At 34.1% G+C, this 63410-nt stretch overlaps 1 protein-coding gene across 1 annotated transcript; it reads right to left on the bottom strand.

Moving 5' to 3' along the window:
• Positions 1 to 20487: 20487 nt before the first annotated feature.
• Positions 20488 to 49608, bottom strand: LOC120423242 (cuticle protein 21-like). Its single transcript, XM_039586956.2, has 3 exons — positions 49565 to 49608; positions 21117 to 21279; positions 20488 to 21052 (listed from the first exon to the last, which is right to left on the bottom strand). The coding sequence occupies exons 1-3, from the start codon at positions 49606 to 49608 to the stop codon at positions 20690 to 20692; spliced, it is 570 nt and encodes a 189-aa protein (XP_039442890.1). The 3' UTR covers positions 20488 to 20689.
• Positions 49609 to 63410: the final 13802 nt, after the last annotated feature.

Raw genomic sequence — 63410 nt, 5'->3', positions numbered from 1 at the left:
TTTTTGTCTTTTTTGTCTTTTTGTCTTTTTTGTCTTTTTTGTCTTTTTTGTCATTTAAGTCTTTTTAGTCTTTTTAGTCTTTTTAGTCATTTTTGTCTTTTTTGTCTTTTTTGTCTTTTTTGTCTTTTCTGTCTTTTTTGTCTTTTTTGTCTTTTTTGTCTTTTTTGTCTTTTTTGTCTTTTTTGTCTTTTTTTGTCTTTTTTGTCTTTTTTGTCTTTTTTGTCTTTTTTGTCTTTTTTGTCTTTTTTGTCTTTTTTGTCTTTTTTGTCTTTTTTGTCTTTTTTGTCTTTTTTGTCTTTTTTGTCTTTTTTGTTTTTCTTTTTGCTTTTTGCTTTTTGCTTTTTGCTTTTTTGCTTTTTGCTTTTTGCTTTTTGCTTTTTGCTTTTTGCTTTTTGCTTTTTGCTTTTTGCTTTTTGCTTTTTGCTTTTTGCTTTTTGCTTTTTGCTTTTTGCTTTTTGCTTTTTGCTTTTTGCTTTTTGCTTTTTGCTTTTTGCTTTTTGCTTTTTGCTTTTTGCTTTTTGCTTTTTGCTTTTTGCTTTTTTGCTTTTTGCTTTTTGCTTTTTGCTTTTTGCTTTTTGCTTTTTGCTTTTTGCTTTTTGCTTTTTGCTTTTTGCTTTTTGCTTTTTGCTTTTTGCTTTTTGCTTTTTGCTTTTTGCTTTTTTTTAAGGCAAAATTGAAGTGAAACGTCTCAGTAAAAATGAGGAAGAACAAATCGGCAAAATTTTGCTTAACCTTCACAAAGTGTTTTCACCAAAGTGTCTGCATAGACGGAATTCCTGCACTGCAAGAGTCCGCGCCGTTTCCAGCGCCTCAACCAACAGTTAGCCCGTAATTCGAAGAACATCGCTCGATCCCCGGCAACCAGCGCCGTTGCGTGCTTCCTAGAATTCTGGCTTCGGTGAGAATTGGCCTCCAACCCGAACAAAAAAAGAACCCAGAGGGACATAAAAACAGTGACAGTCATTCGATAAAAAAATATTTCGATTTTTACCCAATTCCAGGACGCTTCTTTTTGTAACTCTTATTCTGGTAGTCCCACGAAAAAGGCCATCCCAAATCGGTTCTATTCTTCCTTTAATTTAGCCTTTTATGTGCCTGTTAGTGAGCTCATTTCTACCCGGTGCTCCTCCCATGACGAAGATGAGCAGCAGCGCCCTGTGGTACCTGTTTCACCCGAAAAATTTATGTTCCAATCTAAACGAGATCTGCCATAACTCTTCACTCTTCGAGAGGTTCGTCGCCTGAAGTCACCTCACCCTGGCCGATTCAAGTCTCCTTTCCTCTCTACTTTCTGTGCTCCTTTCGTTCTGTTTTGATTCCTGTGGGCTCATTTTCGACTGCTCGTTATTGTTCTGGACCTTTTTTCTCTGCCTTTTTCTCGTGGTCCCAAATTCGTGAACGTGATGGCATTAGAAGATCATAAAAATAAATAACTCTTATCGGCGCTATATCATTGTGTGTGATGTTTTTACTTTTGGAAATGTTACTCCTTTTTTCCAAACTTTGAACAACCACCAGAAGATGAGGTCCCAAATCTCGGAGGTGGACAAGTGTATGGAGTTTTTTTTTATTGGTTTCCTTGGAAGATAAGGGACCGAATTTGGGCTGGAAGCAGGAGTGGACATGACATGGTGAGGGAAATTTATGGGAATTTGGCTCCGCTGGGGTCCTGCGTGAAACGGTAAGTGTGTAGAATTGGAGTTTGTGGGTGATGTTAAAAGTGATGTTGAAATGAGTTTTGCCGTTTGAATTTTCCAATGTTTAACTGTTGAGTTCGATTTAAAAGTCCTAACGAGCACAGTACAAGTGTCCAAACCCTACCATGTAAAAAGTGACTTTACTTTTATGGCACAAATAATTGTGTTTCCCGAAACACATAAACAAGGCAAAATTGCTTCGCTCCATGTTCCACAGTTGGCGGGAAAAAAATTATGTGCTAAATAGTTTCAGTATCGCTGCTCCGGCAATGTTGCCATAAAATAACATAAAACAGCAAAATTATACCTCAACAAACAGATTGCATTACATAAACGTTTCTTATACACACGCTCGACCCGCTCCAGAACCCTAAACCAGAACAACCAGAACACGATGCAGTCACTGCTGACTGTCAGAGGTGTATCAATAGCCTGGACGAGTGGGGGCATGAACCGCACAGGGGACGGAACGGCTAACAAATGTAACCGTTTTTGCCCCGCTATGAAAAATATCTCGTGGTAGAACAAGAACCAAGAACTTGGCGAGAACTCGGCGGACTATTAGACGGAGTTGTAGTTTGTTGGCTGGAGAAAAAAAAATCGAAAGCAAAAATCCCATAACAAGAAGGCAGAAATTTTATACTCGCACATTCAATAGCTATAGAATTTGTAGCCGGCCCCGCCTCCCCCATGGCTGAGCGTTCCACAGGCCATGTTTGAGTTTGTACGAAATCGGGAAAAATAATTATTTTGGAATTTAATTTTTAAATGCATCGTTGCGAATATTTTTCAAAGTTAATGCGCCATCTCCCGCCTTCTAAATCAGCCCGAAAAGCCAGGTGATGAAAACATTTTTTTAAAGAAATCTTTGAAATTTACATGACAGTAGAAGCAATAAAAATTTCAATACAATTTGTAATGCATTTTCCTGCGTCCAAAGCCACATTGAGCTTGTTTGGGCTCGTTTTAATATTTTTCGACTTTTTTTAAACTCTAACGTACAGTACAACAAAAAATCGTTAAAAAATGGTAGAATATGGTTTAAATATTTGTTTCATTTAAATGTTGCAATCGTTACCATTAGTTTCAGTTTTCGTATTCCTTTTTTTTTGTCCTCCCTTGTCTTTGGTCAGAGGCGAGGGACATAAACTAAAAAAATATGTTTAATGCAATCTAGTATTGTTTTTTTTTTATTTATTTTTTGTACGTATTTCCTAGTTTTTCCTGATACCATTATCAATTAAATTGTAAAAATAATGCTTAAAGGCATAACTTGGTACATTATAAAAAATACTGCATATTTATTTTCAGATAAAATCTTTATATATAAATCAAGTTGAACTTCTAAACCTGTCATTTTCTTAAATTTTATTAGTTTTTCTTTCCAATGTTTTTTTTATAGATTTAACAAGAATTGGTTGAAAATTTGATTTTTGGTGATTTTTTAGACCTGAGCAGTTCTCTAGGATTTCGGTCATTCGATTTTTTTTGTATTTTTTAATCCGACTGAAACTTTTTTGGTGCCTTCGGTATGCCCAAAGAAGCCATTTTGCATCATTAGTTTGTCCATATAATTTTCCATACAAATTCGGCAGCTGTCCATACAAAAATGATGTATGAAAATTCAAAAATCTGTATCTTTTGAAGGAATTTTTTGATCGATTTGGTGTCTTCGGCAAAGTTGTAGGTATGGATACGGACTACACTGGAAAAAAATAATACACGGTAAAAAAAATTTGGTGATTTTTTTATTTAACTTTTTATCACTAAAACTTGATTTACAAAAAAACACTATTTTTAATTTTTTTTATTTTTTGATATGTTTTAGAAGGCATAAAATGCCAACTTTTCAGAAATTTCCAGGTTGTGCAAAAAATCACTGACCGAGTTATGAATTTTTTAATCAATACTGATTTTTTCAAAAAATCGAAATTTTGGTCGTAAAAATTTTTCAACTTCATTTTTCGATGTAAAATCAAATTTGCAATCAAAAAGTACTTTACTGAAATTTTGATAAAGTGCACCGTTTTCAAGTTATAGCCATATTTAAGTGACTTTTTTGAAAATAGTCGCAGTTTTTCATTTTTTTAAATTAGTGCACATGTTTGCCCAGTTTTGAAAAAAATATTTTTGAAAAGCTGAGAAAATTCTCTATATTTTGCTTATTTGGACTTTGTTGATACGACCTTTAGTTGCTGAGATATTGCAATGCAAAGGTTTAAAAACAGGAAAATTGATGTTTTCTAAGTTTCACCCAAACAACCCACCATTTTCTATCGTCAATATCTCAGCAACTAATGGTCCGATTTTCAATGTTAATATATGAAACATTTGTGAAATTTTCCGATCTCTTCGAAAAAAATATTTTTGGAATTTTCAAATCAAGACTAACATTTCACAAAGGCCAAACATTCAATATTACGCCCTTTTAAAATGTTTGTCTTGATTTGAAAATTCCAAAAATATTTTTTTCGAAAAGATCGGAAAATTTCACAATTGTTTCATATATTAACATTGAAAATCGGACCATTAGTTGCTGACATATTGACGATAGAAAATGGTGGGTTGTTTGGGTGAAACTTAGAAAACATCAATTTTCCTGTTTTTAAACCTTTGCATTGCAATATCTCAGCAACTAAAGGTCGTATCAACATAGTCCGAATAAGCAAAATATAGAGAATTTTCTCAGCTTTTCAAAAATATTTTTTTCAAAACTGGGCAAACATGTGCACTAATTAAAAAAAATGAAAAACTGCGACTATTTTCAAAAAAGTCACTTAAATATGGCTATAACTTGAAAACGGTGCACTTTATCAAAATTTTAGTAAAGTACTTTTTGATTGCAAATTTGATTTTACATCGAAAAATGAAGTTGAAAAATTTTTACGACCAAAATTTCGATTTTTTGAAAAAATCAGTATTGATTAAAAAATTCATAACTCGGTCAGTGATTTTTTGCACAACCTGGAAATTTCTGAAAAGTTGGCATTTTATGTCTTCTAAAACATATCAAAAAATAAAAAAAATTAAAAATAGTGTTTTTTTGTAAATCAAGTTTTAGTGATAAAAAGTTAAATAAAAAAATCACCAAATTTTTTTTTACCGTGTATTATTTTTTCCAGTGTAGTCCGTATCCATACCTACAACTTTGCCGAAGACACCAAATCGATCAAAAAATTCCTTCAAAAGATACAGATTTTTGAATTTTCATACATCATTTTTGTATGGACAGCTGCCGAATTTGTATGGAAAATTATATGGACAAACTAATGATGCAAAATGGCTTCTTTGGGCATACCGAAGGCACCAAAAAAGTTTCAGCCGGATTAAAAAATACAAAAATTAAAATTGAAGAAAAAAGACCGATTTCGTAGAGAATTGCTCACCTAGAGGCGGAGTTTAGTTGTTTAGGGTTAAAATTTTCATAAATTTTAAAAACGTTCAAAAATATTATTTGCATTGATAAAATTGATAATCGCCTAAAATACAAATCTTTTCAAAACATTTGTTTTTTTCGCTTAATAAACTATACTATAAATAAACATACAAAAAAATGTTTTGTGGTAAAATTCAACCATATATTAAAGCTTTTATTCATGTACTACCAAAACTTGATTATGTGCAATTTGACCTATAAGTATGAAAAATTTAATCAAAATGATTGTTTTGAAACACAGTTTTTATCATTTTTTTCAAAACGTTTAGAGTTAAATTCTACAAAAAAACTTTTGTTTCTATTCAAACTGCAGCCCCGATTCGCCCCTGTGACGAAACTGAACTATTTATATGCAATTTCATAAACCTAAGTCAAGATATGGACTTGCAAAGCCCGAAAATCAAGAAAATTTTAATTTTTTTACCTTTTAAGTTTTTATTTCACACGATCTTGTAAACCAGGCCTTCCCAACGTCCGGCCCGTGAAGTCAGTTCATCCAGCCTGCGACGGCCCTTCAAAATAGTTCTATGACCGGCCCTTCAGGCCGTTCCTGAAATATTTAATATATAAATTGAGAGTCGAAATTTAAAAAATAAGCTTTAGATTAAATTTATACATACTGTAAAATGTTTAATTAAATCATTTTTTTATTTATTTCATTTTGCAATAATATGACGCTAAATAAACGTATTCTTTAAATTTTGCCTTTGTTTTTTTATGTTTTTTCTCTCAAATTCATTTTTATTTTATTTTAGTTTAAATGTGTTTACTGCAAATTGAAGCTTTTCTGTTTGAGAAACCTGATTAAAATAGTTTTTTTTAACAAGTGAGTTAGCAAAAAATAAAATTTGCAGTGATAAAGTTTTGTTTGATAAAAGCATATAAAATTTTAAATCATTAAAAACAAATCTCAAAATAATTCAAGATATTTAGAAGCAAAGAATATATTATTTTGTTTATAAATAATCACAATACTATTTTTTAATCAAAACTTTATTAAAATAAATCAAATGAACCAATTTTTGAAAGTTATTCCTGTTTTTTTTTTTCTTAAAATTTAGGCATTTAAAACATATTTGCAACACTGTTTTATTTTTATTTTTTGTTTTATTTCAAAGAACCTTTTAAAAAATATTAAAAAATATTTACTTTTTCAGCTTTTAGCAAACATTAGTTCCGGCCCACCACTGCTTCAAAAAAATCAAATCTGGTCCACAAGGCCAAAAGGTTGAGCACCTCTGTTGTAAACAAATGACTCAAACAAAATGATCAAATTATTGCAAAACAAAAAATATTGTGTACAAAGAATTTAAAAAAAAAAACCTTCACCCTCGATTTTGATCAGAATCAAGGAGCCATCACTATCACTAAATTTTACAATCATTTATTCCACTTTATTTTATATTTTTTTAATTGGTCACCAAGCAGCTCCTCCAAAAACAATTTTTAAAATGTCAGGTTATAATTATAAAAAAAGAACTTGTAATATAAAAAAATGTGAAAAAAAAAACAAATTGATTTCGATTAACTTTTAAAAAATCTTACAATATTTTTTTAAGTTTTTGTTTTGACCATTTTGTTTTGTTTGGACTTTGTTAAAACACTAAATATTTGAAAAAAAAAACTGAAAAAAAAAGTCAAACCTTGTAATAATTTAACATGCATTAAGGCTGGTGCAAATGTTTTTAAAAGTTTTTGTCACCCCCCCCTTCAAAATTGGCCCGAAAAATCAGGGGGCAAAAAAAATATTTTTACAACAAACTTCAAAATTTCAATGAAAATTCAAGGGCAACTAGCTGAAATCAAATTAAAATACATTCTCCTGCGTTTAAAATCATTTTTAGCATGTTTGGGTTTATTAAAAAATCTTAAGATTTTTTGAAAATTTTCGATGCAAAATCTTTTTTTTTTTGATACAATTTTTGTTTTTGTCAGATCTTAGATTTTTTGAAAACTAATGATTGCAAAACAACTGAACTAGTGTAAAATGCATTTTAAAACACTTTTTTCATTTAAATGTGAAGATTATGGCTTGTTATTTAAATTTTTATATTTTTTTATTTTTTGCCCCCCCCTTGACCTCGGCCAGGGCCGAGGGACAAAAACTTTTTTAAATATTTGCATCGGCCTAATGAACCAATTCAACCAAAAATTAAACAACACAAAATTTTCAATTTCGAAGGTTATTTTGTAACTTTTTTCCTTCCCCTGCTCAATTTGTTCTCCCATATCAGCTTAGGTTAATTATTGCACTGATGTTTTTGCCAAAATAATCCAGTGAAGTGAAATGAAAAACAAAACAAAATTAAATAAAATAAAAAAAAACATTGGAGAAGTTTCTTTTCCTAAAACACAAGTTTGCTAAAGTAATTTTAAATTTGGCTAAAATAAAATAAAACCATTTTTTATCATTACTGGATTTAAACAAAATTTGAAATAAAACATAACCTGAAAAATACAACTCTTTGATACCGCAAAAATAAATAAATGGTAGGGTCACATTAATTCCGTCCGATTAGCGATTTCATCATTAAAATAAATTAACTAGGAACAGTTCAGAAAATAATCATGCTTACTTTCATACAGATTTATAAATACTTCAAATGGCTGATGAGGCAATGTAAGGTTGTAAAGTGTGACATGAAAATAAATAGTTTTTATCTTGCTTCATTTTAGTCTGGTACTATTTTTTCTCAAATTTCTGTCTCTCAGCTCTGGTCGAGGTTAAGGGGGGAGGACGAAAAGTATAAAACAATCACAACATGTTATATATATCATTTTGCTACCATCATTTATTTTTTAAATGTCTATGAATGTATGGAAAAAAAGTTATGGTTAAATAGAAGTTATCCAAAAATTAAAATCTTAAAAAATGAATAAATGGATCGGTTTTAAAACGACAAAATATCTATGAAATTATGTCTCAACCAAAACTTTGCATGATTTCGTCGAGAACTGCCTCCCCTGGTCTTGGACGAAAAATTTCGCAATAAAAACCAGCCCCGGCACAAATATGACTCGCCGCGTTGCTGCTGCTGCAATGTGCATATATGAAAATGCACGCGAAAAAGTCAATACCATAAATTTTGCATCGGCATGAAGTCCGGGGAAGGGGGGCGCGGGCTCTGGAATTGGCCGACGGACAAAGGCCGTCCGTCCGTCAGCAGATTCTGAGAGATGCAGCAGCAGCAGTCCGGTCGTCGTGGCTGGAAGGTGAAAACTAGCGAAAAACCTGTTGCTACCTTTTCGACGTGGAATTCCTCGACCTGGACCGTCGTCGTCTTCGGCTTTGGCCATGAAAACAAGCCCCAAAGAAATTACGGCGATAAAAGAGCAATTGTTCCGAAATGGTTTCAAGTTGAAGCAGAGAAACAAGAAGGGGAGGAAGGAAGGCGCAGTGAATAAAAATTATGATTTTATTGAACTGGCGCGGCTGGCAATAATAATTAGGTGTAACAAACGAGCGCGCGAATGCCGGACTCTAACGAGGGACCCAGGGTTGCGGGGTGGGGTTGTGGCCAGATTGGGAATTATTATGCATTCAGCAGAGCACGGCAGTGTTGGGGTTTTGGATAACGTGCAAGAGAAGGAAGAGGGGAAGTGGCTTGGGAAACGACGAAAGGGGGAGGAATTTTTAGCAAATTGTAGCCCCGGACAACAAAAGCCTCTCGAAATATGAAAGTAAACAATGAAATGTTAATGCATTACAATTTGTTTGAGGAGGTTTGAGATGGATTATTTGGCGCAATTTAGGATTTATTTATTCAGTAGCGCGAGGTGATGAACAACATGGTCCATGATTAATGTAACCCACATTTTAAGGTAGTTGTTTAACATTGGAACGGTCAAGAGTAAAATTCTTATTTCCAAACAATTTTCTGCCGCTCTAATCTAGTCCGTCCCATATGTAAAAACAGCAAGCCGAAAAAACCGCGTGTCAAAAAGGATTTTCTCCGGCTTTCTAGAACAAAGTACTACATTTTATTGGGTTTTTTTCTGATATTTTACATGATTTTGAACCAAACTGCATCATTACTTCAAAATTGACGAAATTACATATGGGACGGACTAGCTTCTAGCGGCAGTTTAGGTCCTCATTAGTGTGGAAAGATCTTGTTTTTGTTTTTGTTTTTGTTTTTGTTTTTGTTTTTGTTTTTGTTTTTGTTTTTGTTTTTGTTTTTGTTTTTGTTTTTGTTTTTGTTTTTGTTTTTGTTTTTGTTTTTGTTTTTGTTTTTGTTTTTGTTTTTGTTTTTGTTTTTGTTTTTGTTTTTGTTTTTGTTTTTGTTTTTGTTTTTGTTTTTGTTTTTGTTTTTGTTTTTGTTTTTGTTTTTGTTTTTGTTTTTGTTTTTGTTTTTGTTTTTGTTTTTGTTTTTTTTTTTGTTTTTGTTTTTGTTTTTGTTTTGGTTTTTGTTTTTGTTTTTGTTTTTGTTTTTGTTTTTGTTTTTGTTTTTGTTTTGGTTTTTGTTTTTGTTTTTGTTTTTGTTTTTGTTTTTGTTTTTGTTTTTGTTTTTGTTTTTGTTTTTGTTTTTGTTTTTGTTTTTGTTTTTGTTTTTGTTTTTGTTTTTGTTTTTGTTTTTGTTTTTGTTTTTGTTTTTGTTTTTGTTTTTGTTTTTTTTTTTGTTTTTGTTTTTGTTTTTGTTTTTGTTTTTGTTTTTGTTTTTGTTTTTGTTTTTGTTTTTGTTTTTGTTTTTGTTTTTGTTTTTGTTTTTGTTTTTGTTTTTGTTTTTGTTTTTGTTTTTGTTTTTGTTTTTGTTTTTGTTTTTGTTTTTGTTTTTTTGTTTTTGTTTTTGTTTTTGTTTTTGTTTTTGTTTTTGTTTTTGTTTTTGTTTTTGTTTTTGTTTTTGTTTTTGTTTTTGTTTTTGTTTTTGTTTTTGTTTTTGTTTTTGTTTTTGTTTTTGTTTTTGTTTTTGTTTTTGTTTTTGTTTTTGTTTTTGTTTTTGTTTTTGTTTTTGTTTTTGTTTTTGTTTTTGTTTTTGTTTTTGTTTTTGTTTTTGTTTTTGTTTTTGTTTTTGTTTTTGTTTTGTTTTTGTTTTTGTTTTTGTTTTTGTTTTTGTTTTTGTTTTTGTTTTTGTTTTTGTTTTTGTTTTTGTTTTTGTTTTTGTTTTTGTTTTTGTTTTTGTTTTTGTTTTTGTTTTTGTTTTTGTTTTGTTTTTGTTTTTGTTTTTGTTTTTGTTTTTGTTTTTTGTTTTTGTTTTTGTTTTTGTTTTTGTTTTTGTTTTTGTTTTTGTTTTTGTTTTTGTTTTTGTTTTTGTTTTTGTTTTTTTTTTTGTTTTTGTTTTTGTTTTTGTTTTTGTTTTTGTTTTTGTTTTGTTTTTGTTTTTGTTTTTGTTTTTGTTTTTGTTTTTGTTTTTGTTTTTGTTTTTGTTTTTGTTTTTGTTTTTGTTTTTGTTTTTGTTTTTGTTTTTGTTTTTGTTTTTGTTTTTGTTTTTGTTTTGGTTTTGGTTTTGTTTTTGTTTTTGTTTTTGTTTTTTGTTTTTGTTTTTGTTTTTGTTTTTGTTTTTGTTTTTGTTTTTGTTTTTGTTTTTGTTTTTGTTTTTGTTTTTGTTTTTGTTTTTGTTTTTGTTTTTGTTTTTGTTTTTGTTTTTGTTTTTGTTTTTGTTTTTGTTTTTGTTTTTGTTTTTGTTTTTTGTTTTGTTTTTGTTTTTGTTTTTGTTTTTGTTTTTGTTTTTTGTTTTTGTTTTTGTTTTTGTTTTTGTTTTTGTTTTTGTTTTTGTTTTTGTTTTTGTTTTTGTTTTTGTTTTTGTTTTTGTTTTTGTTTTTGTTTTTGTTTTTGTTTTTGTTTTTGTTTTTGTTTTTGTTTTTGTTTTTGTTTTTGTTTTTGTTTTTGTTTTTGTTTTTGTTTTTGTTTTTGTTTTTGTTTTTGTTTTTGTTTTTGTTTTGTTTTTGTTTTTGTTTTTGTTTTTGTTTTTGTTTTTGTTTTTGTTTTTGTTTTTGTTTTTGTTTTTGTTTTTGTTTTTGTTTTTGTTTTTGTTTTTGTTTTTGTTTTTGTTTTTGTTTTTGTTTTTGTTTTTGTTTTTGTTTTTGTTTTTGTTTTTGTTTTTGTTTTGGTTTTGTTTTTGTTTTTGTTTTTGTTTTTGTTTTTGTTTTTGTTTTTGTTTTTGTTTTTGTTTTTGTTTTTGTTTTTGTTTTTGTTTTTGTTTTTGTTTTTGTTTTTGTTTTTGTTTTTGTTTTTGTTTTTGTTTTTGTTTTTGTTTTTGTTTTTGTTTTTGTTTTTGTTTTTGTTTTTGTTTTTGTTTTTGTTTTTGTTTTTGTTTTTGTTTTTGTTTTTGTTTTTGTTTTTGTTTTTGTTTTTGTTTTTGTTTTTGTTTTTGTTTTTGTTTTTGTTTTTGTTTTTGTTTTTGTTTGTACAAGCATTGGAAAAAACTGGAAATTTGGTTTATTGGATTTTTTCAAAAAAACTTCAGAATTTATAAATCACAGCAACAAACGCAAATGCTGGATTTTTTAAAAAGATGTCACAATTTTGTGATGTTATTTCATAGAAACCCTCTCATATCACCAACTAGCTCAAATTAAGATGTCACTCTCGATAAGCGCATCAGCTCTTACCCTCCGTTAAAGCTCATTTCTCGTCCAATCGTCAGCCTCAACGATTTTGGTTCACATATTTTTTATCTCATTAATAAAATTGTCATACATAAATCTTCCGTGAATTTGTCAGAAAAGTTATCCCGCCGCCGCCGCTTCATCTGTCCACGATGATCGGTTTGTGTCATAAAAAAAAAGTTGAAATTGAGACCACAGCAGCTGCCCTTGATGGACAGTCGAGACACCACTCCACAATAGACGAAGCGCTGCATCTCTGCTGCGTGGAACCAGTTTTTTCCAAGTCACCAGTCCTGTGCGTAAGCATCAGCCACGTTTGATACGGTCTGCGATGTGATACTGTGATGCTGGCAGAACAGGTTGACAGGCGACACTGCCGGGACGTGGATCGCGCGCGGATTAAGGTGAAGCTCAGGCCCCCGAGTCCGAGTTGATTGTCGTTTAATCTTGTTAGCGTTTGAGTCCGCGGTCGTTTTTGAGTAACTGATGGAATTCCAGGCCGGGATGATATGATTGAAAGTGGGTGAATTTCTGTGATTGTGATTGAGAAATTTGAAATTTAAATAAAGTTGTACTACTTTGTCCTGACGATGGCTCACAGGCACATTTTCTAAAGGAATTTATGAATTCTTCAAAGTTGACTTTTCAGCAAATTTGTATAATTTATATCGTTTATTCTTATAATTTATTTGGAAAATGTAGATAAATACAAAAGGTAGTCTTTGAGAATAAAATTTCTGAAATTGAAAATATCACATTGTGATGACAATCACGATAGTTTATTTCATCAAAGAACAGAAAAAAACAAGTCACTATACAAAGCTGAATGAACTCTCCAAACAGATACACCCAACACGAACCAAGCAGTTCGCGGTTCATTCCGGGGGAACGCGCCTAGCCGCCCGAAGGCATAAGAAACAATTTTTATTTCGCATAACATTAAAATTTCAAATTAATTTAAATTTTCTCAACTTTTGCAAGCCCAACCAAACCAGAGGCGGCCATCATCTTACTTGTGGCCGCCGCCGCCAACCTGTTTCTGCTCTTTTTTTATATTTTCGCAACAAGCGACGAACCTGCAAAAGAAGAAATAAATTTTATTTCTAAACTTGCGCACGATCGCCAACAAGACTTCCAAGACTGAACCGCCGTCACCGCTTAGAACTTCCAAAAATGTAAATAAATAAATTTTGGCCTCGTTCGCTGGCTGGTTAGAGTCAACCCCGACCATGGAGGCCAACAAAGACAACCAAAACGACGACGAATTTGGCGAATAATTTATTAGGAAAGCACTGAGAGAGGTCTTCTTCGGAACCCGAAAACAAAAAAAAAAGTAGTCCGATGAGAGGAAACCGGAATGAAACATTGTCGATTGTTTTCAAATTTAAAATTATGAACCATCTTTAATAGAATTTTTGACACTCGCCGGCTACTCGTGGTGGTCGCAGCCGTTTAGGGTCTTTCGGTTGGAAGTTCACATTTTTTTCCTTCTTTTTGCTGGATGAATTGGAATGCTGATGAGGGTGCTTCTTCAAATAAATTTAAAGACAGTTCTGTGGTGGTATAATCGGTTTTATTGCCAAGTCTGAGTTGGAGGCCCATTTTTTTTTAGGTAAAGGTTGTTTCCTCCACTTTTGGCGTGATAGAATTTATGATAGTAGGGTACTGCTGATGATGGACTACGGTAGCAGAGTGGGCAACCTTGGGACACAATTAGGGAAATGGAAATATTTGAGACCTTCTGCTTAAGTAACTCTTTGAACTAACACAATATATGAAATAATATTTTGCTTGGGTAAAAAAATCTCACATATTACGTACCAGCACCAATTATGGGTTACATTAGGGTGGTCCAAATCTGGGCTAGCTTGGAACTACCCCTTGAAATCAAATATTGACCCATCAATAGGTTATATTCCAAATTTGAGCTCATTTTGAACACGGAAACATATTTAAAAAAAATGCTTAAAAGTCTACCATCATCATCTAAATCGTAAAAAAAGCGTATAGTCGTAAAAAAAGCGCATAGTCTGGGAAATTACACAAATTATTGCATACTAATTTTCGCTTTAAATATAGCAAATGAAAGAAGACACACAGCCAAAGTTGACCCGAGAAAAAAAAAAACATTAAAAACATTGGCTAAGTCTCATTAAACAAATGAAACTTCCAAACGTTAAATTTTTGAAAACTCCAAGAGTTCTTCTTTCCAATGATTTTTAAAGACCAAAATTGGTTGAATAATGGATTTCACGATGAAAAATCGAGCAAATGATGGAAGTCGTCACATCAAAATTGCTCAGCGAATTGCAATTGATATTAAAAACGTTACTTAATCCACCTTTAGGTGGTTGGTGCCTTCCTCATATTCATAAAGTCAATACATTCAGTCGAAATAGCAACATGTTTAACAAATCAACTTTATTACTCATTTCTTTTGATAGGGTTCACAGACCTTAAATATTTCTGGCTCATCGGCAAGGTCTGATAAAAAACCTATCCAACGATAGTTCGCATGGATGATTCAGGCAATATTTCTATCACAATATCTGAAATCCGGCCTCCAAAAAGTGTATAAATAACACTTAAGTGCTAATAACTTTTGATAGGGTTGTCAGATCCTCGATGTTTTAGACTCATTTGGAAGGTCTTTCCATAATCTAACTAACGACAGGTCGCATGATGGACCCGGACATCATTTTCATTGAAATATCTGAGATCCGGCCTCCAAAAAGTGTATAAATAACACTTAAGTGCTAATAACTTTTGATAGGGTTGTCAGATCTTCAATGTTTTGGACTCATTAGAAAGGTCTTTTTAATACCTTTCTGAAAATGTATAACATGATAGGTTTTCCTGCAAAAACCACCCTTTTTACAATCTTCCGGACATTCGCCAAAATCGTTTTTTTAGCATAACTTTTGAAGTACTTAACTAAACTTGTTGATTTTAAATAGAGACCTATGGGACCCCAAGACGGATCGAATGAGACTAATACGGTCAAAATCCGTTCATCCAGTCTGGAGATAATCGAGTGACAATTTTTTTGTCCATCCACCTACACACATCCACACAGACATTTGCTCAGAACATGATTCTGAATCGATATGTATACGTGAAGGTGGGTCTACGAGGTCAAACTAATATGTTCATTTTTCGAGTGATTTTATAGCCTTTCCTCAGTAAGGTGAGGAAGGCAAAAATATAAAGCAGTTCAAGTCAATTGAATCATTGCTAAAAAAAAAACAAAGCCAAGTTCCTTAATTTAAAAAAGACATTGTTGTATCATCTTTTTAATCCTCTACTTTTTTGCCACTCGACTTTTCTTTGTAAGTTATTATGTAGTTGAAACTTTGTTCATGCATTCTATTTTTCTACATCATTAGTTTTCTCATACAAGCTTCGATACAAATTTGTGGGCTTGTGAATGTCCGAAAATATCTTGAGAAGCTATTTACTGATTTATTTAGTGTCTCCGTGAAAATTTTAAGTTATAGACTTTATACAAAAGGCAAAAAAAATAAACAAAATCGATCTGCTTAATTTACTTTTCGTTACTTCAAACTTTTTTTAAGTTTTCAAATTTTTATGGAATTTTTAAAGACTTAAATGTATTCAAACATAATTTCAGAATTCATTTTACTATGTGAAATTAAAAATGCAATTTAAAATTACTGCACTTTTTGGATAAAATTTCGATTCGATTTAAAAAAAATATTACAGTTAAGACTCGACTAACTGAAGCCTCGATTGTCCTAAAGTTTGTTTAAGATAATCAAATCACGAACAAAAAAAAAACTAACTTAATCCACCTATGTGGTTGATGCCTTCCTCACTTTTTACCAAAAATGGGTATATCAGCGGTTTCATATTTTTTTTAGATCCAGAAAAAAAGAACACAATGTACAACTTATGTGGTCATAACTCGAGACAGGGTTGCCAGACCTTCAAAGTTTTGGACTCTTTGGAAAGGCTATTCAATTACCTAACCAACGATGGTTCGGATGATGGATCCGGTCATAGTTTACATACATTTAAGTGAGATCCGGCTTCAAAAATGTAAAATGAATACCACTTAAGTGGTCATAACTCGAGACAGGGTTGCCAGATATGTTTTGGACTCATTGGAAAGGCCTTCAATTACCTAACTAACGATGGGCCGGATGATGGATCCGGACATAGTTTACATACATTTAAGTGAGATCCGGCTTCAAAAAAGTACAAATATATCACTTAAGTGGTCATAACTCCAGACAGGGTTGCCAGATCTTCAATGTCTTGGACTCATTGGAAAGGCCTTTCAATTACCTAACTAACGATGGGCCGGATGATGGATCCGGACATAGTTTACATACATTTAAGTGAGATCCGGCTTCAAAAAAGTACATAAATATCACTAAAGTGGTCATAACTCGAGACAGGGTTGCCAGATCTTGAATGTTCTGGACTCTTTTGAAAGGTCTATTGATTACCTAACCAACGATGGGTCGGATTATGAAACTGGACATCGTTTACATGCATATAAATGAGATCCGGCTTCAAAAAAGTACATAAATATCACTTATGTGGTCATAACTCGAGACAGGGTTGCCAGATCTTGAATGTTCTGGACTCTTTGGAAAGGTCTCTTGATTACCTAAGCAACAATGGGTCGGATGATGGAACCGGACATCGTTTACATGCATATAAATGAGATCCGGCATCAAAAAAGTACATAAATATCACTTAAGTGGTCATAACTCGAGACAGGGTTGCCAGATCTTGAATGTTCTGGACTCTTTGGAAAGGTTTCTTGATTACCTAACCAACGATGGATCGGATGATGGATCCAAACATAGTTTACATACATTTAAGTGAGATCCGGCTTCAAAAAAGTACATAAATATCACATAAGTGGTCATAACTCGAGACAGGGTTGCCAGATCTTCAATGTCTTCGACTTATTGGAAAGGCCTTTTAATTACCTAATCAACGATGGGTCGGATGATGGATCCGGACATCGTAAACATGAATATAATTGAGATCCGGGTATTTGCGAAAACACATTTTTATGCATAACTTTTGAACTACTTATCGAAACTTCAAACAATTCAATAGCGATGTATGGGACCCTAAACCAAGTCGAATGCAACTGGTTCGATCAAAATCGGTTCAGCCAGTGCTGAGAAAACTCAGTGAGAATTTTGGTCACATACATACATACACACACACATACACACACACATACACACACATACACACACACATACACACACACAGACATTTGTTCAGTCTTCGATTCTGAGTAGATATGTATACATGAAGGTGGGTCTAGGAGCTTTTAATAGAAAGTTCATTTTTAGAGCAGGATTATAGCCTTACCTCAGTGAGGAAGGCAAAATGTAAATTGTTATCTTCATACTTTTAACATCAAATTCGAGATCCGCAACCCCACTGTAGTCAAATTTGAATCTTTGAATGCCTATCGAATAAGAAAATGAATTTTGTCAATTCTGCATCATCACCATTTCGGCCGCCATCTTGGATTCAAATTTTTTAAATTACTTTAGAGTAGTTTAGGGATCGTATTGAAGCTCATTAATCAAAAATAAGACAGCATCATTTTTTTCCTTGATTCGATTATCCGAAGTTGCGACTTTGAGAAGTGAAATTTTGTCAAGGCCTTAAGATAATCGATTCATACAGTCCAGACTTGAAAAGAATTAACACTTAAGCATTAAAACATAAACACTTGAAATATTTTCGGAAAGCTGAGAAATTTTTCTATAACTTTTGATTGACCGAAATGCAAAAATAATCTTTAATTTAAAATTTTGTTAAAAAATAGTTATTTCTCAGTATTACCTTATGCGACCCCGAAATCAATTCTCGCAAACTTTAAGTTCAATTTCCAATGTAAAAAATGCATTTTTTGTCAAATGTTGCGACAATATTATAGTTCCGAGCCTTTAATTTTTAATTAAAACGCGAACGTTTTTACGATTTAAAAGACATCCATTTGGGAATAAACATTTTAATTGAAATATGCAGAAAATGAAAAAAAAAATTCAAACGCTAGTTTCCGAGGTGTCTTCTTTTGAAAAATATATATTTTAGAAAATTCCTTATCATTGACTATGACTGTGCCCAAGACACCAAATAGGCTAAAAATATCATTCTCTAGATTTATACTTATGAATATGCTCAGCCAGCAAAATTGCAACGAGACTTTTATGCAACAATTTTAGCTGAAAATGGCTTTTTTTTTTCTATGTAGGGAATGCATGAACAAAAATGCAATGTGAGAAATCCGTTTCGCTATGAAGCTTAAAAGTCAAAGGGAATTGTGAAAATTTGCCATTTTTATTTTACTAAATTTATTTTACATTGACACTGAAGTGACACACAATAATTATTCAAGAAGCAAAATTGTTCAGAAAAATGTTGTTTTTAGCTGGGTTTTAAAAAGAAACTCGTAAAATTTTCAGGCAAAAAAAAACAGTTTTGCATCTTTATCCTGATGTCAATGAAAATTGATGACCCCCTGGATCAATATGAATACCGAACATTATTGGTGGGGCACCTAACTATGATTTGAAGTGAAACTTTAGGTGGGTAATTCTCTACAAATTCACACGAAATCGGGCAAAGTTGCCCCGACCCCTTTTCGATTTGCGTGAAACTTTGTCCTTAGAGGTAACTTTTGTCCTTGATCACGAATCTGAGGTCCGTTTTTTTGATATCTCGTGACGGAGGAGCGGTACGACCCCTTCCATTTTTGAACATGTTAAAAAGAGGTGTTTTTCAATAATTTGCAGCCTGAAACGGTGATGAGATAGAAATTTGGTGTCAAAGGGACTTTTATGTAAAATTAGACGCCCGATTTGATAGCGTACTCAGAATTCCGAAAAAAACGTATTTTTCATCAAAAAAAAACATTAAAAAAGTTTTAAAAATTTTCCCATTTTCCGTTACTCGACTGTAAAAATTTTTGGAGCATGTCATTTTATGGGAAATTTAATGTACTTTTCGAATCTACATTGATCCAGAAGGGTCATTTTTTCATTTAGAACAAAAATTTTCATTTTCAAATTTCGTGTTTTTCTAACTTTGCAGGGTTATTTTTTAGAGTGTAACAATGTTCAACAAAATTGTAGAGCAGACAATAACACAAATTTTGATATATAGACATAAGGGGTTTGCCTACAAACATCACGAGTTATCGCGATTTTACGAAAAAAAGTTTTGAAAAAGTTACTTTTTGCAATTCCGTCGTGAAACTACTTACTTTTCCTGTCATTCTTGAACGACGAAATAGCCTACTTTTCTGTACCAAAAATAACAGAATCGAATAGCAACACTTTTCAAAATAAATGCTGAAAAGTTCTAGTTTTCAGCACTCAAATGGGTGCTGCAAAAGTTGAACTTTTCAGCACTTTTTTCGAAAAGTAACACTTTTCAACATTTTTTTGATTTAAGCGATTTATTGACAAAATACATGAAAATTTGACATAAAATTTCACTCAGTGTGTGTTTTTTGGAATTGCAAAAAATATTGTATCGAACTCGTTGCAAAACTTGATTTTTTCAGCACTCTTCGTATTTATCCAACTCGGTGAACCTCGTTGGATAAATGTACGACTCGTGCTGAAAAAATCCTCTTTTTGCAACTTGTTGCATAAACTACTATTTTGCGTTTCTATTTATTTCGTCGTCGTGTCGGTCGCGGATGACCATGAACGGCCATGATCGATGACGACCAACTTTTTCAAAACTTTTTTTCGTAAAATCGCGATAACTCGTGATGTTTATAAGCAAACCCCTTATGTCTATGTATCAAAATTTTTGTAATTGTCTGCTCAACATTTTTGTAGAACATTATTACACTCTAAAAAATAACCCTGCAAAGTTATAAAAAACACGAAATTTTAAAATGAAAAATTTTGTTCTAAATGAAAAAATGACCCTTCTGGGTCAATGTAGATTCGAAAAGTACATTAAATTTTCCATAAAATGACATGTTCCAAAATTTTTTACAGTCAAGTAACGGAAAATGGGAGAATTTTCAAAACTTTTTTAGTGTTTTTTTTTTCGATGAAAAATACGTTTTTTTCGAAATTCTGAGTACGCCATCAAATCGGGCGACTAATTTTACATAAAAGTCCCTTTGACACCAAATTTCTATCTCATCACCGTTTCAGGCTGCAAAATATTGAAAAACACCTCTTTTTTCGCATGTTCAAAAATGGAAGGGGTCGTACCGCCCCTCTGTCACGAGATATCAAAAAACGGACCTCGGATTTGTGATCAGGGACAAAAGTTACCCCTTAGAACAAAGTTTCACGCAAATCGAAGAGGGGTCGAGGCAACTTTTCCCGATTTCGTGTGAGTTGGTAGAGAATTACCCAATAAGCAAACCTTATAGTTAAATCTCAATATGTCATTTTTCTCAGAGCTGAAATTTAGAGTAGCTTTTTTGACGACCTTGGCCTTGTATCCTGGTGAATCAAGATTCAGTTCGACTTCACCGACTCCTATGTTAAATTGATGCAATAATCCAAATATTCAAGTTAATTTTGATTTCTCTTTTCTCTGTAAAATTCCAGCTATAAATTGTCTTGAAAGGTATATTCTTTTATTCGACCTTCCAGACCAACCTGAACGTTTACATTTACTCTTAATTAAATTTAAAGAGCATCAGTCATTGCTATTTTAGAAAAAAATATATATATATACGAGTGTGAAGAAGGCACCAACCACCTTAAGGCAGAATAAGCATAGTTTTTTCGAAGATTTTGATCGAAATAAAACATAAACTCATAGTTTGTTGTGTTTGTCAATTAGGAACTTTGAAAATCGTTAACAAATTTATTAATCAGTCTGTAACGCTGGCAGGCCTCAACGGACCTCCCCTCAATCTCAACAACAGGACAGAAATAGTGGCTTGGAGAACATGGAAAGTGTTTGCTTGCTGCTGCGGACTTTGGCCGGAAGGGCCTTGGTGCTGGTCTCCGACGACTCCACCGGCGACTTAGTGGTGCTGGTCGATGTTGGCGTAGCTTTCACCGTGGGGATGATGAGCATGTCCGACACGCTTGACATGGGCCTGAAACCCATTGTGGTGGTCCGACTTGTACTCGACCTCGCGGTGCGTACCGTCGGCTTCGTCCAGCGTGTATCCGCCCTTGACGAGGTCACCGTCGCGGGCCTCCCACTGGCTCTTGTGGTCACCGGTGTGGCCGTCCTTGACGCCGTACTCGTACTTGTACTTGGGGTGATCGTGGTGGTAGTCCTCGTGGTGCTCTTTGTGTTCCACCACGGTGTGCAGGTGCTCATGGCCGTACCATTCGGCGGAGGCCACGGCGATGGCCACACAGGCAACCAGGGCGATGATCTGGAAGGAATGGGATTAGGTTAGGATCTTCATGTTACCAACTCCCCTCTTTGACCCAACTCACCTTGAACATCTTGGATCTCCTGAGACTTTTGGGGGGACTGTACGGAAAAGCTGCTGCTAGTAGACTGATGACTTTTCCACCCCAAACCGCCGCTTTTATACCGATCGAAGTTCTGCCCAGCTCAAAACTCCAATTTCCTTCAAGGAAAAACGCGCGCGCGCGCCTCACACACGCCCATTTGGTCAGCACATGCAATTAATTGAAAAGTCATACCCAAAGCTTCTGCTGGCTGCTGCTACTTTTTGGGCAATTCTCGCGCGTAAGCCTCACGCGCACACGTGCTTTATTAATAGCACACGTGGCCTTGGCAAGCAAACCATCCAACGGTCAGGTGTTCAGGTTGTTAGACGAGAGTAAGAAAGACCGTGCCAAATCCATTTCGTGAGAGCATATTTTTTTTTGATGATATTGCGTGCGAGCTGTCTTTACGAGAGATGGTTCTTTAAGGTTGAAGTGATGTTGCCTAAGCTATAATTCGCAATTAGAGCACCGAATAGGTACTGTTGATCAGAGTCGTCTGCAGTTTGGAAGGGTGATTGGTGTTGGGAAATTTGTAACAATGAAATAAATTGAAGTGAGAATTGAAAAAAAACGTATGTTGCTGATCCAGTTAAATAAAAATAAATCATTTAAAAAATAATACATCTCAACAAGTCAATCCACCATAAAAACTGCTTTCGGAAACAATCAGTTAAACCGATCACTTAATTTCTCCTATCCAAACCGTCATTCGTCATACTAGTTCAACCAGTTGTGACGGTCCACCAAAAATAAAAACACACACAAAGATGTCCTGATTGTTCCGTCAATTTTAGTACCCTGGGCCAATAACGGTGTTCCGGCCCCCGATTCGAATGCTTCGACCCACAATCTGATCACTCAAACAACTCGCCGGTTCTATTTCGCTTTTTTCCTAATTGGTGGTCCTGTTTTTCTTTATCTAAGACCCCCACCACAAAACTCCAAATATAGTCGCGCGCGCGCACACAGCTCAATTTTACGACCCTCATTAGAGCCGTTGTTTTGCATCCGATATTAATATCCGAAACTATCTCGGAACGAGCGGTCAATAATAGAGCAAGCAAAAAAAAGCTTCGGACGCGAAGAAACGGCCAAAAATCGCTCGTAAATCGGTATCAGCAGCAGTTTCCCGCTTGGAAGTTTTTATTTTTTAAGATGTGCAAGTAATTCAGTAGCCAAACCGGCTAAATAGAATATATAGAAAGGCAATATAAAAATAATCCTTTAACGACTTACCCCTCCAAAAAAGACCTGGGGACACTATCCGGTGGCCGCGATCTTCATCGAAGCGTTTGGACAAACACAAGATCAGTGTCGACGCGATTGAGCTTAAAGCCCACGGAGCCGTTTTTTGGCCAATAATTTAAATTTTATTGAATTATAAATATGTAAAATCACGAGTATAAAAGTAAAATATTTGACCAGAAAGTGATAAATAAAAGTCGCCCTCTGCTCAAGTCACGTCGGTCGCTGCGTCGGCTTGGTCAACACCGCTTGTCACACCTGGGAAAGTCTCTGTGAAATATTGAATTCTGCAAGCCGGCAGGTCAAAAGTTTGTCGCAACATATCTCATTTAGATCTTTTTGCCTTTAAACCCTGCTCTAGTAACTAAAATTTAAAAATGAACACATGTATGTAGGCATACATGTCGTGTGTATGTGTTTTATCAGTAACGTCACTCAGTTTTCTCAGCACTGGCTGAACCGATTTAAACCATACCGGTAATATTTGACTCGGTTTAGGGTCCTGTGCATCATTAATAAATTGCTGGAATATTTGATGTTAGATAAAAGGCCAGAAATCGATTAAAAATCCATGATGTTATACAACGTTGGAAAGGTAATTGTAAGACTTTTTCCACAAAACCAATTAATTTTAGATCTGGCAATCCTGAAACAAGTGTCACTTATGTCATATGTATGTACTTTTTGAAGGCGGTTTGCACTCGTCAGAATGAAACCAATGCAATTTTTGGATTCATCATCCGACCAACTGTATAAGTATAATACCTTCCTAACTTGTCTACAAAGTACGAAGATATGCCAACCTTGGCTTGATACAAACTGTTTAAAGACGGAAATTAGTTGGACCAAGTAGTAGTAGTAGATTTTCAAAGAGTGATTTCTAAATATTTCGGTCAGGAGTAAAGAAGACACAAACATTATATTCTAACAATATTCTCGAATCTATGATCGGAGCACTTTTATATTTAAATTATTGAATTCATTGAACCAATTTCATTAAAACTATAATTTATATTTTCTGAACACTTTAATTTTGACATTGTTACAAACATTAGGGAATAGCGCTTTTAATTATCTTATGAAAACGTCTGACAATTTGCATCTGTCATAAATTAAGAATAATTGGAAACCATTGGAATAGATATAAATCAAACCAAGATTCAGTATAAAATTAGACGATTTCTCGCTTACTTTTTCAAAAGATCTCATGTACGCAGGAAACCTATACACATTGGTTGTTTTGAAAAAGTAATCTAGATTTATCTGTTTTCTCTAGCACGTCGAGAGTTTTAAGTACATTTGGAAACCATTCAAAGAAAAAAAATGGAAATTTTTCTACCAAGATGATTCAGTTTTAGATGCTAATTGAACGCAGTACTTAGTTTAACACAATAAAAAACAGTTTAGTTTAAAAAGGTTGAAAAATGATTAATGAATATCTCCTATCTTTTCGATGGAATGTTATGAAATATAACATCAATTTATGTGGAATAAGTAAAATTACACATTAAAAGATGTAAATTTACATATTTCTAGGGCTCGAATTAAAAAAAAATCTCACATAAAATCTGTCAACTTTCACAGTTTTTTTACTGTGTACCTTCAAACAATTTTAAATTCAGTCGAGCATTACTTTTTTTCATAACGTAGGGGAGAGTGGGGAGACTTGATCCCCGGGGAGACTTGATCCCAAGCCTGTATCTCGTCAGCATGTGGGTAAAACAATTAGCTTTGTTCTAGAAAGTTGAGCGAAATTGACTAAAACTCATTGTAGAAAACAAAGAAAAAAAATAAAAAATGTTTAGATTGAGTTACACACATTTTTCGAAGAAGTGCTGCAAAAAACTTCCAAGAGATCTTTTTTCTTTGTTTTGATAAGTATATAAAACACTCAAAAATTATTTAAAAAAATATTTTTTACACATGAATTGTTTGATAAACATATCAACTCCAAAACCCTTACGCATTTGACGTTAAATTTATCGTCATACTATTTTTACAATCAATTGTTTAAAAAAGTGCATTTTTACAGTCACTGGAATCAGCCTCAAGATTAAATAATTTTGCTGGGTTTTCGTACATAGTTTCCTTCAGTATAGTTTTACATAACTAACTGCAGTTTGAACCATTTTTCAAAAGTTTTGTAAACAAAAATGACCAGCTTTTGTAAACATGCTCAATTTTGGTCTAAAAAAGAAAATTTTAAGTTTTTAAATATTTTACATGCTAAACTTGTTATATTTTGAACACAAACGTACAGGTTTAATGTGAAATTGCTGTATCTTATAGAAAATTAAAAGTTTGGATTAATAAGAAACAATTTGCTTAAGATTTCTTCAAAATGTTGAAAGGGGGATCAAATTATCCACAACATTTTGAAAATGCCGGTTTAAAATATTTTTTTAAAACGCTTGGCATTTTTTTAAGAGTTTATCTGATGAAATACCCTTATCAGCCAAACATAGTTAAATGTTTAAGCTATCAATTCATGCAAAAACGATCATAGTTTTGTGAGAAATTGACAGAGTTATGAAACTATTGGCACTACGCCCCCCGGGGCATGGCCTTCCTCTAACGTGGGATTTCTGCTCCAGCGCCTCTGACGAGACAGGAGAAACCGGGACCGACGTTTTACTTCACCATCCGATAGAAGCTCAGTGGATAAGGCGGGAATCGAACCCGCGTCTCATAGCATCATCGGGATCGGCAGCCGAAGCCGCTACCCCTGCGCCACGAGATGACAGAGTTATGTGCGATACAAAAAAGGGGATCAAGTCTCCCCACTCTCCCCTATTGACGTACTCATTGGAGATCTGCGAAAAAAACTTTACAGCCAATGAACTTTCAATCAAATTAATATTAAATCATCAAAGCGATAAAAAGGAAACAGCGAACGGCAAAACTAAATTATAGTCATAGAAAAAACTGAAAATTTGTAAGATAATGATGTGTAAAAACTGTGTAAAAATAATAACAAAATTAGATAATGGAAAAATATATGGTTGAATATTACCACTTTTTTGTGTAATTTCCTAAATAAATTTGTAAAAATTAAAATCTCATTAGAAATCGATGAAATCTTACTTGTTATTTGAAAATTTGCACATTTAAAAACTCAATTTTGTTTCTATGTTCTTAAAATTTCAGGATTTATTTAAAAAATATAAATTCAACGATGGGAAAATAATTGCAGTTTTTTTTTCAAATTATGACCTTATTTAATGAAATATGAAATAAAAGACTGTATTCAAAAATTTTTTTCAAACTTAAAACATTTTTCCAAATGTGAGATTTTACTGTAATTTTAACCTTTTTATATTCTTTCAAACCATCATAACAAAAAGGCTTGAAACTTATCAAGAAATCAATTTGTTAAACTATTTTGTTCTATTAATCATTTTGTGTTTATTTTTTTTCTTGACCAAGGGTACCAAACCAATGATTATATTTGTGTTTAAGAAAGCCATGACAGAGTGGGATTTTTTTATAATATTTTTTTGTGATGAAAATGAAAAAAAAGTCTGTTCACCAAAATGTTTCGTTAAACTTTCCCTTATTTCCATTAAAAGTTGCCTAGATCTTTTAAAAAGAAGGATGCAAAAACCATTGAATATAATAACTATAATTTGATGGTTTTTTTTGAAAGGGTAATAAATGTACAATTAAAAAATTAAAAAGCGCAAATACATAAAAAAAAATGTTACTTTCAGATGTATGCTTTTTCTTTAAAAAAATATCAATTTTAATGTTCTTAGAATTAAATTTGGAAAAAAACATATGGTTCACGATTAAATAAATCTGTTGAAAAACATGGAATCTTTTTGCCTTCCTCACTTTACTGAGGAAAGGCTATAAAATCACTCGAAAAACGAACTTTTTAGTTAGACCTCCTAGACCTACCTTCATTTGTACATATCGACTCAGAATCACCAGCTGAGCAAATGTCTGTGTGTTTGGCTGTATGTAGACATGTGTACCAAATCAATGTCACTGGAATATCTTGTCACAGGCTCAACCGATTTTGGCCGGAATGGTTTTAATCGATCCGTCTTAACGTCCCCTAAGTTGCTTTTTAAGAGTGAGTCCACGAACAGGGCATACCCCTTTGTATGGGACGTCGTTTGGACCTCACCAATCTGCCTGAAATTTTCAGGGGTTGTTTGTACATATAAAACTAGCATCTGGCCAAAATATGAGCACTCTAGGTCAACGGGAAGTGGGGCAAATCGGGACACAAAGTTTGAAGGTTCAAAAACGTCAAAAATCGTAAAAGGGCTGTAACTTGGGCAAAATTCAATTTAATTTCAAAATTCAAAATGCATCTAAAAGGGCTTAAAAAATGCAACAAAATGCAGGGTAGAGTATCAAAATTGGTTGAATCTAAAGGGAGTTATTGGCATTTTAGTGAAAAAATAGCACAATTTTCAAACTCAATTAAAAAAGTGTTCCATCCAGATATCAACTCGGTTCGACCTGCAACTTGTAGGGGACATCTGGGACTACCATCTAAGGACACTTTTACTTTTAGTGATTTTTTTGGTTGTAAATTTTTGCTCGGGGGACCCCTTAGATCCCATTTTCTGATGATAATTTTATCATATTCGTGTTCCTGAGACAATTTCACAATAGAAACATACATCAAAATGTTTATTTTCATCCATTTTAACCCTTTAAAAAATGAAAGTTAAAAAAAAAATTCGATTCACATTTATTGAAAATCAAGTGCGTTTCCAAGGATACTAGATGACACCAGAAAAAAGCAGCATCTTAATTTTTTTTAACTTTCATTTTTTAAAGGGTTAAAATGGATGAAAATAAACATTTTGATGCATGTTTCTATTGTGAAATTGTCTCAGGAACACGAATATGATAAAATTATCATCAGAAAATGGGATCTAAGGGGTCCCCCGAGCAAAAATTTACAACCAAAAAATTCACTAAAAGTAAAAGTGTCTATTTAATATGTTAAACTGCCTTACCCAAAGCGTTCTCAGTCTCAGATGGTAGTCCCAGATGTCCCCTACAAGCTGCAGGTCGAACCGAGTTGATATCTGGATGGAAAACTTTTTTATTTGAGTTTGAAAATTGTGCTATTTTTTCACTAAAATGCCAATACTTCCCTTTAGATTCAACCAATTGGGATGCTCTACCCTGCATTTTGTTGCATTTTTTAAGCCCTTTCAGATGCATTTTGAATTTTGAAATTAAATTGAATTTTGCCCAAGTTACAGCCTTTTTACGATTTTTGACGTTTTTGAACCTTCAAACTTTGTGTCCCGATTTGCCCCACTTCCCGTTGACCTAGAGTGCTCATATTTTGGCCAGATGCTAGTTTTATATGTACAAACAACCCCTGAAAATTTCAGGCAGATTGGTGAGGTCGATGCGAGATGGGTATGCTTTGCTCGTGGACTCGCTCTTAAATTCATGCAGTTTTATCGCGTATTTAAAAAAGTTATGTTAAAAAAACTGTTTCATATTAAATTAAAATTATGGTAAAAAGGGTGGTTTTTTCATGAAACCCTCACATGTTATATATTTTTAGAAAGCATATGCGAAGACCTATCTTGTGGATTAAAAATTTTCAAGATCTGACTTACCTATCTAAAATTACAAGCAGTTTAAAAAATGGTCTGAATTTACATAACCTCAAATGGTCCCGTCTGATCGCCACGAAAAAAGCCTTGTAGAGGGATGCCATTTTCCTGAAAGGCGGTGTCTGTGTAATCTTGACAAAAAGTCTGTAGGAAGTCTGTTTTTTTACACGTCACTTATTTTTATTAGGACCTCTTAGGTGCTGCGATCACGTTAGGGGAGATTCATAAACCATGTGGACACTTTAGGGGATTGTAATCACTCCATAAATGAGAGGAAGGCACCAACCACCTAAAGGTGGATTAAGTAACGTTTTTGACTATAAGTATAAATAGATAAATTCTTATATAAACCATCTTAAAAATATTTATTCATTAAAATTTTGTTAAAACTCAATTTTATGCTTAATTTTTTTTCTTCTTAAAAAATATCCCAAAAATTTTTAGTAAAAAGTAAAAAAAATAATGATTAAAAAAAATAAAAATCAAATTATCAAAGAAAACTCTACTTCAATGGAAATAATATAAAAAGAAATATAACTTTTCGAATCTGCAATAACCCGGAAAGGTCATTTTTGCATTTAAAACAATAAAAATCTTTTTTTTTTTGTTTTCGTAAAATCACTTTATCTTGTGTTGATTATAAGCAATCCCTTTATGTATATATCAAAATTTGAAAGCATTTTGTTTTTAATGTTTTTAATGAACAAGTAATTCTTCTTGGTTATTGTGGATTCGGAAAGCACATTTAATGTTTTATTAAATGACACCCCAATACAAAATAAAGTTGAGTTACAAAAATGGCATAAGTTTTGAAACTATCTTTGTATTATTTCCGATGGAAAATACACTGTTCCGTGAAACGGGGTGACTTTGAAAAGTACATATTAAATACGAAATGGTATGAAATCATACTGACCGTGGTAGAGAAGTGCTCAAAATACATCGACAAATCCATCACCATTTGAGGCTGCAAATTATTGAAAAACGCATCTTTTTCGAATGATCAAACATTTAAGGGGTCGTACCGCCCCTCCGTCATGAGATATCGAAAAATGGAGTTAGGATTCGAGATCAGGAACAAAAAATACACCTTAAGACAAACTTTCATGCAAATCAAAGGGGGGTAGGGACAACTGTCGTGTGAGTTGGTGGAGATTTTTTTATGTTTTTAAATCGTTAGTTGAATAAATTCAAGAAGTATTAAACCACACAATTTCCCAGAGAACCCATCTGACAGCACTTTCCAGCGATGTCCGCATATCTTGATCCCCACGGCCGCCATCCGTGGCAGATCCTCCGAGGGCGATAACGAGAATTGGTCCATGGCCTTCTGGACTTTCCTCCTCACGACAGCTTCTGGTATTTCTCCTCTTCGGGGCCACTTTCTCATCCACCTTGGCCGCCGTCGGTGAGCGTAATTAAAAGAATTTATTAATTTCGTAAATTTATTAAACCTGGAGTCGGGTTTTCATGTTTACCGATCCCTCGAAAGCGATCGTCGTCCTGGTGAAGAGGAGGAACGGACAAAAAGGGTTTGTTGGAATAAAATGGATCGGGCTGCTGCTATCGGTGCGTGGTTGATTTGAAATATTTTTATTTGACTTTGACCATCATTTAGTCCGCGGCCACCACCGCACCTTCATCTTCAACTCCCGGGTCGAAGAGTTAACAAGATCAGAAAACCAAATCGAAAAAATGACTACCGAAAGAGGAGTCCGGCCGAATGTCGCGCGAGGCAGCGTATAATTTTCATATTAACAACAGTTTTAAAATGCGATTAAAATGAAGCATTAAAGATGAGCGGACTGATTAGGGGAGGCGTCTTTGAAAACTGAACTGGAAGTGGTTTTTTGGGTTGACGAAACGATTTTGAAGGGGGGTGGGTAGGTGGTGAGGGGAACCGTGATTGGGAATAAATTTGAACCAATAATTTAGCCAAATGTGACGGAGCGATGGGGCAAGTTTTGGAACTGGTCAAATGAGAACGAAGCGGAAATTATGATGACGGTTGGAAGTGATTTTACAACTGTTTTAACGAAGCTTAACAGACTGTGATATGAGGTCATTGCTTATTAAGTTTGAATGTTTGAATTATGATTATTTATAAAGTTTTAACAAATTATTCAAAAAACATAAATTTAATTAAAGTTTCAATACAATGACTTGAACTTTGCAACAAATTATACAATTCAACAAAAAAAGAGGTCACCTTCTGCACCGTTTTTTGTCGGCAAAACCGCCTTTGTTCCCGCGGACCAATCTGCCATCCCAAAAACAGCCGATGAATGAAGGCAAAATTACAGCATATTTGTTTACCTGTTTGCAGGCCCAAATATCTCATTGATTCAATCCTTTTCATGAAAGTTTACCACCGAAAAAAAAAACGCAGTCAAGAACAAACCGAACAAATTCTTCGATTTGTCTCGCTCGATTGCGGTGGCGGCGGCGGTGACTTTCTTCCCCTGATAATTTGCTTATTGAAACAAATTTCTCTCGCTATTCATCGATCGAACTGATGAGCAACGGTTGTTCTGAATTTTGGTTGGTCGCCAGGGGAACTTCGTGGTGATGGCGGCGGGGGCGTTGGAAGGTAACCATTCGTTTAGAAGCTCCAATTAGAGTGTCAATGATAAATAACGACTACAACACGTGGATGGATCAGGGTAATTGCCTTTGAAGATGCTCTTTTCGGAAGGATGTTTGAAGGCAGATAAAAGCAAATGTGGGTAAAAAATTACTCTTAATATTTGGGCTTTTTTTATATGCTTATTTGCCCTCTTTCACAAAGACATTCGACGTGTGCTGGTTAGGTAGTAAATTATTTGAAATAAATTAAACCAATTACCTCTGCCTCAAACGAAAAAGTTTAAATCACCATAGCCACTATACGTCGCGGGGACATTGGGGCTCATCGGATTCAGCTAAATAATTGTGTGAACTTCTTAGGGGCCATCGATAAACCACGTGATCATTTTTTGAGACATTTCAGACCCCTCCCCCCCTGTGAACATTTGACAATATAAAAAATGGTATAAAGCGTGGACAATCGCCAACCCCTAATGCCTAAATTTGTAAATTTTATATAATGCTAAATTAAATTAATTGTTTGCATGCAATTCACAAAATTTCAGCTAAGCTAATGATTTATTTGTGAAGCTTTTTGCGAGAATTTGGTCAGGGACCATGCATAAACCACGTGGACACCTTAGGGAGGCAGGGGGGCGATAAGTTTCCGATTTCCGACGCTCCATACAAAATAGATTTTATTTATATGGAAATTATCCACGATGGTCCACGTGGTTTATGGATGATTCCCTAGTCGTTGTTTACAAAAAAATCTCCATGTATAACAATTTTTCAAAAAGTTCTATAAATTAAGGTTTCAGCATTTAATTTTTTTTAAGCTTAACAAAATTTTAATATGCATTGAATGAGATTTATTGATATTTTTTTATAAAATATTTAACTGTTTGTTTGCATTCAGTAATATTTTGGACAGAAAATTCTGCCTACTTTGATATTTTTAAACGTGAAAACATTTTGCTGAAACATCAAAAAAACATATAACTGATATAAAATTTTTATGGAATTTATTGAAATTATTTTATTAGAACCACAAAAACTCAGTAGGCAGTGTTCACCGTTTGAATGGGAATTAACGTCATGATTCGAAATCTGGACACTTAGTAGCATATCATTTTCGTTATAGCTGACAAAAAACCATGTAATAAGTTGGAAATTAAGAAATACCACCAGGATGTAGTAATAACAGTCAGTTTTAATAGAATGCATGCAAAATATGTCTTTTCAAACAATTTTTCATCAGAATTTGAAAATTAAAATGACTTGTTGTGCTTTGAATCCCGGACACTGATAAAAGCTGATTCGAAATCCGGACACTCGTTTTTGCTAATGAATCGAACAAATTTGGACTGAAATGTTAGTGAATGGCATTCTTTAGGTCTCAAATAAGCTGTTAACATCAAGACAATCGAAATTTTTATATCAAAATTTGCTAGAATTTAAGGGAATCAAAACCATTAATTTCTGCTTTGCTTTCCCGTTGCTTCGGACGTCTATGAAATATTTCCGTTGAAATGTTTCGCATTTTTGGTAAACTTATAATTTTATTTTATTTTATTGTTTTGGCATTAACTACAGCGTTCAAACAAACTTTAAATGAAAGTTGATGTTAGAATTCATCAAATAACACAGTTTTGACATTCATAATGCGAATTTATATCAAAATAATTGATAAAACAAGTTGAAGTGTCCGGGTTTCGAAGCGTCCGGGAATTCGAATCATGACGTTAAATCCACAAATTTTGGAGAAAGTCACTTGTCAATGTTTTAAAATATTTTAGTGTTGTAGGCCAGAGGATTGACAAACTAATGATGGGAACCTTTTTGGTAATAAAAAGCTTTTAAATGAAATACTCTAAGTTTAGCAATGGTTTAAACTCGAATTTGTACCCGAGAACTCTGTTACTGTACTTTTATGACAAATTGTACAAAGAAAAAATAAATATTCGGTCGCTTTGGGGTTTCCAGCTTGGATGTTGGGGTTATTTCAAAGAATGCAAGAAATCTTATAAATTTGGGATGAAAACTTTTGATTTGAGGTTAAATATGTAATTTAAAGTCGCTTGAGGCACATACATAAGAAATTTTATGGATATGAACATGAACCCATCGATTTCCATCGACTTATCTGAATAAAAATCCTATAAAATCGAAAAAAATCTTCAAAAAAAGGCTATTTCAGAGTTTTTGGTTTTGGTTTTTTTCTGAAAATTTCTAGGTTTTCTGGATTCAAAAGTTTTCTGAAATATGCTTAGAGTTTCATTTTAATCGGATTTTTAAAATTGACATTTCTTAAAAGTGGTTTCTGTAATCTCAATTAATTTTTTTGTTGAACTCTAATTTTTTTTCTTTTTACAAAAATCATCAAAACTTGTTATTTTTTTGTTTGGTTTTTGGCCAAACATTTGAAGCTATTTGTCTACATTTTCACTCATTTCAAGGTGAAATAATTAATCATCGTTTTAGTTATAACTAATTAATAACTAATTACTAATAAATTTATGTGATGAAAGTATAACGAGACCAAAAAATATAAAAATAGAATTTGGGTGATACCAAAATCGGCAATCTTGAAGAATTGTTTTCTGAAATTTGGTGTTGCCACTAACGGGATGGCATTCTTATAAATATCATTGAGACGATTTTCATTTTATTTATGGATATGTTTTGAATAAAAAAACATGGCACAGAGTGGTACAAATAAGTTAAAATAAGTTTAGATTTAATGACCTCATCTCACTAACAGGGATGGAAAAAAATACCATTTTGGCTTGCGAACTTTCTTCACTCGCAAACGAGGGAGTAGGTGAAACATACATTTTTTAATTTGAAAATTGGATGACTGATTTGATGACGCACTCAAAATACCGAAAAGCGTATTTTTCTACAAATCACTTGTAAATAGTTTAAAAACAGAGGTATTTTGGCCTTGCAGGCTAGATATATTATTTTTCTTAAACATGGAAGACCAAGAAGATTATATGAGTTTAAAAAAATGTACAAATAAAACAAATCTATTTGTAAGTTTTGCAAAGAAAAATTGATTTTTAGGAAGTAAACTGCTTTTTTTAAAGAAACCCGATTTCTTCAAAATTAAAACTATTTAAAATTATTTAGTTTTTTTATGTTCATTGTAATGAAATACTGTAATCACACTATCTTTTTAAAACATTATATTTCGTACAAAGATAAGATAATAAATATTATTTTTGAAAAAGTAGTTCATGAAACAAGTGCTGAAAACGACGAGTGTTAAAAAAAATCGAATATTGCAACGAGTTGCACGTAAAAAATTTTTCAAAAAAAAAAATATCAAAGGGCTGGTTGCCGTGCTCAAAACAGTTTAGGTTTTCAGGTTGAAAAGTATTATTTTTCGATATACGCTGAAACAGTAGTTTATGCAACAAGTTGCAAAAAGTGGATTTTTTCAGCACGAGTCGTACATTTGTCCAACGAGGTTCACCGAGTTTGATAAATACGACGAGTGTTGAAAAAATCAAGTTTCACAACGAGTTCCATACATTTTTTTTGCATTTCAGAAATACACCCATTGAGTGAAATTTTAAGTCAAATGTTCATGTATTTTATCAATAAATCAGTTGAACGTTGAAAAGTATTTCTTTTCGAAACAAGTGCTGAAAAGTTCAACTTTTCAGCACCCATTTCAGTGCTGAAAAATAGAACTTTTCAGCGTTTATTTTGAAAAGTGTTACTATTCAATTCTGTTATTTTTGGTACATAAAAGTAGGCTAGTTCATCGTTCAAGAATGACAGGAAAAGTAAGTAGTTTCACGACAAAATTGCAAAAAAAAAACATTTCTGCGCTCAAATGAGTGCTAATATGAACTTTACAGTTGTGTTATTTATGGTGACAATAACTAGACAATTTTGTAGTGTTTATTTTTTAGGTGCTGTGCTTCTAAACTGTTTTACAAAATATGTAGTATTGATTTCAGTAGTACTAAACATTTCTACAATGTAGGAGAAATAATTTCAAATTGCTTCTAACTTACAATATTTTCTTCTTATGCATCTATGAAATGAAAAAAAAAATGTTTTCTGATATTACTTCTTCAAGAATACCTACTTAAATTAAAAAAATAGAAATAGATTGAAATAAACACAACATTTTTGATTTTTGAAGCGAATTTGAAAAATTATTATTGAAAAAGACAAAATAATGCTTTGTAAATGCAGTATTTTGATTGAATTGGACACTTGAGATACTCAGCTTATTTGTTCATATTTCATTGAACAATTTTTAAAAACCTTCTTAGGTAGCAGGTAAGTTAGACACATTTAAAAAAAAATGCTGTCATTTCTCGTAACTCAACTATATAAAATGGATGGACATGTCAATTTATGAAAATAATGTTTTTTTTTTAATTTGCGTTAATTTCAAGAGGCAATTTTTTCATGAAGAAAAAATATATTTTTTATACTTTGAATGATTACTTTTTAACGGCAACAATTTTCTACAAAGTTATTCAGCATTCAAAATGTTCTCTCACAAGGGTTTGCTTTAATTTTTTTTGGGTAAACATAATTTGTTTTTTTTTAATTGATGATGTTGGCAATTTATGGACAGTTTTCCAAAGATTCGACCCCTCTTATTTATTCATGGGGTTTCAAAGCCTAATTTTTGGAAGGTTCAGCAAAATGTTGCCAAAATCATGTTGGACCTTTGGACATTTATGTGGCTCATGCATTACTTGATAGTAGTAACTTATCTTAAATAATGGAACAAAAGTGATAAGCGCGTTTATGTTTGAGTTGTGACTTTAAAAAGACATATTTTTTTAGTTTGCTTATAAATATAAGTCCCGTGACATTCTTTTACCCCAATTTCCACAACATGAAAATTTAGTAAACCCCTCTTGACTCCTAACTCTCCAAGAAAAAAAAACCAAACGCAATGGCCAAAAAAAATGCGGCAAAGTGCATTGAAGCTTGTTGGCCTTTTAGGCAGCACCAGCAACAGCAGCAGTCAGTTGCAGTGTAATGCGCGCTAAGGGCATCATCCAACCCAAACAAAGCACGTTGCAAGTTACAAACAGTAAAAAAAAAACAGAGTGCAACGAATTCGCGAGGCATCCTCTGGGCAAATACTGAAACACCGAAATTCACTCGCCCGCTTGAAGAAGAGAACTCCGAAAAGGAGGAGCGTGTGGAAAAATTAAACAAATAAACAATAAAAATAAGGGTAAAAAGGAGCTGCGCCGAAATTTGTGTACAAAAGGTATGATTTTTTTTTTGCAGCACCATGTGAATGAAAAAGAGACGCGAACGAGAGCAATTTCGCCGAGTCCCGAAAATTAAAGAAGCAAACCAACGACCGAAAATTGCTCCGAGGCATCATCGGCTGAGCTCGCGCGTTTCGGCTCCTGCGCGCAGAGAAGGATCCACGAAAAGGGCAACGAGCGAACGATCGAGCAAAACCAAAAAAAAACTTGATCCGGAATTTGCCGCTTCTTGACTGGGGCTTCTGCGGCTCCGAAGATCGGCTCCAAACCGGCAAGCAATCTTTTATGCTCGGCAAAAAGCGCGACAAGAAAAATCTCATTTCCAAAAATGAATTTTACACGATCCGATGGAGCCCCGTCTCCCTCTCTTTCTTTCTCTCTTCACCGAGGGGAACAATTTTTCATCGGATCGATTTTTGGACGGCGAGCGGGACTCTTCGATTTGTCGCTGGCGATTCGGTTCTTCTCTCGTTGTCTCTCCTCTCGGATGATAGCTCGCGCTCGCGTCAAGTCGATTGTGTTGCGCCACGAGATATGGCACATTTCCCAGCCTCTGTCAGAGATGAGGAACAAAAATGGGCCAGGGTTGAAAGCAAGGATCCTTTATTTGTGGATTCAACGGCAGAAGTTTGATTTAAAATGCTTTGTCTGCTGATATAGAATGGATGATTTCAATTACTTAACAAAATAAGTGACAACCCCATACAATTTGGAAGCGATTGAATTCGTCCACAATTAGTATGGAAAACCCCTCTATTTTACATTTTGATTTTTATCTTTTTTTATTTTCCACTTAGTTTTTTAAACCAACACAATAGCGTTATAAATGAGAAAATTCTCTAAAACTTTCCCAAAGAAAGTATTGTGCTATCTTGTCGAAAGATACAGCGTCCTCAAAACTGATCTAAAACGTGTTTTTTTCGGAAAACACATTTTAAACCAGTTTTGTGCACGACGAAATGATTAAAATCAAATTGTGAAAATGAACCAAAATGAACATAAGAATATAATCTGTAGCTCGAGAAGAAATGGTTTGATCCATTTGGTGCCATGTGTTTATTTGTAGGTTATAGTTTGGACTTAGAAAAAAATACTAAATACTTAAAATATGTATTTTTATTAGTAATCATTTGTTGTGCTCACTTTTAAATGTCCCAAAGTTATTTTTTTTTTGAAAAAATATGAAATTGAAAATAAAAAATGCGACAATGCATTTTTAAATGCAAAGCCAAGTTGCGATTTAAAAATATTTTTTATTTATAAAAAAGCTCTTAATTTTAAATTTAAAGGCAATAATTCATTTAATTTTTCGAAATATGTAAAATTTTTGCAATCTTGAAATAACTCATAAAAAATCCGCAAAAAAAAACATTTCAAAATGATTATAAAATTTCCTACAACTGAGACTCTTTTTAATTGTCTCGATGTAAGAATAAAGGAAGGTTGCAAAAATCGTGCAGTGTGTCAAAATTTTTCTGAGACAGTTTAAATGCCCTAAAACAAAGAACAAAATAATGTTTCACATCATCTTCCAAGTTATGCATAAAATAAATTAAATAATGAAATTAAATATCAAATAAATTATGAATAATACCACTATTTCTATTCTCTCAAAGTGTTATGATTTCTCAAAAGAAACGAGTTTAAATCAAGAAATGGAGTGAATTTTTAATTTCTTTGGAAGTTTCCCACTAGGAGATGATATAAGCTTCAAAATTATAGGCATTTTCAGCAAAACAAATTTCATATTGAATGTGACAACTTATGATTTGTGCTTTATATTATGTTTAAAACGTTTTGTTTAAAATTTTAGCTAAAATTAATTAAAATTTGGTTTTAAAGGGAATAAACCTAGTTTACAAAACAATATCACAGATTTTTCTTAAATGTTTTTAGCAAAGGCCTAACCAAAGACCAAGGTTGTTAATCGATAAAATTATCGTCGATAACACTACTCGACAAAACAAAACTTGTGTCAACGGATTCACGATATCTCATCCGTTCCTGAGAGAAAAGGCATCCCCGAATCCGATGCAATCGACAGAATTTGATTTTATGTCCACGCGGACTGATGAAAAATTGGTACATTTTTTAACATAAAAAATCGAACAATTTAAAAAAAACCATGCGTCTCCTCCCAATTATATGAGCCATCTACAAGAATATGGAAGCGCCTGGTGCATAGCCATTTCCTTTAAGCACAACGGAAACAACCAATACAAATGTATAAAAAAGTTGTCAAGTTCTCGGGGGGTCCACAGCTAGCATTTTTTGTACGATTATAAAAAATAAATATTAAAAGTTTAAAATTAATTTATTTAAAAAACATATTTTTTGATTTATTTGTTTACTAAAATTTTATGTATCTCAAAGATCTATGGGTACTTCGGGATGTCCATGGTCATCCAAGGACTGCCTGGAGTTAAGATCTACGAGTCTACCGCCGTAACAAGCAAGAGGTCGTCGGATTTTGACCCCGGATCATGTGCGTATAGCATCAGTGCATATGGTAGACTACTGTATGAATGTGTTGGGATGTTCATGGTCATCCAAGGACTCCCTGGAGTTAAGATCTACGAGTCTACCGCCGTAACAAGCAAGAGGTCGTCGGATTTTGACCCCGGATCATGTGCGTATAGCATCAGTGCATATGGTAGACTACTGTATGAATGTGTTGGGATGTTCATGGTCATCCAAGGACTCCCTGGAGTTAAGATCTACGAGTCTACCGCCGTAACAAGCAAAAGGTCGTCGGATTTTGACCTCGGATCATGTGCGTATAGCATCAGTGCATATGGTGGACTACTATATGAATGTGTTGGGATGTTCATGGTCATCCAAGGACTCCCTGGAGTTAAGATCTACGAGTCTACCGCCGTAACAAGCAAGAGGTCGTCGGATTTTGACCCCGGATCATGTGCGTATAGCATCAGTGCATATGGTAGACTACTGTATGAGTGTGTTGGGATGTTCATGGTCATCCAAGGACTCCCTGGAGTTAAGATCTACGAGTCTACCGCCGTAACAAGCAAGAGGTCGTCGGATTTTGACCTCGGATCATGTGCGTATAGCATCAGTGCATATGGTAGACTACTATATGAATGTGTTGGGATGTTCATGGTCATCCAAGGACTCCCTGGAGTTAAGATCTACGAGTCTACCGCCGTAACAAGCAAGAGGTCGTCGGATTTTGACCCCGGATCATGTGCGTATAGCATCAGTGCATATGGTAGACTACTGTATGAGTGTGTTGGGATGTTCATGGTCATCCAAGGACTCCCTGGAGTTAAGATCTACGAGTCTACCGCCGTAACAAGCAAGAGGTCGTCGGATTTTGACCCCGGATCATGTGCGTATAGCATCAGTGCATATGGTAGACTACTGTATGAATGTGTTGGGATGTTCATGGTCATCCAAGGACTCCCTGGAGTTAAGATCTACGAGTCTACCGCCGTAACAAGCAAGAGGTCGTCGGATTTTGACCCCGGATCATGTGCGTATAGCATCAGTGCATATGGTAGACTACTGTATGAATGTGTTGGGATGTTCATGGTCATCCAAGGACTCCCTGGAGTTAAGATCTACGAGTCTACCGCCGTAACAAGCAAAAGGTCGTCGGATTTTGACCTCGGATCATGTGCGTATAGCATCAGTGCATATGGTGGACTACTATATGAATGTGTTGGGATGTTCATGGTCATCCAAGGACTCCCTGGAGTTAAGATCTACGAGTCTACCGCCGTAACAAGCAAGAGGTCGTTGGATTTTGACCCCGGATCATGTGCGTATAGCATCAGTGCATATGGTAGACTACTATATGAATGTGTTGGGATGTTCATGGTCATCCAAGGACTATGTATTGTTTCATGAAAATGAAATGTATGAAACCAGAAACAATATTGATTTCATTCAAAATTTAGAAAACTTGAGAGATTTAACAACAGACAAATGTTTAAAACCGATTTTAACTGGTGGTAACAGTCAATGCAATTATACAACTATTAGCAATCAGCCAGATACGATTATGCTTTCATCATCGTCAGTACTCATAAACAATGTTCATGTTGGTATTAACAGCAATTGTGGCCCACAGAACAGAAGTCTACAGGGAAATTATCTAATTTTTTTTCAAAATTGTTCTGTTTGGATTAACGATCAACAGTTTTCATCTGTTGAATTGTTCATTAAGCACAAGCCAATGTTTGGAGCATGGCAAAATTTGAATATAACAAAATCGATACTCTTGCATCAACCAGACATAAAAGCAATCCAATTAGAAAATTTAGAAAACAGAAAAAAACTGGATCATGTTTATTTGAAGCAATATCACCTTACTATAACTATGTATTCGTTATTTGCAGGTTTTTCAATAATTACAATTATTTTTATTTTGATAGTTTACTGCAAGTTACATAAATACCTGATATAGAAGGTAACCATTCCATCAACTATACCATCAAACTAATGTTAAAAAATAAGAGCTAGTAAAAATTACATTTTTACGCTCGATGCAACATGTTACGATTTAAAATAAAATAAAAACTTAAAATGTGAAAAAAAAAGATAGATATTTTGTAACTTTAATCGTAAAATCATAATCATTTTACTTTATTTTTTCATACATTATGCAATCTATTCAATCTGCATTAAAAACAATTAGCCTTAAAGTAACATTATTGAAAAACATATTTGAAATTTGAAACTTATTATTTAAAACAATCCCTAGAACATATTTAACGCTGGATGCAATATTTTACGAAGATACGATTTAAAAAAAACTTAAAATGCAAAAAAAAATAGATAGATTATTTAGAACTATAATCGTAAACCCATAATCATTTTACATATTTTTTCATACATTATGCAATCTATGTATTCTGCATTAAAAAAAATTATCCAATACACTACTCGACAAAACAAAACTTGTGTCAACGGATTCACGATATCTCATCCGTTCCTGAGAGAAAAGGCATCCCCGAATCCGATGCAATCGACAGAATTTGATTTTATGTCCACGCGGACTGATGAAAAATTGGTACATTTTTTAACATAAAAAATCGAACAATTTAAAAAAAAACCATGCGTCTCCTCCCAATTATATGAGCCATCTACAAGAATATGGAAGCGCCTGGTGCATAGCCATTTCCTTTAAGCACAACGGAAACAACCAATACAAATGTATAAAAAAGTTGTCAAGTTCTCGGGGGGTCCACAGCTAGCATTTTTTGTACGATTATAAAAAATAAATATTAAAAGTTTAAAATTAATTTATTTAAAAAACATATTTTTTGATTTATTTGTTTACTAAAATTTTATGTATCTCAAAGATCTATGGGTACTTCGGGATGTCCATGGTCATCCAAGGACTGCCTGGAGTTAAGATCTACGAGTCTACCGCCGTAACAAGCAAGAGGTCGTCGGATTTTGACCCCGGATCATGTGCGTATAGCATCAGTGCATATGGTAGACTACTGTATGAATGTGTTGGGATGTTCATGGTCATCCAAGGACTCCCTGGAGTTAAGATCTACGAGTCTACCGCCGTAACAAGCAAGAGGTCGTCGGATTTTGACCTCGGATCATGTGCGTATAGCATCAGTGCATATGGTAGACTACTATATGAATGTGTTGGGATGTCCATGGTCATCCAAGGACTCCCTGGAGTTAAGATCTACGAGTCTACCGCCGTAACAAGCAAGAGGTTGTCGGATTTTGACCCCGAATCTTGTGTGTATAGCATCAGTGGATATGGTAGACTACTATATGAATGTGTTGGGATGTTCATGGTCATCCAAGGACTCCCTGGAGTTAAGATCTACGAGTCTACCGCCGTAACAAGCAAGAGGTCGTCGGATTTTGACCTCGGATCATGTGCGTATAGCATCAGTGCATATGGTAGACTACTATATGAATGTGTTGGGATGTCCATGGTCATCCAAGGACTCCCTGGAGTTAAGATCTACGAGTCTACCGCCGTAACAAGCAAAAGGTCGTCGGATTTTGACCTCGGATCATGTGCGTATAGCATCAGTGCATATGGTGGACTACTATATGAATGTGTTGGGATGTTCATGGTCATCCAAGGACTCCCTGGAGTTAAGATCTACGAGTCTACCGCCGTAACAAGCAAGAGGTCGTTGGATTTTGACCCCGGATCATGTGCGTATAGCATCAGTGCATATGGTAGACTACTATATGAATGTGTTGGGATGTTCATGGTCATCCAAGGACTATGTATTGTTTCATGAAAATGAAATGTATGAAACCAGAAACAATATTGATTTCATTCAAAATTTAGAAAACTTGAGAGATTTAACAACAGACAAATGTTTAAAACCGATTTTAACTGGTGGTAACAGTCAATGCAATTATACAACTATTAGCAATCAGCCAGATACGATTATGCTTTCATCATCGTCAGTACTCATAAACAATGTTCATGTTGGTATTAACAGCAATTGTGGCCCACAGAACAGAAGTCTACAGGGAAATTATCTAATTTTTTTTCAAAATTGTTCTGTTTGGATTAACGATCAACAGTTTTCATCTGTTGAATTGTTCATTAAGCACAAGCCAATGTTTGGAGCATGGCAAAATTTGAATATAACAAAATCGATACTCTTGCATCAACCAGACATAAAAGCAATCCAATTAGAAAATTTAGAAAACAGAAAAAAACTGGATCATGTTTATTTGAAGCAATATCACCTTACTATAACTATGTATTCGTTATTTGCAGGTTTTTCAATAATTACAATTATTTTTATTTTGATAGTTTACTGCAAGTTACATAAATACCTGATATAGAAGGTAACCATTCCATCAACTATACCATCAAACTAATGTTAAAAAATAAGAGCTAGTAAAAATTACATTTTTACGCTCGATGCAACATGTTACGATTTAAAATAAAATAAAAACTTAAAATGTGAAAAAAAGATAGATATTTTGTAACTTTAATCGTAAAATCATAATCATTTTACTTTATTTTTTCATACATTATGCAATCTATTCAATCTGCATTAAAAACAATTAGCCTTAAAGTAACATTATTGAAAAACATATTTGAAATTTGAAACTTATTATTTAAAACAATCCCTAGAACATATTTAACGCTGGATGCAATATTTTACGAAGATACGATTTAAAAAAAACTTAAAATGCAAAAAAAAATAGATAGATTATTTAGAACTATAATCGTAAACCCATAATCATTTTACATATTTTTTCATACATTATGCAATCTATGTATTCTGCATTAAAAAAAATTATCCAATATTTTACCAAGATACGATTTAAAATAAAATAAAAACTTAAAATGCAAAAAAAAATGATATTTTTTCACTTTAATCGTAAACTCATAATATTTTTTTTTCTGCATTAAAAACAATTATGCTTTATTTAACATAATTGAACAAATATTTTATTGAAAACAATCCCTAGATGCCATATTTTTCGCTGGATGCAATATTTTACGAAAATGCGATTTAAAATTAAAAAAAAACTTGAAATGCAAAAAAAAATAGTTAGATATTTTTTAAGTTGAATCTTTAACCCATCATTATTTTACTTTATTTTTTCATACATTAAACAAATTCAAATACAAATTCGAAACTTATCAATATTTTACACTCGATGCAATATTATTCGGATTACTCTACGATTTAAAAAAAAAATGCCAAAAATACCATTGTCCACGCTCTATACCAAAAAGATTTGTTCTGTATGGAAATTGTCCACGAGAGCAGAGGGGTTAATGGATGGTCCCTACCTAGTATTACATATCATCACTCATCAGTCAGCAATATCATTTATCATAATATCATTGTACCGGAGAATGTCAAATAAGCAAACGATATCAAAAATATTTGTTCAAATAGTATAGGCAAAACTAATAAAAGAAAAATAAATGTATTATTGTAAGCAAAACATTTTGTTTTATTATTATCACTTCAAACATCCGAAACGAATATAGGAAACAAATCTGCTACTTTTAAAATAACTTAAAATCTGGAGCAACATACCGCCCCTTTCATATGTTGCTCCAGAAATGCAATAAAATTCATATCTTAGAACGAAGATAAAAGCAGTCGTAGCTGGTATTAACACATGACACTTCAACAAAGGAACATCCCAAAAATAAAATGGTTTCAAGTGCGTTATCTTAAATTGTGACACTTTTGATAGATTAAATCCATTCCCAATTTAAAAAAAACACAACAAACAAAAATAAATATTCTAATAGAACTGGAAACATAAAAATAAATATCAAATGTAGAAAACAGTAAAATATAACTCAACACAGAATCCGACGACCTCTTGCTTGTTACGGCGGTAGACTCGTAGATCTTAACTCCAGGGAGTCCTTGGATGCCCATGAACATCCCAACACATTCATACAGTAGTCTACCATATGCACTGATGCTATACACACAAGATTCGGGGTCAAAATCCGACGACCTCTTGCTTGTTACGGCGGTAGACTCGTAGATCTTAACTCCAGGGAGTCCTTGGATGACCATGAACATCCCAACACATTCATATAGTAGTCTACCATATGCACTGATGCTATACGCACATGATCCGGGGTCAAAATCCAACGACCTCTTGCTTGTTACGGCGGTAGACTCGTAGATCTTAACTCCAGGGAGTCCTTGGATGACCATGAACATCCCAACACATTCATATAGTAGTCTACCATATGCACTGATGCTATACGCACATGATCCGAGGTCAAAATCCGACGACCTCTTGCTTGTTACGGCGGTAGACTAGTAGATCTTAACTCCAGGGAGTCCTTGGATGACCATGAACATCCCAACACATTCATACAGTAGTCTACCATATGCACTGATGCTATACGCACATGATCCGGGGTCAAAATCCGACGACCTCTTGCTTGTTACGGCGGTAGACTCGTAGATCTTAACTCCAGGGAGTCCTTGGATGACCATGAACATCCCAACACATTCATACAGTAGTCTACCATATGCACTGATGCTATACGCACATGATCCGGGGTCAAAATCCGACGACCTCTTGCTTGTTACGGCGGTAGACTCGTAGATCTTAACTCCAGGGAGTCCTTGGATGACCATGGACATCCCAACACATTCATATAGTAGTCTACCATATGCACTGATGCTATACGCACATGATCCGAGGTCAAAATCCGACGACCTCTTGCTTGTTACGGCGGTAGACTCGTAGATCTTAACTCCAGGGAGTCCTTGGATGCCCATGAACATCCCAACACATTCATACAGTAGTCTACCATATGCACTGATGCTATACACACAAGATTCGGGGTCAAAATCCGACGACCTCTTGCTTGTTACGGCGGTAGACTCGTAGATCTTAACTCCAGGGAGTCCTTGGATGACCATGAACATCCCAACACATTCATATAGTAGTCTACCATATCCACTGATGCTATACACACAAGATTCGGGGTCAAAATCCGACAACCTCTTGCTTGTTACGGCGGTAGACTCGTAGATCTTAACTCCAGGGAGTCCTTGGATGACCATGAACATCCCAACACATTCATATAGTAGTCTACCATATGCACTGATGCTATACGCATATGATCCGGGGTCAAAATCCGACGACCTCTTGCTTGTTACGGCGGTAGACTCGTAGATCTTAACTCCAGGGAGTCCTTGGATGACCATGAACATCCCAACACATTCATACAGTAGTCTACCATATGCACTGATGCTATACGCATATGATCCGGGGTCAAAATCCGACGACCTCTTGCTTGTTACGGCGGTAGACTCGTAGATCTTAACTCCAGGGAGTCCTTGGATGACCATGAACATCCCAACACATTCATACAGTAGTCTACCATATGCACTGATGCTATACGCACATGATCCGGGGTCAAAATCCGACGACCACTTGCTTGTTACGGCGGTAGACTCGTAGATCTTAACTCCAGGGAGTCCTTGGATGACCATGAACATCCCAACACATTCATATAGTAGTCTACCATATCCACTGATGCTATACACACAAGATTCGGGGTCAAAATCCGACAACCTCTTGCTTGTTACGGCGGTAGACTCGTAGATCTTAACTCCAGGGAGTCCTTGGATGACCATGAACATCCCAACACATTCATATAGTAGTCTACCATATGCACTGATGCTATACGCATATGATCCGGGGTCAAAATCCGACGACCTCTTGCTTGTTACGGCGGTAGACTCGTAGATCTTAACTCCAGGGAGTCCTTGGATGACCATGAACATCCCAACACATTCATACAGTAGTCTACCATATGCACTGATGCTATACGCACATGATCCGGGGTCAAAATCCGACGACCACTTGCTTGTTACGGCGGTAGACTCGTAGATCTTAACTCCAGGGAGTCCTTGGATGACCATGAACATCCCAACACATTCATATAGTAGTCTACCATATCCACTGATGCTATACACACAAGATTCGGGGTCAAAATCCGACAACCTCTTGCTTGTTACGGCGGTAGACTCGTAGATCTTAACTCCAGGGAGTCCTTGGATGACCATGGACATCCCAACACATTCATATAGTAGTCTACCATATGCACTGATGCTATACGCACATGATCCGAGGTCAAAATCCGACGACCTCTTGCTTGTTACGGCGGTAGACTCGTAGATCTTAACTCCAGGGAGTCCTTGGATGACCATGAACATCCCAACACATTCATACAGTAGTCTACCATATGCACTGATGCTATACGCACATGATCCGGGGTCAAAATCCGACGACCTCTTGCTTGTTACGGCGGTAGACTCGTAGATCTTAACTCCAGGCAGTCCTTGGATGACCATGGACATCCCGAAGTACCCATAGATCTTTGAGATACATAAAATTTTAGTAAACAAATAAATCAAAAAATATGTTTTTTAAATAAATTAATTTTAAACTTTTAATATTTATTTTTTATAATCGTACAAAAAATGCTAGCTGTGGACCCCCCGAGAACTTGACAACTTTTTTATACATTTGTATTGGTTGTTTCCGTTGTGCTTAAAGGAAATGGCTATGCACCAGGCGCTTCCATATTCTTGTAGATGGCTCATATAATTGGGAGGAGACGCATGGTTTTTTTTAAATTGTTCGATTTTTTATGTTAAAAAATGTACCAATTTTTCATCAGTCCGCGTGGACATAAAATCAAATTCTGTCGATTGCATCGGATTCGGGGATGCCTTTTCTCTCAGGAACGGATGAGATATCGTGAATCCGTTGACACAAGTTTTGTTTTGTCGAGTAGTGTAATATTACCTATCGTTATTTTGATAATTCTATTGCCGATAATGGACGATAACTCATTATTTAATTCTTTTCAAAATCTAAAATCAATAACATCATGTTCAATTTTCAATGCAATGCACTTAGAATACATTTTTTTTGAAAATATTGTTAGTTTCAAAGTACAAATATGTACTCAATATTCACAAAGTACCGTATTTTTTCAAAAGTACTAAAATTTTCATAATTTGCAATATGGGTATCAAACGAAGCGAAATTTTGTATGATTTTGACTTGATTAGAGTTTATTTTTGAATATTTAAATTTTCGTATTTTTCGAAAATAAACTCAAATTATCAAAATATGCAATATGAGTATATGCGAATATATGTGAAGCGAAATATTTTATGCTTTTTCACTTTGTTAGAGTTTTTTTAATACTAACATTTTTACAAAATACCGTTTTTTTTCGAAAATACTCAAATTTTAACAAATTTTTAGAATGGGAATCAAACGACGCAAAATTTGGTATGCTTTTTTAATTTATTGAAGTTGTTTTTTGGAAAATACCAAAATTTTCCCAAATTACCGTATTTCTTCGAAAATACTCAAATTTTCAAAATAGCAATATGGGTAACGAATTGAAATTTTGTATGCTTTTTCACTTGATATAAATTTTTTTACAAAATACCGTATTTGTTCGAAAATGCACAAATTGGCAATATATGCAATATGGGTATCAAACGAAACGAAATTTTGCATGTTTCATATACATACATTGAAATTTTATTTGCTTCATTACGAATTGTGTGTCTTTTGATACCCACATTGCGAATTGAAAAAATATTAGTATTTTCGAAAAATAGGGTTATTTATGAAAATTTTAGTATCTTCAAAAAAAAAAAACTCTGAAGAAGTGAAAAAGCATACTAAATTTCGCTTGGTTTGGTTTGATAGACTTGATGACTTTTTGGGAAATTTCGCTTCTTTTGATACCCGTTTTGCATAATTGGAAAAATTGAGTATTATCAAAAAAATACGGTATTTTGTGAAAATTTTCCGAAAATGTTCAGTTAAAACATGAGGAACGATTCTAGGCTGATTAGGTGACACTGAGAATATTTGAATTTAAAAATTTTTGAACATTTATCTCAATAAGGATAAAACTTGAAAACCGTGTGTGTGTGTGTGTGTGTGTGCAACCAACCAAACGGGACCACGCGGTCGCTTCTTACAAATTGAGTTGTTTCCATGTATTTTTGGATCTACATTCTATCCACGTAAATAAATTTTAGATAAATTAAGAATTTCGCACTAGTAACAGTATTCCTAATTCCAGTCATAGGTCACCAAGTCGCGAAGGTATAGTGGTTAGCATTTTTGCTTACCAATCCAGAGGACGGGGATCGAACCCCGACTCGAGCGACTTTGATTGCCTATACTTTTCTCGTTGGGAGCAGATGGGAATCGAACCCAGGACCATTCGCTTACAAAGCGAACACCGTGACCAGTCAGCCACGACCGCTCCGGATAAAAATTGAAAACGGTTGTTTGAAAATCATTTGTTTACAAATCATCTAATATTATCAAATTTTTGCTTCAGGAAAACTTTTGGTTGTACTGTGCGTTGAAATATTTACATTAATAAGAATAATTAAATTTTTGGATGCTGTAAGTTGACCGCACGTAATTTTTTATTGAAATTTTGATTTTTTTTGTACTTTCTTGCTGCGGGCAGCACAAGCTCTAAATGTTTCTAGCAAAAGCCTAATTAAAAAAAACATGGACATAAGGAATCGATGGAATTAATATTATCCGATTAAGTATATATTACATTTTAAATCAAAAAGAAACATTGCGAAACAAAAGATTTTGTAAAATTATCCAAATATTTGAATTAAATGTTGCAACATTTTATATTAATATTCTTCTCTTGATTCCACTAAAGAAAAAACTATTTTAGAAAGATCCAACCCCCAATCGCCAAACGAGAACGCGAAATGTTTTTATCAGTTGACACAAAAAGCGGCACATTCGCGACCAGACGCGGAACGCGATTTGGGCAAATATGTCGGAGAGGTGCGGTCCGCGAAACCCCTCGTCATTTGGCTGCCGCCACGTACAAAATGATGCAATGCGTTACATGGTGAGATAAGGAAGATTCTTTTTGCTTTTTTTCAGAGGGAGGGGTATAGAGGAGATGGTCAAGCCATGAGACGGGAAAACGACGCTGCAGATGACAACCGTTTGAGCTTGTGGAATTTGTGCGAAACCTGAAAGTTTTTGTGAGTTTTTCGCAATTAATATTGGAGATCTTGAACAGGAAGGCAAGGTCCTAACGAGTTATGAATTTATGATGAAGAATTCGGTTGCTTTCGATGGGCCTTTTCCCCCGAGGTATTACAAGAAGTGCTGCCAACTTTCGCAAAACTCGCGTGTGTCCTCCACGCTAACTCTCTATGACGATCTCTTGACCCAAAAACCTTGTGGCACTTCCCTGTAGACCAACCTTTTGCTTGCTATTGCTACCGCTCCAACTCCACCGTCGCACATCGTCGTCGAGGGCTTTATGAATAGCAAATCAAATTCATTTTCACGCGCTCCAGTAACACAATAATTCTATTATCGATTTCCTTGAACTCGCGCAACTTTAGGTCTCTCCACCATACATCGCATCGCGCGGTCGTGAAGTTCATGAAGAGTAGGAGTGAATTGGAATCGAACCCTCCCGGCAGCATCACGGAACACCTTCATGGTCTGTTAGGAACGGGTGCATGGCGAAAGGCACAGTAAGAAAATTTAATTTATTTACAAAAAGAATATAAAAAGAAATATGACGAAACAGATAAAAAAGACAAAAAAGACAAAAAAGACAAAAAAGACAAAAAAGACAAAAAAGACAAAAAAGACAAAAAAGACAAAAAAGACAAAAAAGACAAAAAAGACAAAAAAGACAAAAAAGACAAAAAAGACAAAAAAGACAAAAAAGACAAAAAAGACAAAAAAGACAAAAAAGACAAAAAAGACAAAAAAGACAAAAAAGACAAAAAAGACAAAAAAGACAAAAAAGACAAAAAGACAAAAAAGACAAAAAAGACAAAAAAGACAAAAAAGACAAAAAAGACAAAAAAGACAAAAAAGACAAAAAAGACAAAAAAGACAAAAAGACAAAAAAGACAAAAAAGACAAAAAGACAAAAAAGACAAAAAAGACAAAAAAGACAAAAAAGACAAAAAAGACAAAAAAGACAAAAAAGACAAAAAAGACAAAAAAGACAAAAAAGACAAAAAAGACAAAAAAGACAAAAAAGACAAAAAAGACAAAAAAGACAAAAAAGACAAAAAAGACAAAAAAGACAAAAAAGACAAAAAAGACAAAAAAGACAAAAAAGACAAAAAAGACAAAAAAGACAAAAAAGACAAAAAAGACAAAAAAGACAAAAAAGACAAAAAAGACAAAAAAGACAAAAAAGACAAAAAAGACAAAAAAGACAAAAAAGACAAAAAAGACAAAAAAGACAAAAAAGACAAAAAAGACAAAAAGACAAAAAAGACAAAAAAGACAAAAAGACAAAAAAGACAAAAAAGACAAAAAAGACAAAAAAGACAAAAAAGACAAAAAAGACAAAAAGACAAAAAAGACAAAAAAGACAAAAAAGACAAAAAAGACAAAAAAGACAAAAAAGACAAAAAAGACAAAAAAGACAAAAAAGACAAAAAAGACAAAAAAGACAAAAAAGACAAAAAAGACAAAAAAGACAAAAAAGACAAAAAAGACAAAAAAGACAAAAAAGACAAAAAAGACAAAAAAGACAAAAAAGACAAAAAGACAAAAAAGACAAAAAAGACAAAAAAGACAAAAAAGACAAAAAAGACAAAAAAGACAAAAAAGACAAAAAAGACAAAAAAGACAAAAAAGACAAAAAAGACAAAAAGACAAAAAAGACAAAAAAGACAAAAAAGACAAAAAAGACAAAAAAGACAAAAAAGACAAAAAAGACAAAAAAGACAAAAAAGACAAAAAAGACAAAAAAGACAAAAAAGACAAAAAAGACAAAAAAGACAAAAAAGACAAAAAAGACAAAAAAGACAAAAAAGACAAAAAAGACAAAAAAGACAAAAAGACAAAAAAGACAAAAAAGACAAAAAAGACAAAAAAGACAAAAAAGACAAAAAAGACAAAAAAGACAAAAAAGACAAAAAAGACAAAAAAGACAAAAAAGACAAAAAAGACAAAAAAGACAAAAAAGACAAAAAAGACAAAAAAGACAAAAAAGACAAAAAAGACAAAAAAGACAAAAAAGACAAAAAAGACAAAAAAGACAAAAAAGACAAAAAAGACAAAAAAGACAAAAAAGACAAAAAAGACAAAAAGACAAAAAAGACAAAAAAGACAAAAAGACAAAAAAGACAAAAAAGACAAAAAGACAAAAAAGACAAAAAAGACAAAAAGACAAAAAAGACAAAAAAGACAAAAAAGACAAAAAAGACAAAAAAGACAAAAAAGACAAAAAAGACAAAAAAGACAAAAAAGACAAAAAAGACAAAAAAGACAAAAAAGACAAAAAAGACAAAAAAGACAAAAAAGACAAAAAAGACAAAAAAGACAAAAAAGACAAAAAAGACAAAAAAGACAAAAAAGACAAAAAAGACAAAAAAGACAAAAAAGACAAAAAAGACAAAAAAGACAAAAAAGACAAAAAAGACAAAAAAGACAAAAAAGACAAAAAAGACAAAAAAGACAAAAAAGACAAAAAAGACAAAAAAGACAAAAAGACAAAAAAGACAAAAAAGACAAAAAAGACAAAAAAGACAAAAAAGACAAAAAAGACAAAAAAGACAAAAAAGACAAAAAGACAAAAAAGACAAAAAAGACAAAAAAGACAAAAAAGACAAAAAAGACAAAAAAGACAAAAAAGACAAAAAAGACAAAAAAGACAAAAAAGACAAAAAAGACAAAAAAGACAAAAAAGACAAAAAGACAAAAAAGACAAAAAAGACAAAAAAGACAAAAAAGACAAAAAAGACAAAAAAGACAAAAAAGACAAAAAAGACAAAAAAGACAAAAAAGACAAAAAAGACAAAAAAGACAAAAAAGACAAAAAAGACAAAAAGACAAAAAAGACAAAAAAGACAAAAAAGACAAAAAAGACAAAAAAGACAAAAAAGACAAAAAAGACAAAAAAGACAAAAAAGACAAAAAAGACAAAAAAGACAAAAAAGACAAAAAAGACAAAAAAGACAAAAAAGACAAAAAAGACAAAAAAGACAAAAAAAGACAAAACAGACAAAAAAAGACAAAAAAAAACAAAAAAGACAAAAAAGACAAAAAAACAAAAAAGACTATATTATATATAAAAACGTTTTCCACAGTGCATCTCGACTGTTGCCAACATGCGAAAGTCAATCTTGAACAGCCGTCGCCATTCTGGGATAAATATTAGACTTCCTCTTGTACGAGAGTGAGTGTCTATGTGTGTGCCTTTTCTCAAGACGCGCGCGAGGCGCAAAATTCCAAACCCCAAACGCTCTTTCTCAGCCTCCTCGAATCATCATCGCGCGCCACAGTTGCCCATTAAATATGGAAATTTATTCGATATGCAAAAATAACAACAATCTGGCAAAGAAAACACAAAGTTGGCGCAAACAAAAAAAAAAAACTACGAGAAGCGGAACGCAGTAGTGGGTCAAGATCGGGAAAGGGAAGGTGCTTTTGTGTGCTTGGAAATCGAAAGGTTTCACGCTGAATCACAACAACAACTCCCTAAACAACACTATTCTCTTCTCGTCGGATTGAAATGACATCGCACACTCTTAGTTGGGGGGAGTGGGGGCGAGCATAAATCTCGAAATTGTATCTAATGTTAGGGTCATGTTGGCACGTCCAAGTGGTGGAATTGATTGGGCTATTGTTTGCAGTTGGATGCTTTCAGTTTCTGGGGCAGTGTAACACATTGTTAACAGTCTAATTATTGAAAATATGATTCGATATCTGTATGAAAACAAATGAGAATTCAAATAAAAGAATTTTTCGAGCAAAATTGCTTTTTAACAAGAAATATCCTGTGAACAGTGGAAGTTCATTGAATTTCTCATAGCGCGTAAAACCTTTTAAGGAAACATGCAGTTCAAGTTGCGGTATTTGCCAGCGGACTTCCCAGTGCAACCGTTGAACTCATGAACTTTTCGGATTCCCCCCATCCCTTTGATGGTCAAGAAGGTGCAAATATGCAGCACCACAGCTCTAAATAAATACCCTTATCTTGGAATTACGTGCCCGACCAGACCAGACCAGGCTCGTCCAGATGAACCCCGTCGGTTCGCCCTAATGGACTCCTTAAAAGAGGCCCCCACCCAACAACCCTTCAAAATCAAACATGCCCTTGGTCAGCCTGGAGCTCATTTGAAATTCCATCTTCGATGCAGAACATCGACCACAGCCCGTACCGACAATGTTTTCATCCTTTTTATTAAATCAAAATCTTGGCTGCTGCCCGGAAGGCACCAAACAAAACACTTTATTCGAGGCGAGTTGGGGTGGCGTACGTGGTGCTAGGCTGGTCCTATGGGTGATTTCAAGTCGATGTGGAGTCCGACTTGAAGGACTACCCCGGTGGAAGCCTCCCGAAGGACGTAGAGATTTAGTTGTTTGGCGGTTGCGTTTGTTGTCTGGCAGAGCAGCAGCAGCAGCAACCAAACAACCCCGAGAACAATACACTACTTATTAATAAAGCAACATTATAATTGCATTAAAATAAATTATATCCTCACTCGGAGCAGTGAGGTTGCGAAGATGGTTATAATCCAGAGGCTGTGCGAGGTGTGTTGCGCTGACATGGACCTGCCTGCAACTGTTGGATAACGATGAAGATCTGCAGGAGTTGTGGATTGGGATTGGTTGGGAACCTTCCGAAGAAGGTGCTGGAACACGAAATGCGATTCGATGCAGAGGTAATTGAACTCAGGAAGGCTCACTTAATGAGATTCTATTGTGTTAAAGTCGTCAGATGCAACATTTCTTCAGAAGGATTAGATTAAAGTATCACACTATTTCGAACACCTAATTTATTTTCGTTTTGCCTTCCTCACTGAGGTAAGGCTATAATCCTGCTCGAAAAATGAACTTTTGAAAAACAGCTCGTAGATTTATATTCATGTATACCTATCGACTCAGAATCGAAAACTGAACAAATGTCTGTGTGTGTGTGTGTATGTGTGTGCGTATTCCCCTTGGTGCTCAAAATTCTTGCCAATTTTTCTCGGCACTGGCTGATCCGATTTGAGTCAAATAAGTTGCATTCGATCCGGTTTGGTGCCCCATACTGCACTATTGAATTGTTTGAAGATTCGATAAGTAGTTCAAAAGTTACGTATAAAAAAGTGACAGAGTTGCGAATCGGATCTCACTTAAATGCATGTAAACTATGTCCAGACCCATCACCCGACCCATCGTTGGATAGGTTATCAAAATACCTTTCCAATGAGTCCAAAACATTAAAGATCTGGCAACCCTGTCTCAAGTTATGACCACTTAAGTGATATTTATGTACTTTTTTGATGCCGGATCTCACTTAAATGTATGTAAACTATGTCCGGATCCATTATTCAACCCATCGTTGACTTTTCCAATGAGTCCAAAACATTGAAGATCTGGCAACCCTGTCTCGAGTTATGACCACTTAAGTGATATTTATGTACTTTTTTGATGCCGGATCTCACTTAAATGTATGTAAACTATGTCCGGATCCATTATTCAACCCATCGTTGAATAGGTTATCAAAAGAATTTTCCAATGAGTCCAAAACATTGAAGATCTGGCAACCCTGTCTCATGTTATGACCACTTAAGTGATATTAATGTACTTTTTTTGATGCCGGATCTCACTTAAATGTATGTAAACTATGTCCGGATCCATCATTCAACCCATTGTTAGATAGGTAATCAAAAGATCTTTCCAATGAGTCCAAAACATTGAAGATCTGGCAACCCTGTCTCGAGTTATGACCACTTAAGTGATATTTATGTACTTTTGTGATGCCGGATCTCACTTAAATGTATGTAAACTATGTCCGGATCCATTATCCAACCCATCGTTGGATAGGTCATCAAAAAACCTTTCTAATGAGTCCAAAACATTGATGATCTGGCAACCCTGTCTCAAGTTATGGCCACTTAAGTGATATTTATGTACTTTTTGATGCCGGATCTCACTTAAATGTATGTATACTATGTCCGGATCCATCATTCAACCCATTGTTAGATAGGTTATCAAAAGATCTTTCCAATGAGTCCAAAACATTGAAGATCTGGCAACCCTGTCTCGAGTTATGACCACTTAAGTGATATTTATGTACTTTTTTGATGCCGGATCTCACTTAAATGTATGAAAACGATTTCCGGATCCATCATCCAACCCATTGTTGGATAGGTCATCAAAAGACCTTTCTAATGAGTCAAATACATTGAAGATCTGGCAACCCTGTCTCAAGTTATGACCACTTAAGTGATATTTATGTACTTTTTTGATGCCGGATCTCACTTAAATGTACACGCAGAAAAATAAGGCATATTTGAATCAACAAAACGTTTTGTTGATTTGAAAATCATTATTTTTGTTGAATCAACGCTAAATGTCAAAGCAGCTTTTTTGAAACAACAAAAGACTTTTGTGGAATTGAGAAAATGAAGGTTTGTTTCAACGCAAAATCGGCGTTGATTATATTCAACAAAAATTTTGTTGATTCAAACCTCGTACAGGCTGATTCTACAAAACATTTTTCTGCGTGTATGTAAACTATGTCCGGATCCATTATCCAACCCATCGTTGGATAGGTCATCAAAAAACCTTTCTAATGAGTCCAAAACATTGATGATCTGGCAACCCTGTCTCAAGTTATGGCCACTTAAGTGATATTTATGTACTTTTTTGATGCCGGATCGCACTTAAATGTATGTATACTATGTTCGGATCCATTATTCAACCAATCGTTGGATAGGTCATCAAAAGACCTTTCCAATGAGTCCAAAACATTGAAGATCTGACAACGCTCAGTCTCAAGTTATGACCGCTTAAGTGGCATTTGTGTATTTCTTTATTGAGATACAAGCCTTACCTGACAAACTTCGTTCTGCCTTTTTTCGTTTGTTGACGTTTTTGACTTTTTTTGCTTATTCAGCCTCCTGTGATCAAAACTTGATTTTAACCTTTCCCATACAATCTGCAAATATTCCGGAATTGGTTCCAGAGTGGCCAAATTTGTAACTTTTTGGCGTAAGAACCTTCCTTGGACTCACGAACTTACCATACGAACCCAACGCAACAACAATCAACTCGATCGGACGTTCCGTGTTGAATTGATTCGCGTTCGAACAAAACCGTCGAAATTTTGTATATATAATATGTATAGAAGATAGATAGAATTTGTATCCAAACCCATCATATCACTCTTTGATATCACCAAATGTTGGTAAAAAGTGAGGAAGGCAACAACCACATAGGTGGATTAAGTTAGTTTTTGCTAAAGATTTGCTGATTTAGATGAGTCATATTTTTCAAGTGATGTCATGAAACATTCATCATTCAACAAATATCAATCATGATAAATACCTGGTTTATTAACATTTTTTTTTGAAATTTATTTTTTTGTTATTTTTAATTAGACAAAACTTTGTGTGTACCATTTTCGTCATTTGTTCGTCCATACAAACCTCATCACATTGTTTGCAACCGTCCATACAAAAAAGCTATTAAAATATTAAAAACCTTTATCTTACGCAAAGTTGCTAAGGACTTCTCAGAAAAGAAGAAATACTCTAAAAACATCAACCCATTTTTTTAAATTTTAAATATTTTAAATTCAAATTTTGGAATATGTTTAAGATAACAGAAAATAATTTTTTTTCAGCTTTGGCTTTTGAGTTGATTTTCAGTTTTTAAAAATGAAACCATCTGAAATTTCTGCTCTTTGAAAAAATCTCTCTAAATAAAAAAGTTTAAATTTAACACAAATCACAGTTGAATTTTGGTTTTATTTTTCAGGGACGCTGCCAGTGTTGCAAATGAGTGATAGAAAAGCTATCAATCTCTTTATCTCTGCACCAAAAACATCCGAGAGTATAGCAACCGTCACTATAGCTTGTGAAATCTCTTTTTGCGCTCGTGATTCCTAGCGATGCCATTCTCTCTCTCTATCAGTCCTCCCCTTTTCCTCGACTACGCGCTCTTACCGCTGAGTCTCTCAATCTCTCCGAAAACTGCAATGAGAGAATGCGTTTGCGAAATTGGTTTTGTGGCGGTTTTTGTGGTTAAACGCTGTTGCGGTAGGATGATCATGGAAGCGGGAATGAGAGAGAAAAGGAAAATGTCAATCGCGAGTGTGTAAACATGAAAACGTGTTCGGCTATGTTCGGCGCTGAGAGTTTCAATGCGGAAAGAAGAGTAGTTGTATTCCAGGCATGAATATTCAGGCAGGATAATTGAAGTTGCTGAGAGCTGATATTTTGATATTTTAACAACCCTGGCCGCTGAAAATATTCTTAAAAATTGGCCCTAAAATCACTGAGCAAATTTCTTTTATCAATAAACTGAAAAAGTTAAATGGATTTTGAATTTCAATCAACTAGAAGACAATATAAAAAAGTTTTTTCCGCATTGAAAATGTCAGTGAAATTCAATGTTATTTAAATATATATTTGTCAATTTTTTTTTTATTCTAATCCATGAACTTTTTGAAAGCATTTTTTGGTACGTTGAGACCACAATGCAACAATTTAAAAAAAAGTCTTCAAGTGCACCATTTGATATTAATAAATCAACGTTAAACAATGAGTTCTTAAAGCAAAATATCAATACACACAAATACTTTTTAATAAAATTAGCATTGGCTTTATCACAATAAATAAACAATTTCTTCTTTAAATAAATCTGGTCTGAAACTTAAAATAAAAAAAAAGCATACAGTGGACTCTCTGGCTGTCGATCTTCTCCTTATCAATATTGCTCCAGCTTCGTTATTCATTCTATGATTTGATAACTCCCGCTTTCGACGGTCCCTTCAATATCGAAAACGAGAAAGTCCACTATACAATAAAAGTTTCGTTATTTTTGGAAACTACTCCAAACATCAAGCTCAAAGTGCCCAGAAGACCGAATAACAAGAAATAAGTTGTTATGCAACACATGACTAAAATTACAAAGATCTTTTTACGAAGATTTTGAATTTTTTCATGACTTTATTAGGCTGTTACAAATTTTATATTAAGTTAACCACTCCTTCAAAGTTGGCCTGAAAAATCAAGGAGCAAAAAAATATAATAACTTCAAAATTGCAATAGATATTTAAGTGCTAAAATTTAAATTGATATAAAATGCATTCTCTTGCGTTTAAAATCATTTTTAAGCAAGTTTGGCTTGTTTTTTAAAAACATCTTTTGAATTTTGGAAAATTTTCGATGTTTAGTATCTTTAAAAGTTTTTTCGCTAAATTTTTTGTTTTCGTTTTTGAACTAGTGCAAAATGTATTTAAAACACTTTTGCATTCAAATGTTGAGATTGTGGCTTGTTCCAATTTTGAAATCTTTGCAAACTCAGGGTAATGTACCCTATCAATTTAAAATTTCTCTGGAAAATCGGGGATCTAAAAATAATAGTTCATGCAACAAGTTGAAAACGCATGTTAAATGAAATTTTATATCAGATATCCATATGTTGAGTAAATTCACCGTTTAAAACCAAAAAGTGTTTTTGAAAAAAAATACTTTATCATACTTCAGCACTGATATTCTATTCCATTATATTTGTTTTGGTAGAGAAAAGTATGCCGTTTCGTTGAGAATGACGGATATTAAACAGTGTCTCATTTTAAAACTTTAAAATTTTCGTTAAAATAAAAAAATGAAACCTATTCTAATCTCTTCATAACAAAATGCATAACGTTTATTTATCAGCGATTCCACGACTAATAGGAAGGATCCAAATCAAAAGTGTTCCGATTTGGCTCAAATTTGGCATGGGATTTCCTTGGCCAAAATAATATCCGTATTGTTTTTTGTTTATTACATTGCTCTTATCTTAAATATGGTGGTCCAGAAGAGTACGCAAATAATCAATTCATTAAACAAAATTTTTTAGATCAATAATACAAAAAATTGAAATGATCTCGTTTTAAATAATAAATCCTAAACTTCAAGGTAGGCCGTTTTGATTAATTTTAAGTTCTGCAGCCTAATTCGTGGAGGCGTCCTGCCGTATATTTTAGCTACAGCAGTCAAAATACCATTCAGCTGATCGATCCAAAAAGGTAGGGGGACTTTAAAGAAGAATCACCGAAAATTATTTCCCTGTGCGATTGATTTTTGGTCATCGTCAAAACCAGCTGGAAGTATATTCGCTTTTTTATTGGAAACCAATGAGGATCACACGGTGGAGAATAGTTTTATTGATGGCAGCCTCATAATTGGCACACAACAGGTGAGATAAACAAGTTATATCTATTGGGAAGGTCGGACGGATCTCAAGTTGTGTAGGCGTTAAGAATTTCTGAATCCGTCTGGCGTTCATCAGCGCTGAAAATATCCTTATCTTCTTAGTGACCGGCAATAAAATGAGTAAGTTTAACAAATATGCAGTTCCACCAATACAAAGCATGACTCATTCCGAAACTTCCCTTTCCCATGAAATACCTCCCACATCGCCAGCTGGCAGTTTTGTTCGCCATTCTCACCTCAATCTGCGGCGCAAAAAGAAGAACACATGGCAAAAATTATGCCCGGCAAAGATAAAAATTAAACAGAATAAACTTTCCGTACACAATCATAATTCAGCGATAAATAATTCATAAGATGAGATTGAGATTATGTGCTGCCGGCTTCGACCGTGGGGCCCCTGACATCCTTCCGACGACGATGCAGTCAGCAACACGATACCCGGCTCCACTGCTCCAGACGACTTGGCCGGACCACACCATATCTTCCCGTTGATGTCTGGACCAAGATATACGCCGCGGCCATGCAGAAGCTCCAGTTCCGCAACTCAAATATCCCTCTTTTTTTTGCTTTGCTGGAGAGTGTCTCTTGCCCCCAGAGGAACCTATAATTTACCCCCTTCCCAAGTCCTGCTCCATCCGCCTTCAGCAGTGGCGGCAGTAGAGGGCCCTTTTGCTATCGCAACTCCATAGATCATCTCGGTAGTGCACTCAATTTCAGTGCCGATTTCGCTTTCTTTCTCCCCTGGACACTGGTCACATTGGACGTGGAAGGTCGCCCCCTCGCTTCGATTCGATTCGGAAGAACTTCGAGTTATGGTCAATTTTGCAGACTTCCTCCTGGAAGAATTCGAATAACCCTCAAATTTCCTTGTTCTTTTTTTATTAGCTCATCGGTCATTGGACCATTGGTCATTGGTCATTGGACCATTGGTCATTGGTCATTGGTCATTGGTCATTTTCAGAAGCTTATTTTTATCTGAAAATTTGTTTTCTGTTTTTCAAGCTTCAATTGTCAATCCAAATTATTTTACAACAAAATTTGGACATCCTGTAAGGGTTGAAAAATCCAAAAAGAATCCCCAACCTTCTGCTCCCGAGCAAGAATAAGATTATCGCAGGCACAGAGTGTGAGGGCAAATTGTTAATTTATGTGCAAATGAGAGATAAAATCAGGAGAAATGTTGCCATCAGGCCTGGCAGTTGTTTCGTACGGGATCTTTACGGGACACTTCTCTCTTGAAGTTTGTTGTTTGCTTTTCTCAAAAAGATCTTCTTGTTTGTTTTGAGCTTCGATTTCTGCGCAGGGCATGTTCTCGTGTGCGTGCGTGTTTGGGGTTTGCTCGTTTGAATAAATTAATGTCAATTTTTTGATTGCTTCATAAATATCGGCTGCATTTTGTGCAAGAGTGTGGCTCACTTCCCTCAGTTGTCTGGAATGCGTCGGACATGTTTTGCTGTTTTTGTCAATGGGAAATTGATAAATAAAATAAATTGAAGGGTATTTTTAAGTTTGTTGGATGGTTCGGAAATAAAGAACTTTTTGAGAAAAAAATATGGGTGCAGGCCGAATTAAAAAAAAAAATCTGATTTTTTTTAAACAAATTTGTTTGTTGGTAATTTTTTTATATGTTAATTTGTTAATTTGTTAATTTGTTAATTTGTTAATTTGTTAATTTGTTAATTTGTTAATTTGTTAATTTGTTAATTTGTTAATTTGTTAATTTGTTAATTTGTTAATTTGTTAATTTGTTAATTTGTTAATTTGTTAATTTGTTAATTTGTTAATTTGTTAATTTGTTAATTTGTTAATTTGTTAATTTGTTAATTTGTTAATTTGTTAATTTGTTAATTTGTTAATTTGTTAATTTGTTAATTTGTTAATTTGTTAATTTGTTAATTTGTTAATTTGTTAATTTGTTAATTTGTTAATTTGTTAATTTGTTAATTTGTTAATTTGTTAATTTGTTAATTTGTTAATTTGTTAATTTGTTAATTTGTTAATTTGTTAATTTGTTAATTTGTTAATTTGTTAATTTGTTAATTTGTTAATTTGTTCATTTGTTAATTTGTTCATTTGTTAATTTGTTAATTTGTTAATTTGTTAATTTGTTCATTTGTTCATTTGTTAATTTGTTAATTTGTTAATTTGTTAATTTGTTAATTTGTTAATTTGTTAATTTCTTAATTTCTTAATTTGTTAATTTGTTAATTTGTTAATTTGTTAATTTGTTAATTTGTTAATTTGTTAATTTGTTAATTTGTTAATTTGTTAATTTGTTAATTTGTTAATTTGTTAATTTGTTAATTTGTTAATTTGTTAATTTGTTAATTTGTTAATTTGTTAATTTGTTAATTTGTTAATTTGTTAATTTGTTAATTTGTTAATTTGTTAATTTGTTAATTTGTTAATTTGTTAATTTGTTAATTTGTTAATTTGTTAATTTGTTAATTTGTTAATTTGTTAATTTGTTAATTTGTTAATTTGTTAATTTGTTAATTTGTTAATTTGTTAATTTGTTAATTTGTTAATTTGTTAATTTGTTAATTTGTTAATTTGTTAATTTGTTAATTTGTTAATTTGTTAATTTGTTAATTTGTTAATTTGTTAATTTGTTAATTTGTTAATTTGTTAATTTGTTAATCTTGTTAGAGTAATGAGAAACGCAGTGGATTAGAAATACGTCCAATCGGTAGAAGTTTATTTTAACTAATAATTGTAACCAAGCTGCCGGCACACAGTGCCTACTTGATTGCGCGCAGTCTTCAACTCAACACTCCTCCTAGACTGCTGCGGTCAAGCCTATCATCCCAGCCAGCTTCTCCGTCCTGATCCTGGCTAGTGGCTTCGTGAGAAGGTCCGCCACCATGTCCTCCGTTGGACAGTAAACGCAGCTTACCTCCCCCTTCTCGATCTGGTCCTTCGTGAAGTGGAATCGCGTGGCAATATGCTTCGTCCTGTTGCTGAACTTCTCGGCAGACAACATCTTCAGGCAGCTTTGGTTGTCTTCCTGGATAACGACTTGCTGCTCGTCGTTCAACTCTCGCAGAAGCACCTTCAGCCACAGCGCCTCCTGCACCGCTTCGGAAAGCGATACAAACTCGGCCTCGGCGGTTGAAAGCGAGACACAGCTCTGCTTCCTGCATGCCCAGCTTACAGTTCCGCCGTTGACCTTGAACACGAACCCGCTGTTAGATTTCCTGTCCTCTCGGTTCTCCGCCCAGTCGGCGTCGCAAAATCCAACGATCCCGTTGTCGGTTCCGTTCTGGCTCAGTCGCAATCGGTAATCCTTTGTTCCTTTCAGATACCTCACGACCCGCTTCAGCTCGTTCCAGTCGTCCTGCGTTGGCCTGCTGGTCTTGCGGCTCAAGATGGACACCGCCGCCGAGATGTCCGGCCTCGTGTTGACGGCAATATACAGCAGCTTCCCAACCAACTTCTGGTACTCCTTGTTGTCCGGAAGAGGCTCCTCCTTCGACTCGCGCTTGACGTACCCCGGATCCAGGGGAACAGTGGACACCTTCGCGTCCGCAAGTCCACTCGACTCGACGACCTCTCCGATGTACTTCCGTTGGCTCAGGAAGTAATCACCTTGTGCGTTCTTCTCGATCTCCATACCGAGGTAGAACCGGATGTCTCCCAGAACGCTCGTCTCGAAGTTTTGCTGCAGCGCTCCGGCCAAGGCCTCGATCATCTTCGGATCTTCGCTCGCAACAATCAAGTCGTCCACGTACACAAGAACATAGCACCAACGTCCAGCTCGTCGCTTGCGGTACAGGCACGTGTCCGCCACACATCGCTCGAATCCTTGCCGCTTCAAGGCATCGTGAAGCTTCTGATTCCAGGACCGCGCCGCCTGCTTCAGTCCGTACA

Source organism: Culex pipiens, chromosome 2, assembly GCF_016801865.2.
Source record: "Culex pipiens pallens isolate TS chromosome 2, TS_CPP_V2, whole genome shotgun sequence".
Classification (NCBI taxonomy): Eukaryota; Metazoa; Arthropoda; class Insecta; order Diptera; family Culicidae; genus Culex; species Culex pipiens.
The sequence above is the reverse complement of the archived record's forward strand: the minus strand, read 5'-3'. Positions and strand labels throughout refer to the sequence as shown.

Coding starts and splice junctions, on each gene's coding strand:
- LOC120423242 (XM_039586956.2), bottom strand. CDS start 49,608: ATGTGCGACGGTGGAGTTGGAGCGGTAGCAATAGCAAGCAAAAG. Junction 21,280..49,564: donor GTAGCAATAGCAAGCAAAAG/GTTGGTCTACAG, acceptor GGCGTGTGTGAG/GCGCGCGCGCGCGTTTTTCC. Junction 21,053..21,116: donor GGAGATCCAAGATGTTCAAG/GTGAGTTGGGTC, acceptor CATTCCTTCCAG/ATCATCGCCCTGGTTGCCTG.